The following is a 72,089-nucleotide window of genomic DNA, read 5'->3' as shown; positions in this document are numbered from 1 at the left end:
AGAAAAGGATGTCCACTCTCACCACTATTATTCAACATAGTTTTGGAAGTCCTAGCCATGGCAATCAGAGATGAAAAAGAAATAAAAGGAATACAAATTGGAAAAGAAGATGTAAAACCGTCACTGTTTGCAGATGATATGATACTATACATAGAGAATCCTGAAAATGCCACCAGCAAATGACTAGAGCTAATCAATGAATTTGGTAAAGTTGCAGGATACAAAGTAAATGGGCAGAAATTTATTGCATTCCTATACACTAATGATGAAAAATCTGAAAGATAAATTATGGAAACACTCCCATTTACCATTGCAACAAAAAGAATAAAATACCTAGGAATAAACCTACCTAGGGAGACAAAAGACATGTATGCAGGAAACTATAAGACACTGATGAAAGAAATTAAAGATGATACCAAAAGATGGAGAGATATAACATGTTCTTGGATTGGAACAATCAACATTGTGAAAATGACTATACTACCCAAAGCAAACTACAGATTCAATGCAATCCCTATCAAATTACCAGTCGCATTTTTTACGGAACTAGAACAAATCACCTTAAAATTTGTATGGAGAGGGAGGAAGATGGCAGAAGTGTAAGACATGGAGATCACCTTCCTCCCCACAGATACATCAGAAATACATCTACACGTGGAACAACTCCTACAGAACACCTACTGAACGCTGGCAGAAGACCTCAGGCCTCCCAAAAGACAAGAAACTCCCCACATACCTGGGGAGGGCAAAAGAAAAAAGAATAAACAGAGACAAAAGAATAGGGACGGGACCTACAATAGTGGGAGGGAACCATGAAGGAGGAAATGTTTCCACACACTAGAAGCCCCTTCGTGGGCAGAGACTGTGGGTGGTAGAGTGGGGGTGCTTCGGGGCCACGGAGGAGAGCGCAGCAACAGTGGTGCAGAGGGCAAAGTGGAGAGATTTCCACACAGAGGATCGGTGCCGACCAGCACTCAGCAGCCCGAGAGGCTTGTCTGCTCACCTGCCTGGGCAGGCGGGGCTGGGAGCTGAGGCAAGGGCTTTGGAGAGGACTGGAGGTGTGAACACAGCCTGAAGGAGTTGGGCACCATGGCTAGCTGGAAGAGAGTCCAGGAAATTGTCTGCACCTGCCGAAGATGCAAGAAACTTTTTCTTCCCTCTTTGTTTCATGATTCACAAGGAAAGGGGATTAAGAGTGCTGCTTAAAGGAGTTCCAGAGACGGGGGCTAGCCGTGGCTAACAGCATGGACCCCAGGGACGGGCATGAGACGTTAATGCTGCTGCTGCTGCCACCAAGAAGCCTGTGTGTGAGCACAGGTCATTCTCCACACCACCCTTCCGGGGAGCCTGTGCATCCCGCCACTGCCAGGGTCCCTGGATCCAGGGACAACTTCACCAGGAGAACACACTGCGCCCATCAGGATGGTGTAAGATCATGCTGGCCTCTGCGGCCGCAGGCTCACCCCACACTCTGTACCATTCCCGACCCCAGGGCTGAGTGAGCCAGAGCACCTGAATCAGTGGCTGCTTTAACCCCGTCCTAGCTGAGCAAAGAAAAGAGGCCCTCTGGCAACTTACATGCAGAGGCGGTGCCAAATGCAAAGCTGAACCCCGGGAGCTGTGCGAACAAAGAAGGGAAAGGGAAATCCCTCCCAGCAGCCTCAGGAGCAGTGGATTAAATATCCACAATCAACTTGATGTACCCTTCATCTGTGGAATACCTGACTAGACAATGAATCATCCCAAATTGAGGGGGTGGACTTTGAGAGCAAGATTTATTATTTTTTCCCCTTTTCCTCTTTTCGTAAGTGTGTATGTGTATGCTTCTGTGTGAGATTTTATCTGTAGAGCTTTACTTTCACCATTTGTCCTAGGGTTCTCTCTGTCCATTTTATTTTTTTAACTTTAATTTTTTTAATAATTATTTTTTAATTTTAATAACTATTTTATTTTAATTTACGTTAACTTATTTTCTTTTATCCTCTTTCTTTCTTTCTTTCTTTCTTTCTTTCTACTTTTTCTCCCTTTTATTCTGAGCCGTGTGGATGAAAGGCTCTTGGTGCTTCAGCCAGGAGTCAGTGCTGTGTCTCTGAGGTGGGAGAGCCAATTTCAGTACACTGGTCCACAAGAGACCTCCCAGCTCCATGTAATATCAAACGGCAAAAATATCCCAGAGATCTCCATCTCAACACCAGCACCCAGCTTCACTCAATAAGCAGAAGCCTCAGGGCTGGACACCCTATGACAAACAACTAGCAAAACAGGAACACAACCCCACCCATTAGCAGAAAGGCTGTCTAAAATCATAATAAGTCCACAGACACCACAAAACACACCACCAGACATGGACCTGCCCATCAGAAAGTAAGGATCCAGCCTCATCCACCAGAACACAGGCACTAGTCCCCTCCACCAGGAAGCATACACAACCCAATGAACCAACCTTAGCCACTGGGGACAGATACCAAAAACAAAGGGAACTATGAACCTGCAGCTAGCAAAAAGGAGGCACCAAACACAGTAAGATAAGCAAAATGAGAAGACAGAAAAATACACAGCAGAGGAAGGAGCAAGATAAAAACCCACCAACCTAACAAATTAAGAGGAAATAGGCAGTCTACTTGAAAAAGAATTCAGAGTTATGATAGTAAAGATGATCCAAAGTCTTGCAAATAGAATACAGAAAATGCAAGAAACATTTAAAAAGGACCTAGAAGAACTAAAGATGAAACAACCAACGATGAATAACACAATAAATGAAATGAAAAATACTCTAGAAGGGATCAATAGCAGAATAACTGAGGCAGAAGAACGGATAAGTGACCTGGAAGATAAAATAGTGGAAATAACTACTGCAGAGCAGAGAAAAGAAAAAAAGAATGAAAAGAATTGAGGACAGTCACAGAGACCTCTGGGACAACACTAAACACACCAACATTCGAATTATAGGGTTTCCAGAAGAAGAAGAGAAAAAGAAAGGGAATGAGAAAATATTTGAAGTGATTATAGTTGAAAAGTTCCCTAATATGGGAAAGGAAATAGTTAATCAAGTCCAGGAAGCACAGAGAGTCCCATACAGGATAAATCCAAGGAGAAACACGCTAAGACACATATTACTCAAAGTGTCAAAAATTAAATACAAAGAAAAAGTATTAAAAGCAGCAAGGGGAAAACAACAAATAACACACAACGGAATCCCCATAAGGTTAAGAGCTGACTTTTCAGCAGAAACTCTGCAAGCCAGAAGGGAGTGGCAGGACATATTTAAAGTGATGATGGGGAAAATCCTATAACCAAGATTACTCTACCAGCAAGGATCTCATTCAGGTTTGATGGAGAAATTAAAACCTTTACAGAAAGGCAAAACCTGAGAGAGTTCAGCACCATGAAACCAGTTTTACAAGAAATGCTAAAGGATCTTCTCTAGGCAAGAAACACAAGAGAAGGAAAAGACCTATAATGACAAACCCAAAACGATTAAGAATATGGGAGTAGGAATATACATATCGATAATTACCTTAAATGTAAATGGATTAACTGCTCCCACCAAAAGACACAGACTGGCTGAATGGATACAAAAACAAGACCCATATATATGCTGTCTACAAGAGACCCACTTCAGACCTAGAGACACATAAACACTGAAAGTGAGGGGATGGAAAATGATATTCCATGCAAATGGAAACCAAAAGAAAGCTGGAGAAGCAATTCTCATATCAGACAAAATAGACTTTAAAATAAAGACTATTTGAAGAGACAAATAAGGACACTACATAATAACCAAAGGATCGACCCAAGAAGAAGATAAAAGAATTGTAAATAATTATGTACCCAATATAGGAGCACCTCAATACATAAGGTAAATACTAACAGCCATAAAAGGGGAAATGGACAGTAATGCATTCATTGTAGGGAACTTTAACACCCCACTTTCACCAATGGACAGATCATCCAAAATGACAATAAGTAAGGAAACACAAGCTTTAAATGATACGTTAAACAGGATGGACTTAATTGATACTTATAGGACATTCCACCCAAAAACAACAGAACACACATTTTTCTCAAGTGCTCATGGAACATTCTCCAGGATAGATCATATCTTGGGTCACAAATCAAGCCTTGGTAAATTTAAGAAAATTGAATTTGTATCAAGTATCTTTTCCGACCACAACAGTATTAGACTAGATATCAATCACAGGAAAAGATCTGTAAAAAAATACCAACACATGGAGGCTAAACACTACACTACTTAATATCGAAGTGATCAGTGAAGAAATCAAAGAAGAAATCAAAAAATACCTAGAAGCAGTTGACAATGGAGACACGATGATCCTAAACCTATGGGATGCAGCAAAAGCAGTTCTAAGATGGAAGTTTATAGCTATACAATCCTACCTTAAGAAACAGGAACCATCTCGAATAAAAAACCTAACCTTGCACCTAAAGAAATTAGACAAAGAAGAACAAAAAAACCCCCAAAAGTTAGCAGAAGAAAAAAAATTATAAAGATCAGATAAGAAATAAATGAAGGAAATGATATTAAGGAACAATAAAACTAAAAGCCGGTTCTTTGAGAAGATAAACCAAATTGATAAACCGTTAGCCAGACTCATCAAGAGAAAAAGGAAGAAGACTCAAATCAATAGATTTAGAAATGAAAAAGGAGAAGTAACAACTGACACTGCAGAAACACAAAAGATCATGGGAGATTACTACAAGCAATGCTATGCCAATAAAGTGGACAACCTGGAACAACTGGACAAATTCTTAGAAATGCACAACCTGCCAAGACTGAATCAGGAAGAAATAGAAAATATGTACAGATCAATCACAAGCACTGAAATTGAAACTGTGATTAAAAATCTTCCAAGAAACAAAAGCCCAGGACCAGATGGCTTCACAGGTGAATGCTATCAAACATTTAGAGAAGAGCTAACACCTATCCTTCTCAAACTCATCCAAAATATACCAGAGGGAGGAACACTCCCAAACTCATTCTTTGAGGGCACAATCACCCTGATACCAAAACAAGACAAGTATGTCACAAAGATAGAAAACTACAGGCCAATATCACTGATGAATATAGATGCAAAACTCCTCAACAAAATACAAGCAAACAGAATCCAACAGCACATTAAAAGGATCATACACCATGATCAAGTAGGGTTTATTCCAGGAATGCGAGGATTCTTCAATATACGCGAATCAATCAATGTGATACACCATATTAACAAATTGAAGGAGAAAAACCACATGGTCATCTCAATAGGTGCAGAGAAAGCTTTTGACAAAATTCAACACCCACTTGTGATAAAAAACCTCCAGAAAGTAGGCATAGAGGGAGCTTTCATTGCATAATAAAGGCCATATATGAGAAAAACATAGCCAACATCGTCCTCAATGATGAAAAACTGAAAGCATTTCCAATAAGATCAGGAACAAGAAAAGGTTGCCCACTCTCTTCGCTCTTATTCAACATAGTTTTGGAAGTTTCAGCCACAGCAATCAGAGAAGAAAAGGAAATAAAATGAATCCAAATCAGAAAAGAAGAAGTAAAGCTGTCACTGATTGCAGATGACATGATACTATACGTAGAGAATCCTAAAGATGCTATCAGAAAATTACCAGAGTTAATAAATGAATTTGGTAAAGTAGAAGGATACCAAATTAATGCACAGAAATCTCTGGCATTCCTATATACTAATGATGAGAAATCTGATAGTGAAATCTAGAAAACACTCCCATTTACAATTGCAACAAAAAGGGTAAAATATCTAGGAATAAACCTACCTAAGGAGACAAAACACCTGTATGCAGAAAATTATAAGACACTGATGAAAGAAATTAAAGATGATACAAATAGATGGAGAGATATACCATGTACTTGGATTTGAAGAATCAAAATTGTGAAAATGATTCTACTACCCAAAGCAATCTACAGATTCAATGCAATCCCTATCAATCTACCCCTGGCATTTTTCACAAAATAGTGCACAGTCTGTATGGAAACACAAAAAACTCCGAATAGCCAAAGCTATCTTGAGAAGAAAGAACAAAGTTGGAGGAATCAGGCTCCCTGACTTCAGACTATACTACAAAGCTACAGTAATCAAGACAGTATGGTACTGGCACAAAAACAGAAATATAGATTAATGGAACAGGATAGACAGCCCAGGGATAAACCCACACACATATGGTCACCTTATCTTCGATAAAGGAGGCAGGAATGAACAGTGGAAAAAGGACAGCCTCTTCAACAAGTGGTACTTTGAAAACTGGACAGGTACACGTAAAAATATGAGATTTTTTCACCCCCTAACACTGTACACAAAAATAAGCTCAAAATGGATTAAAGTGCTAAATGTAAGGCCAGAAACTATCAAAATCTTAGAGAAAAACATAGGCAGAAAACTCTATGACATAAGTCACAGCAAGATCCTTTCGACCCACCTCCTAGAGATATGGAAATTAAAACAAAAATAAACAAATGGGACCTAATGAAACTTTAAAGCTTTTGCACAGCAAAAGAAACCATGAACAAGACCAAAAGACAACCCTCAAAATGTGAGAAAATATTTGCAAATGAAGCAAGTGACAAAGGATTAATCTCCAAAATTTACAAGCAGCTCATGCAACTCAATAAGAACAAAACAAACAACCCAATCCAAAAGTGGGCATAAGACCTAAATAGACATTTCTCCAAAGAAGATATATAGACTGCCAACAAACACATGAAATAATGCTCAACATCATTAATCATTTGAGAAATGCAAATCAAAACTACAATGAGATACCATCTCGCACCAGTCTGAATGGCCATCATTAAAAGTCTAGAAACAACAAATGCTGGAGAGGGTGTGGAGAAAAGGGAACTCTCTTGCACTGCTGGAGGGAATGTGAATTATTACAGCCACTACGGAAAACAGTATGGAGGTTCCTTAAGAAACTACAAATAGAACTACCATATGACCCAGCAATCTCACTACTGGGCATATACCCTGAGAAAAACATAATTCAAAAAGAGTTATGTACCAAAATGTTCATTGCAGCTCTATTTACAATAGCCAGGAGATGGAAACAACCTAAGGGTCCATAATCGGATGAATGGATAAAGAAGATGTGGCACATATATACAGTGGAACATTACTCAGCCATAAAAAGAAACGAAATTGAGGTATTTGTCATGAGGTGGATGGACCTAGAGTCTGTCATACAGAGTGAAGTTAAGTCAGCAAGAGAAAGACAAATACTGTATGCCAACACATATATATGAAATCTAAGAAAAAAAACTGTCATGAGAACCTAAGGTTAAGACAGCAATAAAGACACAGACCTACTAGAGAATGGACTTGAGGATATGGAGGGGGGAAGGGTAAGCTTTTACAAAGTAAGAGAGTGGCATAGAGATATATACACTACCAAATATAAAATGGATAGCTAGTGCGAAGCAGCCGCAAAGCACAGAGATCAGCTGGGAGCTTTGTGACCACCTAGGTTGGTGGGATAGGGAGTGTGGAAGGCAGGGATACACAAGAGCGAAGAGATATGGGAACAAATGTATATGTATAACTGTTTCACTTTGTTATAAAGCAGAAACTAACATACAATTATAAAGCAATTATACTCCAATAAATATGTATAAAAATAGATGAACAAAATAAACATACTTGTTAAAAGCCAAAAAAAAAAAATTATATGGAGACACAAAAGACCCGAATAGCCAAAGCAGTCTTGAGGGAAAAAATCAGAGCTGGAGGAATCAGACTCCCTGACTTCAGACTATACTACAAAGCTACAATAATCCAGACAATATGGTACTAGCACAAAAACAGAAACATAGATCAATGGAACAAGATAGAAAGCCCAGAGATAAACCCACACACCTATGGTCAATTAATCTATGACAAAGTAGGCAAAGATATACAATGGAGAAAAGACAGTCTCTTCAATAAGTGGTTCCGGGAAAACTGGACAGGTACATATAAAGAATGAAATTAGAACACTCCTTAACACCACACACAAAAATAATCTCAAAATGGATTCGAGGCCTAAATGTAAGACCAGACACTATAAAACTCTTAGCGGAAAACATAGGAAGAACATTCTTTGACATATATCACAGCAAGATCTTTTTTGATCCACCTCCTAGAGTAATGGAAACAAAAATAAACAAATGGGACCTAATGAAACTTAAAAGCTTTTGCACAGCAAAGGAAACCATAAACAAGATTAAAAGACAACCCTCAGAATGGGAGAAAATATTTGCAAATGAATCAATGGACAAAGGATTAATCTCCAAGATTTACAAGCAGCTCATGCAGCTCAATATTAAAGAAACAAACAACCCAATTTAAAACTGGGCAGAAGACCTACATAAGCATTTCTTCAAAGCAGAGATTCAGATGGCCAAGAAGCACATGAAAAGCTGCTCATCATCACTAATTATTAGAGAAATGCAAATCAAAACTACAATGAGGTATCACCTTACACCAGTTAGAATGGGCATCATCAGAAAATCTACAAACAACAAATGCTGGAGAGGGTGTGGAGAAAAGGGAACCCTCTTGCACTGCTGGTGGGAATATAAACTGATACAGCCACTATGGAGAACAGTATGGAGGTTCCTTAAAATCTAAGAATAGAATTACCATACCCAGCAATCCCACTACTGGGCATATACCCAGAGAACACCATAATTCAAAAAGATACATGCACCCCTATGTTCATTGCAGCACTGTTTACAATAGCCAGGTCATGGAAGCAACATAAATGCCCATCGACAGATGAATGCATAAAGAAGTTGTGGTACATATATGCAATGGAATATTATTCAGTCATAAAAGGAAAGAAATTGAGTCATTTGTTGAGACGTGGATGGATCTAGAGACTTTCATACAGAGTGAAGTAAGTCAGAAAAAGAAAAACAAATATCGTATATTAATACATGTATGTGGAATCTAGAAAAATGGTACAGATGAACCGGTTTTCAGGGCAGAAGTTGAGACACAGATGTAGAGAACAAACGTATGGACACCAAGTCGGGGAAACCACGGTAGGTCGGGGATGGTGGTGTGCTGAATTGGGTGACTGAGATTGACATGTATACACTGATGTGTATAAAATTGATGACTAATAAGAACCTTCAGTATAAAAAAACAAGCAAACAAAGAAATACAACTAATACTAAACTTTCTTTGGGTTATTTTTATGGAAATATGTTAATATAAATGTTTCAGACATTACATGAAATTTCTAAAAATCTTATATGTTCTGGTATAATGTTATAAGTCATAATTCTAGTTATTACTTTAAAATGTATATCTCAGAAATAACTAAATTTCCTTGTCAATTGCATTATTAAACTTTCCTCAAATCTTTAACCATGGTCGTTTTTAAGTCTTTTGTCATTAACAGACAGTTCTGGGTGTACTCTGATGCTTTTGCAAAAATGTTCCTATAAAAGGTTTTCATCTTCAAGGAATTTATGGAAAAGACTCTGACAAGTACAGGTTTCTGGTAACTGACTATACTGCTGAACTGAATGAATAAGCATTTTCAGAACTCTAACTGAAAACTGATGAATTCATAAAAGTGCTAACAAAAGATCAAGATAAAAAAATTAATTACATGGGACTGAGTGAACTGATGAGGATGATTATAATTTTTGTGACTTTCTGTTTGAATAAAAATTAATCCCACAAGGACTCAGAGACAAAAAATATACAAATCAGTTTTCATTGCAAAGTAAAGGAGCTGTTACAGTGGAGGATTACTGGACTGAATGTCAATATTATGACAGAGTATGAGTGTGTCTTGTGTTTGGTAATTGCAATCATTGTTGCTTTTGTTATGGTCATCCATTTACAATGCTTATTTATCTCTTGTAAAAATAAAATACAGTGTGTGTGTGTGTGTGTGTGTGTGTGTGAAAAAAATTAAAAAATAAAATAAAATATATTTTAAAAAAAGAGAAGAAAAATGCTCAGGGATGACTAAGGTTGCCTATATTTACCTGGAGAAAAACATATATGGTTGCCCATGAATGTCTGATGAGTACTTAAGAAATATGATCTGAGTTCACTTTTGCAATAGATGCTCAACAAATTGGTTTGGGGTCAGATGAGTGTTTACCAAACAGTAAGAAAAATAAAAAGGATTGGCTGCTCAAAAAAAAAAAAGTTCCTGAGAAATGTAGGCATCAAGTCATGAAAAGAGTGTATCAGGGCTTCCCTGGTGGTGCAGTGGTTGGGATTCCACCTGCCGATGTGGGGGGCGCGGGTTCGTGCCCTGGTCCGGGAGGATCCCGCGTGCCACGGAGCGGCTGGGCCCGTGGGCCGTGGCCATTGGGCCTGCGCGTCCGGAGCCTGTGCTCTGTGTTGGGAGAGGCCACAACAGTGAGAGGCCCACATACTGCAAAACAAAACAAAAAGAAACAAAAAAAGAGTGTATCAGCTTACAAGTTAGACTCCAGTTCAAAACATGACTCTACCATTTACTTATGGTGTGACCTTGAATAGTTAATGAATCTCAGTGTCTTATCTGTACCATTGGGGTAATTCTTACTTCATAAAGCTACTGTAAAAATTCAAGACATTTGTAAAGCATTCTGTACATCATCTATGCTCCATGAATGGTAATTTCTTTAGGTGACTCTGTTAAGTCACACAGCTGGTTGATAGTAAACAAGGAAATTGGGCCTCCTCATGTCCAGTTTTCTAGTTGTTTCCTTTTATTTAGACATCTAATGTGTTTAATTCCCACAAGCATTTAAGAAAACTTTTACATCATAAACTTATTATTCCTTTTTATATGTCTTTCAAAATAAAAATAATTGATTACAGGAAAAATCATACTACTATACTTGGTTCTAACAGTTGTTATTTGATCTATACACACTTAAATATGTAGTGATATTATAACTAAAATCTGTGTTTCATTAGACATTGTTTGTTTTATGCCATAAATGTCTTATCATTGTATATCCCTCACAAATACTTGCCTACTGTGTAATCTTATCCTTTTGCCTTCAATATGCAGTAGGACCAAGTTTTATGATTGTATAATTTTTAATCCAGATGTTAAATGTTCATGTACATGTTCTTTTCAAAGATTTTTGAAAACTATAATAAACAAACAAAAAAAAAATAAAAGAACAGATATGTGTACCCAGTTGTGTCATATTTTGGCACAGATTAGTTTCCCTCAAGAAGAGGACGTCTGTAATAAGGCTGCTGGATGTGCCAAGATTATTTTCTCAGGCTTGACAATGCTGACAATATTTATTTCCAGGCGAAGGTTGTTCTGCTGGGAATATGTTTCTGGCGGAGCAAGCCTGTTGTCAACACTCACTCCCAATTTTATGGAGTAGGAACTAGAAGAAACTACACTGTTCTTATTTGTGGAAAGAACATATGCTTTGGAATCAGTCAGGGTTTTAAACCCTGGCTTAGCCATTTCCTAGATGTGTGACCTTGCGTGTAACCTACCCTCTGTGAGTCTGTTTCCTCAACTGTAACATTTGAATAAAAAGAGTGCATATGTAAAAATAAATAATAATAATAAATAAACATATGTCGAAGTGAAATATTGGATCAAGAAGAAATCATTTCTTGAATTCCTTTGTTCCTTGAATTCCTTTTCCCCGCAAGAAACCCAAATCATGCAAATCATTCCCCAATTGAGATATCTAAATTTTAAGAAGGCAAAATTATTTTAATTAAATGTTTAAATAATGTTCAACAGAGCTAATATATTAATTTGTATCTGATTTATGATATAGTTGAGATATATTTTTATGTGCAAATGTGCTATATTTAGGATTTATATGAAATTAATTAATATGAATAGTAGATCAAGTAATCAATGTGTATAGTAAAATTATGACAATTTTATAGGAATGGGAATATTATTTTCCCATATCTAAATAATACCAAGGTTTAAATTTTTTGTATCCTCAATTTTATGACAGATTGGTGACCATATCAACAGCACACTTAATTGGTATTTCCATTCTTAAGCAGATAAGCACAATTTTTTCTTTTAATTCTTAAGTTTTAGAGGATACTGGAACCTGCCTGGTGGGGAGCGCTAGGCTGCTAATAGTGGAAAACAAGGAGGCGACAAGAAAGTTTATTGAAGAATATCCATCTTAATAATAATAGCAAGTATTTCTATAGTGCTTATTATACCAGGAACTGGATCTAATTTTAAGCTAGTTCCAAATATTAACTCAATCTAATTCTCATTGCAACCCTAAGAGGTAATTATAATTATCATCATCTCCATTTTCCAGATGAGAAGACTAAAACTCAGAGAAAGGAAATGATTTTCCCGACTGTCAAACCGCTAAAAATATCAGATCCCAGACATGAACCCAGGCAGCTTGACTGCGGAGTCTGGGTGCCTCGCTATTCTGCATACTTCCACCAGTTGTAAGAAACGAAGGAATATCTGGGGCAGCCAAGCTAGGCGATTATATGGAGTCTATGCAAGGGGATTTTGAAGGCTCAGGGAATGGACATTTGCCTTCCCACTCACCTCTCTATTTACTTGCTGATTCCTGATGTTTCATTTATTGTGATTCATTTATTTGACTTAAGATTTGGCCCACTGTTTATAATGCAACCAACCCCTAGGTGAGGTAACACCAAGAAGTAGGAGTTATTTTTATTTTCCCAGTCTGTTTTCATTTTTATTTTATGAATGTCACTTTTCATTGTACAGGTTTGATCTTATATAGTTGAATCTCTCCATATTTTCCATACATCACTGTGGCTTTAAAACTTATCATCCCTCTAAACCTTTTCTATAATTAAAGCTGTTTTTGCCCTGGACTGAGGGGAGACTAACTCCAACCTTCACATCATAAGTTGCAGTGTCCACTTTGAGATATCTAAATAAAATCTCTATCATTGTCTTCTTGAGCATAAATCAAAACAACTTATCATGTTTCATGCTCTGATGCTGTTTCTGTTCACTGAATTCTTTCCAAATTTGGGGGCACAAAATGACTGAGAATTAGGGGGAGTGGAGAGTAAGGTGAAAGGTATTAACATGAATTCCTACTATATTTCAGCCATTGTGCTAAGTGCTTTTTCACACATTATCTCTTTTCATCTAATACTTAAACATCTCTATGAGGGGGAGTAGGGACCTATAGGTGGTTTCAGGGTGTTCCAGACTGGGAAAGGTATGAGGGGACCCTGGCAAGATTCAGCCCTCCTGGAAGCCCAGATGCATACCCAGTCCTGGCAATATAAAGAAAGCAGTTAAAATGAGGTTCTGAAGGTTACTGGAAGCAAGACATACAGTTTGGTCATCCTCAAAGAGGTAAGAGTTGAAGGATGATGGAAGGGGTACTGTCAGTTCCCTGAGGGAGAAGGCAGAAGAAAAAAAGATTTGATGTCAGTGCCTTGGTGATTACTTCTATTCTGAAGTCAGGAGAAAGAAAAGGATCTAAAGAAGGAAAAGCGCACTCAGAGAAGAAGGCGATAAGGGCAGTGCTGTGGCTTGATAGTCAAGGGAAGAAACCTCATTTCAGCATGACATCACTCTGGGAACATGGCTGTGACCACCTCCTCTGGCAACAATACAGACAGAGCCCAGAAGCTAGCCTGCTGCTCTGCTACCATAGATGCCAGTGAGAACTAGGACAGATTGCAACAAAAATGAAACACAGATGAAAGCATTTGGTGAACAGTAAACATACTCACACACAGGTGAACACATGTCTTGGCAAATCCTTCTGACCATTACCAGCTTATTTTTTGGTGGAAGGGAATTATCCAAGGAGTCAGAAAAATTACAAAGATAATTAACCAGCTCCTTTTGCTGCCCAGCAGTCCTAAAGGATACTATTTACAGCATCATAGAATCCCAAAATGACTGAGCTAGAGTACCAGACCAGCTAGTCCAATCCCTTTGTGTTAGAAATGTGGGAACAAAAGCCCAGAGAAAGGAACAGACCTGCACAAGGCCACACAGGGAGTTAATGGCAAAGCTGGACAGAGAATCCAGGTCTCCTGCCTCCTCTTCCTCCCATTTGATTCTGAGTAAATGAGAAATGAATGAGGAAAGGATTGATGACAAATGTTTCCAGTAAGTTGATGAATTTTTAAAAGCATATCTGGTAAAAAATAGAATCTCAAGAATGTCAGCACTACAGAAGTCCCTAGAGTTCATCACCTAGTATGATGTTATTTTATAAATGAAGAAACAGACCCAGAGAAGGCTTAGCTGCTTAGTGGTGCAGCAAGTCCCTCAACATAACTCTCCTGCTTTCTTAGTCTACCTCTTCATGGAAGCTGATCAGCATAGATTTAGAAAACCTGCATAAATTTATTTAATAAAAAAATACAACAAAAGTAATTGTTCACATGATTTCTCACCTCTCCTGATCAGAATGCAAGTGCTATGGGGACAAAAAGTTCAAGGAAATGAGAGAATGACTACATCACTTAGAAGAGGATATATAAGAAAGGACAAGGGTAGATGGGCTAAATGACTCACATCTACTGGGGGTTGGGAGGATGGATGACACAGTGAAATAAACCAGAGAGGGCCTTAGGCTTACATCTTGCTGGGCTTAGAAAATGAGGTTTTAAGCATGTATCCTCTGTTAGGTATTTTATTTTAAGTTCCAGGGGACATTAGAGAGTTCTATCCTATTGTTGTAAAGATGGTAAGACTAAGGCAGTGTCAGAGCTGGGATGTGAATCCAAGGTCCTGGACTTTGTAGCCAGTGTTTCTTCTCCTCCCTTGCATTCTGGAGGAAGCTGGTAATGTTTATTAAGAAAATTAAGTAGAGGTATACTAGGCTACTTTTCTAATAGGGTTTTTCACAATAAGGTTTACAGACTTGGAGTGGGTCTCCCCTACTCTACCAGCTCTTCTTTATACCTTGCACTTTACAAGTGGAGGATCTAGGTCAGTGACTTTGGGTAGTTGAGAAAGGATAGAGAAGTGAGAAAGTTCAGTGACACAAAGCCATCAAAAATAGCAAAAATCTCAGCTGAAACATTGCCTGAAAATACCTAGCACAATCCATGTAGGCAGATACAAATTATATGCTAATTACCCACAATTCCCATCTACTAGGGGAATCTTGGTTAAGGCTTCAATTACTCCCCCACCCCATTATATGAATTAATAGGCCAGAGTAATTGAAGGAATGAAGGACATGCAAGTTTCTGGAAGAGTGAAAATGGGATTAACCATCTCTGCACCTAACTCACTGGTTGGACCAAGGCAGGTCAATTAAAATTTCTGCTCTTCAGTTTTTCCATGTGCCACATGTGGGGTCCCTCCAATTCTAACATCCTATGGTTATCTTCCAGTCTTTCCTGTCTCAGTGAATGGCACTACCCTATTACCCAAGCTAAAAATCCAGAAGTCATTTTAGATGCCTCTATCTTTCTCTCCGTACATCCGTGAGCTAACCATATCAGTTATGCATCCAATAATATGTTTCCCATCAATATATTTTTCTTTATATTCACTGTTATAATCCAATCCAAGTCACCATCATCTATTTCCTGGATAACTGCAATAATCTCCTGGCTGGTTTTCCTGCTGCCATTACTGTCCCAATACAATCTATTTGCAGAGCAGTCACAGTGATCCTTAAAAACTAGATGATGTTACTCCCTTACTTAAAACACTAAATGGCTGCCTACTGTAAAGAGAATAAAATCCAAACTCCTCACCATGATTTACAAGATACTGTTTGTCTCTGCCTTCCTCAGTCTACTACTCTTCCCCTCAACAGTCAGAGACCTGCCTACTTCTTCTGTTTTTTGTATCATCTTTATTTTTTATTATTATTATAACATCTTTATTGGGGTATAATTGCTTTACAATGGTGTGTTAGTTTCTGCTTTATAACAAAGTGAATCAGTTATACATATACATATGTTCCCATATCTCTTCCCTCTTGTGTCTCCCTTCCTCCCACCCTCCCTATCCCACCCCTTCAGGCTGTCACAAAGCACCGAGCTGATCTCCCTGTGCTATGTGACTGCTTCGCACTAGCTATCTACCTTACGTTTGGCAGTGTATATATGTCCATGCCTCTCTCTCGCTTTGTCACAGCTCACCCTTCCCCCTCCTCATGTCCTCAAGTCCGTTCTCTAGTAGGTTTGTGTCTTTATTTCTGTCTTACCCCTAGGTTCTTCATGACATTTTTTTCTTAAATTCCATATATATGTGTTAGCATACGGTATTTGTCCTTTTCTTTCTGACTTACTTCACTCTGTATGACGGACTCTAGGTCTATCCACCTCATTACAAATAGCTCAATTTCGTTTCTTTTTATGGCTGAGTAATATTCCATTGTATATATGTGTCACATCTTCTTTATCCATTCATCCGATGATGGGCACTTAGGTTGTTTCCATCTCTGGGCTATTGTAAGTAGAGCTGAAATGAACATTTTGGTACATGACTCTTTTTGAATTATGGTTTTCTCAGGGTATAGGTCCAGTAGTGGGATTGCTGGATCATATGGTAGTTCTATTTGTAGTTTTTTAAGGAACATCCATACTGTTCTCCATAGTGGCTGTACCAATTCACATTCCCCCCAGCAGTGCAACAGTGTTCTCTTTTGTCCACACCCTCTCCAGCATTTATTGTTTCTAGATGTTTTGATGATGACCATTCTGATGGGTGTAAGATGATATCTCATTGTAGTTTTGATTTGCATTTCTCTAATTATTAATGATGTTGAGCATTGTTTCATGTGTTTGTTGGCAGTCTGTATATCTTCTTTGGAGAAATGTCTATTTAGGTCTTCTGTTCATTTTTGGATTGGGTTGTTTGTTTTTCTGTTATTGAGATGCATGAGCTGCTTGTAAACTTTGGAAATTAGTCCTTGTCAGTTGCTTCATTTGCAAATATTTTCTCCCACTCTGAGGGTTGTCCTTCGGACTTTTTTATGGTTTCCTTTGCTGTGCAAAAGCTTTGAAGTTTCATTAGGTCCCATTTGTTTATTTTTGTTTTCATTTCCATTTCTCTAGGAGGTGGGTCAAAAACGATCTTGCTGTGATTTATGTCATAGAGTTTTCTGCCTATGTTTTACTCTACGAGTTTGATAGTCTCTGTCCTTACATTTAGGTCTTTAATCCATTTTGAGCTTATTTTTGTCTATGGTGTTAGGAAGTGATATAATCTCATACTTTTACATGTACCTGTCCAGTTTTCCCAGAACCACTTATTGAAGAGGCTGTCCTTTCTCCACTGTACATTCCTGCCTCCTTTATCAAAGATAAGGTGACCATATGTGTGTAGGTTTATCTCTGGGCTTTCTATCCTGTTCCATTGATCTATCTTTCTGTTTTTGTGCCAGTACCATACTGCCTTGATTACTGTAGTTTTGTAGTATAGTCTGAAGTCAGGGAGCCTGATTTCTCCAGCTCCGTTTTTCGTTCTCAAGATTGCTTTGGCTATTCGGGGTCTTTTGTGTTTCCATATAAATTGTGGAATTTTTTATTCCAGTTCTGTGAAAAATGCCAGTGGTAGATTGATAGGGATTGCATTGAATCTGTAGATTGCTTTGGGCAGTAGAGTCATTTTCAAAATGTTGACTCTTCCAATCCAAGAACATGATATATCTCTCCATCTATTTGTATCATCTTTAATTTCTTTCATCAGTGTCTTATAATTTTCTGTATACAGGTCTTTTGTCTCCTTAGGTAGGTTTATTCCTAGGTATTTTATTCTTTTTGTTGCAATGGTAAATGGGAGGGTTTTCTTGATTTCACTTTCAGATTTTTCATCATTAGTGTATAGGAATGCCAGAGATTTCTGTGCATTAATTTTGTATCCTGCTACTTTACCAAATTCATTGATTAGCTCTAGTCGTTATCTGCTAGCATCTTTAGGATTCTCTGTGTATAGTATCATGTCATCTGCAAACAGTGACAGCTTTACTTCTTTTCCGATTTGGATTCCTTTTATTTCCTTTTCTTCTCTGATTGCTGTGGCTGAAACTTCCAAAATTATGTTGAATAAGAGCAGAGGGAGTGGGCAACCTTTTCTTGTTCCTGATCTTAGTGGAAATGCTTTCAGTTTTTCACCATTGAGGATGATGTTGACTGTGGGTTTGTCATATATGGTCTTTATTATATTGAGGAACGTTCCCTCTATGCCTACTTTCTCCAGGGTTTTTATCAAAAATGGGTGTTGAATTTTGTCAAAAGCTTTCTCTGCATCTATTGAAATGATCATATGGTTTTTCTCCTTCAATTAGTTAATATGGTTTATCCCATTGATTGATTTGCGTATATTGAAGAATCCTTGCATTCCTGGAATGAACCCCACTTGGTCATGATGTATGATCCTTTTAATGTGCTGTTGGATTCTGTTTGCTAGTATTTTGTTGAGGATTGTTGCATCTACGTTCATCATTGATATTGGCCTGTAGTTTTCTTACTTTGTGACATCCTTGTCTGGTTTCGGTAGCAAGGTGATGGTGGCCTTGTAGAATGAATTTGGGAGTGTTCCGCCCTCTGCTATATTTTGGAAGAGTTTGAGAAGGATAGCTGTTAGGTCTTCTCTAAATGTTTGATAGAATTCGCCTGTGAAGCCATCTGCTCCTGGGCTTTTGTTTGTTGGAAGATGTTTAATCACAGTTTCAATTTCAGTGCTTGTGATTGGTCTGTTCATATTTTCTATTTCTTCCTGATTCAGTCTTGGCAGGTTGTGCATTTCTAAGAATTTGTCCAGTTGTTCCAGGTTGTCCATTTTATTGGCATAGAGTTGCTTGTAGTAATCTCTCATGATCTTTTGTATTTCTGCAGTGTCAGTTTTTTCTTCTCCTTTTCATTTCTAATTCTATTGATTTGAGTGTTCTCCCTTTTTTTCTTGATGAGTCTGGCTAATGGTTTATCAATTTTGTTTATCTTCTCAAAGAACCAGCTTTTAGTTTTATTGATCTTTGTTATCGTTTCCTTCATTTCGTTTTCATTTCTTTCTTTTTTTTTTTTTTTTTTGCGGTACGCGGGCCTCTCACTGTTGTGGCCTTCCCCGTTGTGGAGGACAGGCTCCGACGCGCAGGCTCAGTGGCCATGGCTCACGGGCCTAGCCGCTCCACGGCATGTGGGATCTTCCCAGACCGGGGCACGAACCCATGTCCCCTGCATCGGCAGGCAGACTCTCAACCACTGCGCCACCAGGGAAGCCCCGTTTTCATTTATTTCTGATCTGATCTTTATGATTTCTTTCCTTCTGCTAACTTTGGGGTTTTTTTGTTCTTCTTTCTCTAATTGCTTTAGGTGCAAGGTTAGGCTGTTTATTCGAGATGTTTCCTGTTTCTTAAGGTGGGTTTGTATTGCTATAAATTTCCCTCTTAGAACTGCTTTTGCTGCGTCCCATAGGTTTTGGATTGTCGTGTCTCCATTGTCATTTGTTTCTAGGTATTTTTAAATTTCCTCTTTGATTTCTTCAGTGATCACTTCGTTATTAAGTAGTGTATTGTTTAGTCTCCATGTGTTTGTATTTTTTACAGATCTTTTCCTGTTATCGATATCTGGTCTCATAGCGTTGTGGTCAGAAAAGATACTTGATACAATTTCAATTTTCTTAAATTTACCAAGACTTGATTTGTGACCCAAGATATGATCTATTCTCGAGAATGTTCCATAAGCACTTGAGAAGAATGCATATTCTGTAGTTTTTGGATGGAGTGTCCTATAAATATCAATTATGTCCATCTTGTTTAATGTATCATTTAAAGCTTGTGTTACTTTCTTTATTTTCATTTTGGATGATCTGTCCATTGATGGAAGTGGGGTGTTAATGTCCCCTACTATGAATGTGTTACTGTCGATTTCCCCTTTTACGGCTGTTAGTATTTGCCTTATGTATTGAGGTGCTCCTATGTTGGGTACATAAATATTTACAATTTTTATATCTCCTTCTTGGATCGATACCTTGATCATTATGTAGTGTCCTTCTTTGTCTCTTGTATTAGTCTTTTTTTTAAAGTCTATTTTGTCTGATATGAGAATTGCTACTCCAGCTTTCTTTTGGTTTCCATTTGCATGGAATATCTTTTTCCATACCTTCACTTTCAGTTTGTATGTGTCCCTAGGTCTGAAGTGGGTCTCTTGTAGACAGCATATATATGGGTCTTGTTTTTGTATCCATTTAGCCAAACTCTGTCTTTTGGTGGGAGCATTTAGTCCATTTACATTTAAGGTAATTATAGATATGTATGTTCCTATTCTCATTTTCTAAATTGTTTTGGGTTCTTTATTGTAGGACTTTCCCTTCTCTTGTGTTTCATGCCCAGAGAAGTTCCTTTAGCATTTGTTGTAAAGCTGATTTGGTGGTGCTGAACTCTCTCAACTTTTGCTTGTCTTTAAACGTTTTAAGTTCTCCATCAAACCTGAATGAGATCCTTGCTGGGTAGAGTAATCTTGGTTGCAGGTTTTTCTCCTTCATCACTTTAAATATGTCCTGCCAGTCCCTTCTGGTTTGCAGAGATTCTACTGAAAGTTCAGCTGTTAACTTTATGGGGATTCCCTTGTGTGTTATTTTTTTCCCTTGCTGCTTTTAATATGTTTTCTTTGTATTTAATTTTTGACAGTTTGATTAATATGTGTCTTCGCATATTTCTCCTTGGATTTTCCCTGTATGGGACTCTCTGTGCTTCCTGGACTTGATTAACTATTTCCTTTCCCATATTAGGGAAAATTTCAACTATAATCTCTTCAAATATTTTCTCAGTCCCTTTCTTTTTCTCTTCTTCATCTGGAAACCCTGTCATTCGTATGTTGGGGCGATTAATGTTGTCCCATAGGTCTCTGAGACTGTCCACAGTTCTTTTCATTCCTTTTTGTTTATTCTGCTCCGCAGTAGTTATTTCCACTATTTTATCTTCCAGGTCACTTATCCATTCTTCTGTCTCAGTTATTCTGCTATTGATCCCATCTAGAGTATTTTTCATTTCATTTATTGTGTTTTTCATCGTTGTTTGTTTCTTCTTTGGTTCTTCTAGGTCCTTGTTGTATGTTTCTTGCATTTTGTCTATTCTATTTCCAAGATTTTGGATCATCTTTACTATCATTATTCTGAATTCTTTTTCAGGTAGACTGCCTACTTCCTCTTCATTTGTTATGTCTGATGGGTTTTTATTTTGCTCCTTCATCTGCTGTATGTTTTTCTCCCTTCTCATTTTGTTTATCTTACTGTGTTTGGGGTCACCTTTTTGCATGCTGCGGGTTCGTAGTTCCCTTTGTTTTTGCTGTCTTCCCCAGTGGCTAAGGTTGGTTCAGCGGGTTGTGTAGGATTCCTGGTGGAGGGGACTAGTGCCTGTGTTCTGGTGGATGAGGCTGGATCTTGTCGTTCTGGTGGGCAGGTCCATGTCTGGTGATGTGTTTTGGGGTGTCTGTGGACTTATTATGATTTTAGACAGCCTCTCTGCTAATGGGTGGGGTTGTGCTCCTGTTTTGCTAGTTGTTTGGCATAGGGTGTCCAGCACTGTAGTTTGCTGGTCGTAGAGTGAAATTGAGTGCTGGCGTTGAGATGGAGATCTCTGGAAGATTTTCGCTGTTTGATATTATGTTGAGCTGGGAGGTCTCTTGTTGACCAGTGTGCTGAAGTTGGCTCTGCCACCTCAGAGGCACAGCACTGACTCCTGCCTGTAGCACCAAGAGCTTTTCATCCACACAGAAAAAGAGGAAAAGGGAAAAAAATCATAAATCTTGCTCTCAAAGTCCACCTCCTCAATTTGGGATGATTCGTTGCCTATTCATGTATTCCACAGATGCAGGGTACATCAGGTTGATTGTGGAGCTTTAATCAGCTGCTTCTGAACCCTGCCTACTTTCTTTCACAGGCCAAGCATGTTTCTGCTTTAGGACCATTGCACTGGCTAATCCCTCTGTCTGGAATACTCTTTCACCAGATCATTGCATGGCTGACTCCTTCTCAGGTCTCTAATTTAATGTCATCCCTGGAGAAAATCCTTCTCTGACATCCTAACTTAAACATTTCTTCTTCTGCCACCACTCTATTCGATTATCTTCCTTTTTAAATTTTTATTTATTTTTTAAAAATTATTGTGGGGTGTAATTCATTTACAATGTTGTGTTAGTTTCAGGTGTACAGCAAAGTGAATCTGTTATACAAATACATATATCCACTCTTTTTTAGATTCTTTTCCCATATAGGCCATTACATAGTATTGAATAGAGTTCCCTGTGCTATACAGTAGATCCTTACTAGTTATTTATTTTATATATAGCAGTGTGTATGTGTCAATTCAATCTTCCAATTTATCCCTCCCCCTTCCCTATCCCCTGGTAACCATAAGTTTATTTTATACATCTGCAACTCTATTTCGGCTTTGTAGATGAGTTCATTTGTAGCTTTCTTTTAGATTCCACATATAAGTGATACCATATATTTGTCTTTCTGTGTCTGACTTACTTCACTTAGTATGAGAATCTCTAGGTCCATCCATGTTGCTGCTGGAGTAATATTCCACTGTATATATGTACCACATCTTCTTTATCCATTCCTCTGTTGATGGTCATTTGGGTTGTTTCCATGTCTTGGCTATTGTAAATAGTGCTGCAATGAACATTGGGGTGCACGTATCTTTTAAAATTACGGTCCCCTCTAGATATATGGCCACGAGTGCGATTGCAGGATCATATGGTAGCTCTATTTTCAGTTTTATAAGGAACCTCCATACTGTTCTCCATAGTGGCTGTACCAGTTTGCATTCCCACCAACAGTGTAGGAGGGTGCCCTTGTCTCCATTATCTTCTTCTAGTTTTTTTACTGGCCTTATCTCTACCTAAAATTATCATATTTATTTGTTTGTTTTCTTTTCCATGATTATTGTCTCGCACCTCCCACTAGAAAATAAACTTCATGAGGGGAGCAATAGAACATAGTGGTTAAGAACATGGCTTCTGGAGTTGGACTGTCTAAATTCAAATCCCAGTTCTGCCACTTATTAGCTGAGTGACCCTGGGAAAGTTACTTAAATTCTCTATGTCTCAGCTTCCTCTTCTGTAACACGGGGACAGTAATAGTAATACTTCATAGGGTCGTTGCAAGGGTTAAACTGAATTAATACATGCAAAGCACTATATTCCTAGTGCCTAGAAGAGTGTCTGACATGTAGCAGGTGCCTAAGAAGTATTTAATGGCTGACTGAATGAATGAATCCTGATGCCTCCTGCTCCTTCCCTCCTTTCCTGTCTAGTTTCCCCTCACGACTCTTCCTTCAGGAAGCTTTCCCTGACCGTTCTCTACTTTCTAGGACTAAGTTGGTTCTCCTATTTTGTGTGCTCACAGAACCCAGACTTCTTGCAATCCTTAATTGCTGCATATAGTTGTATATTTATGTGTGTGTGATCTTTTTAATAACTGGTCTCTTTTAACTACAAGCTTGGTTAAGGAAGGGCCCATGTCTGTCATATCTACTATGGGATCTCTGCTGCCTAGCATAGTGCCTGACACAAAATGTACACAATAAATATTTCTTGGCTGAATGACTCAAAAACTTTGGCTCATTTTTCTCTTAGAAATGCTGATTAAGAAACATGACTTGAGAAATTCAGTATTTTGCAGCACTTTTAAAATTAATTTTTATTGGAGTATAGTTGTTTTATAATGTTGTCTTACTTTCTGCTGTTCTGCAAAGTGAATCAGTTATATGTATATATATATTCCCTCTTTTTTAGATTTCCTTCCTATTTAGGTCACAACAGAACATTGAGTAGAGTTCCTGTGCTGTACATTAGGTTCTCATTGGTTACCTATTTTATATATAATAATGTATATATGTCAATCCCGATCTCCAAATTCATCCCACCTCTCCCCTTACCCCTTGGTAACCATAAGTTTGTTCTCTACAACTGTGTTTCTATTTCTGCTTTGCAAATGAGTTCATCTGTACCATTTTTCTAGATTCCACATATAAGTGATATTATACAATATTTATTTTTCTCTTTCTGACTTACTTCACTTTGTGTGACAGTCTCTAGGTCCCTCCATGTCTCTGTAAATGGGACTATTTCATTCCTTTTTTATGGCTGAGTAAGATTCCATTGTATATATGTACCACATCTTCTTTATCCATTTCTCTGTTGATGGACATTTAGGTTGCTTCCATGTCCTGGCTATTGTAAATAGTACTGCAATGAATATTGGGGTGCATGTGTATTTTTGAATTATGGTTTCCTCTGGGTATGTGCCAAGGAGTGGGATTGCTGAGTCATATGGTAGTTATAGTTTTAGTTTTTTTACATCTTTATTGGAGTATAATTGCTTACAATGATGTGTTAGTTTCTGCTTTATAACAAAGTGAGTCAGTTATACATATACATTTGTTCCCATATCTCTTCCCTCTTGCATCTCCTCCCTCTCACCCTCCCTATCCCACCCCTCCAGATGGTCACAAAGCACCGAGCTAATCTCTCTGTGCTATGTGGCTGCTTCCCACTAGGTATCTACCTTACATTTGGTAGTGTATATATGTCCATGCCTCTCTCTTGCTTTGTCACAGCTTACCCTTCCCCCTCCCCATATCCTGAAGTCCATTCTCTAGTAGGTCTGTGTCTTTATTCGTCTTACCCCTAGGTTCTTCACGACATTTTTTTGAGCTATTTGTAATGAGGTGGATAGACCTAGAGTCTGTCATGCAGAGTGAAGTAAGTCAGAAAGAGAAAGACAAATACCGTATGCTAACACATATATATGGAATTTAAGAAAAAATATTTTTAGTTTTTTGAAGAACTTCCATACTCTTCTCCATAGTGGCTGTATCAATTTACATTCCCACCAACAGTGCAAGCAGGTTCCTTTTTCTCCACACCCTCTCCAGCATTTATTGCTTACAGATTGTTTGTTGATGGCCATTCTGACCAGTGTGAGGTGATGCCTCATTGTAGTTTTGATTTGCATTTTTCCAATAATTAGTGATGTTGAGCATCTTTTCATGTATTTGTTGGCTATCAGTATGTCTTCCTTGGAAAAATGTTTATTTAGGTCCTCTGCCCATTTTTGGATTGTGTTGTTTATTTTTTTGATATTGAGCCGAATGAGCTGTTTGTATATTTTGGAGATTAATCCCTTGTCAGTTGCTTCGTTTGCAACTATTTTCTCCCATTCTGACTGTTGTCTTTTCCTTTTGTTTATGGTTTCCTTTGCTGTGCAAAAGCTTTTAAGTTTAATCAGGTCCCATTTGTTTATTTTTATTACCCTAGAAAGTGGGTCAAAAAGGATCTTGCCATGATTTATGTCATAGAGTGTTCTGCCTATGTTTTCCTGTAAGAGTTGTATAGTATCCAGCCTTACATTTAGGTCTTTAATCCATTTTGAGTTTATTTTTGTGTATGGTGTTAGGGTGTATTCTGATTTCATTCATTTACATGTAGCTGTCAAGTTTTCCCAGCACCACTTTTTGAAGAGACAGTTCTTTCTCCATTGTATATTCTTGACTCCTTCATCATAGGTTAGGTGACCATAGGTGCGTGGGTTTATCTCTGGGCTTTCTATCCTGTTCCACTGAGCTATACTTCTGTTTTTTGCTAGTACCATACTGTCTTGATAACTGTAGCTTTGTAGTATAGTCTGAAGTCAGAGAGCCTGATTCTTCCTGCTCTGTTTTTCTTTCTCAAGGTTGCTTTGGCTATTCAGGGTCTTTTATGTTTCCATACAAATTGTAAATTTTCTTGTTCTAATTCTGTGAAAAATGCCATTGGTAATTTGATAGGGATTGCATTGAATCTGTAGATTGCTTTGGGTAGTATAGTCATTTTCACAACATTGATTCTTCCAATCCAAGAACATGGTATATCTCTCCACCTGTTTGTATCATCTTTAATTTCTTTCATCAGTGTCTTATAATTTTCTGCATACAGGTCTTTTGTCTCCTTAGGTAGGTTTATTCCTAGATACTTTATTCTTTTTGTTGTGATGGTAAATGGGATCGTTTCCTTAATTTTTTTTCATATCTTTCATTGTTATTGTATAGGAATGCAAGATATTTCTGTGTATTAATTTTGTGTCCTGCAACGTTACTAAGTTCATTGATTAGCTCTAGTAGTTTCCTGTTGGCATCTTTAGGATTTTCTATATATAGTATCATATCATCTGCAAACAGTGACAGTTTTACATCTTCTATTCTAATTTAGATTCCTTTTATTTCTTTTTCTTCTCTTATTGCCATGGCTAGGACTTCCAAAACTATGTTGAATAATAGTGGCAAGAGTTGCCATCCTTGTCTTGTTCCTGATCTTAGAGGAAATGGTTTCAGTTTTTCACCATTGAGAATGACATTTTCTGTGGGTTTGTCATATATAGCCTTTATTATGTTGAGGTAGGTTTCCTCTATGCCCACTCTCTGGAGAGTTTTTTCATAAACGTGTGTGAATTTTTTTGAAAGATTTTTCTGCATCTATCGAGATTTTCATATGGTTTGTATCCTTCAGTTTCTTAATTTAGTGTATCACATTGATTGATTTGCATATGTTGAAGAATCCTTGCATCTGTGAGATAAATCCCACTTGATCATGGTGTATTATTCTTTTAATGTGTTGTTGGATTCTGTTTGCTAGTATTTTGTTGGAGATTTTTGTGTCTATGTTTATCATTGATATTGGTCTGTATTTTTTTTTTTCTGTGACATCTTTCTCTAGTTTTGGTGTCAGGGTGATGGTGACCTTATAAAATGAGCTTGGGAGTGTTCCTCCCTCTGTATTTTTTTTTTTCATCACGTTTTGAAAGGCAATTCAGATTGAAAGCTGTTGTTGCATCTCTGCCTCCTGTCTTAATTCAGTTCATTATTGAAACAGAGGGAAAGATGTATGAATTCAAACATTCTGGCCTCCACTCTTTAAATTTTGATCTGTTCCCTGAAAGTATCAAGAAGAAACTGGCTCACTTCCCCTTTGCTAACTCCTTACATTTTAATGGTATTCATCCCAACATATCCTGCCTCCTTACCTGTTTCTTAGTAATATGGAGAATATTGATCCTGATAGGACTGAGCTATTTTATTCCCACCACCTCAAATCAATGAACTTTTTCTAATAAAATAACACTTTATAACTCAGTGCTAGCACAACTCCAAAATATTCTCTCATCTGTTACAGCCTTCTGATCAATCGAGAGTCATTGAACACCTCTTACTATATGACTACCAGCTTGGCTTGAAGATACTGTTTGAAGTACTGTTTCAGGAGCAAGAGCAGAAGGTATGGTTTCTTTCTATTCCCCTCTCTTTACCTGTAACATTTACCTTCCTCTCACTGCTAGCCTGATTTCTTACAACTCAGCAAGGTGCAGGTGAGACACCTGTTATTAAAGGTGTCAAGAAGCCAAGACAAATCCATGAAAGCTACAAGGAATGGACCATTTTCTTAATTGGATACTTTAACTGTTACAAATAGCACAAAACTTACTCCAAGCTCCAGATGCTTCCAGGGCCCCTTCACCTAGATTAACTGTCATCTACCTTTAATGTCCTTGGATTGGGAACATGGAACACACTTGGCCCTCTACAGGCTCCCTTTATTGGGTGTAATTTCTGGCCCAAGTAACAGAGGAGTTTGTATTCCATTGGGGTAGCAGCAGCTTGATATGGGTAATGTGGGGCTATGGGAAGAGCACAAGTCCCTGAGTACAGGGCTCTGTTTCTGCATCAGACAGTCTGGGTTTACCTTGGATAAGTCCATTGCCTCTCTTGGCCTTGTTCCTCATCTGTGAAATAGGGTTTTGGTGAGGCTTGTTAGACATTTGCCAAATTACTTTGAAAAATCGTATTGTAAACCTATTAACACATTTAACTGAAAGAGATACAAAGCTATCTCTAGACCCTTACCAGACATGTGAACACAGCATGAGGTAAAGATTCTAAGAGGAAGTGGATGGCAGAAGAAGAGAAATTAGTTTTAAAACCTCAGAGGCCATTCCTAAATTTTTCCCTCCACATCCCCATGCACACCTTCCATTTCTCTTCAAACAAGAGTTAACTTATAAAGTGATATTTTGACATAAATATATACATTTAAGATGCCATTTTACTTTTGTTCTTCATATTTTTTCATAGATATTCCCAAGTCCCTTGGTCCAACCTGAGCCCAGGCTCTAGCTTTGTAACTTACTTTGTGGCCTTGGCCAAGCCAGTTTTCCAGAGTCAGTTTTCTTCCTTGTAAAAACAGATAAATCTACTTATCCCCTTCACAGAGATTGAGAGAATGAAATGAGGGACTGTACATACAGCTCTCAGCACAGTAGCTGATACATACCAGGCACTTACATGGATCTGTTCCCTTCCCCCTCCTCTAATAGAACAGGGCTGCAGCAAATTCTTGGCTCTGGACTCTAAGGTAGAGTAGCTCAGACCCACAGTCTTTCTGACCAACAAACTCAATAGTCTTCAAACGCCTGCTAGTGACACTACAAAACAAGGATCTTCAAGATCACAAGGAAACTGTTAAGCTGGACACCATGGAGACTTTCCTGGTTGTGAAAGTTATTATGTCTGGGATCCAAAGAAGAGAAGGGCTTCAGATCCTTCCCTAGAAAACTCTTAAAAATCAGTGTGGATATCCAGAATGTCATGAGACTCATGTTCTACTATTGTCCCACTCCCCAAAATATCAAGCCCTGTATTTAGCACTATCTTGGAAAGATCTCACTGACTACTTACAAAGGGCCTTTGAGGTGGGGCTAAGTATGTCTATTTTTCAGATTAGGAAACTGAGGCCTAGAAAAAGAAAGGACAAGATCAATCAGAGAGAGCTCCAGCTTACTTTTAGTTGAGTGAGTCAAAGTCCTCTATGTGTCCAAAACCCAGCTCTCTGGGCCTCTCCATTCTCTCTGAGCAATTACCTCTTCTTACATGCTCTCATCTCCTCCCAGTCATTCTCCGCTTTGCCTCTAGAGTTACCTCCCTAAGACATCCTTCCAACCTTATCACTCCTGTGCTTTGAAACATAAAATAACTTGGCATTATTTAGCACACTTAATAAATGTGTATTGGATGAATGTGTGCCTATAGGATTAAATCCAAACTCTATTTTGGATTAAGTTAAAGGTCTTTCACAATCTGGTTCCAACCTAGCTTTTCTAGGTACATCTCCCATTTCTCTTTCCCACCTCCCCACTCCATATATGAACCTTATGTTCCAGACACCTTGGCTCACTTGTTCTTTCCTTTCTATATGTGTTGTGCCCTGTCCTGGAAAGTCAGTCTTCCCCAGTGGACTGGAAAATTCTCAGTTATATTTTGAGACCTATTTACATCTCTGCTCAGATTACACTTTATCCATTTCTGTATTGTGACAGCACAATGCACTGTAATTAATGGGTTACTTTTCTTTCTCTCCTGCTCCTCAAAGGCAAGGACTTGCTTCTATTTATCTTTGTTTCACCCAGTGCCTCCCCCAGTACTTCCTTCGTTGACTGACAAAATTTGAACTCAGTAACTAGAATGGATGGAGAGCTGGAAGGAACGTGGTCAACCTCTCCCCATCCTTCAGCCTTTGCAGCTGCTCCCTCCTCCCTTCCACCTCTTCTCCACCTCCATCTGAATGCCAAAGCCACGAGTTCCCAGACAGCTGCCAGAACACTCAACCTCTCGCTCGCACGGGCCAAACGAATATCACTATTCCCTTGTACTCCTCACGACCTTTGACACAATTATCTGTGACAAATTGACTTAAAGTGCAGCTGCAGGAAGAGAAACAGGAATGTCTCGCTTGGCCTTCTGGGAGTTGTAGTCCTGCAGACCCCCGGGCTGCCTGGCTGGTCCTGGAGCTGCGGACTACAGCTCCCAGGCCTTCTCCATGTCCCTACCGCACAGGCTCAGAGCCCCATGCCGGGAGGAGGTGGTTACATTGTGTCTATTGTATCCCTGGGCTTGTGTGTTTGTACATTTCTCAGGACGTGAAAGTGAGAGTGAAAAGCATGGCAGATGAACAAGAAATCATGTGCAAATTGGAAAGCATTAAAGAGATCAGGTAAGTGGAACTTTGCAGCGCCCTCCCTGTCCCCTCCGAAGCTACCCAAATCCCTCACTGCGGGAGAGGGCTGCTAGCTACGGAAAGTGTCTATTGTTGGGCTACTTGCGGAGGGGGACTGAAAACGATCCCATTCACCACGGAATTTAAGGATGGGAATGAGGCAGGGGAGAATCGGAACTGAGACTATCAGAGAGAGAGAGAGAGAGAGAGGCAGACAGAGAAATAGACCTACCGAGAGGAATCTCTTGCCAGATGTGTCTGAGAAAGCCAGATGCAGACACACGGTGTAAGTGTGTTTGTGTTGGGGGGGGACGGGGGTGGGTGGGTGTTGGTCCAAAGACAGCTTTATGCTTCTTGGGTGGGAGTTGGGGGAATGGCATTCTTGGACACATTATTTTTTAAAGTGTTTGTAAGATCCAAGGTGTATTTGGCTCCTTGCTCTTTAGGTGTCTAGATTTGTTTCTTTCAGTCTTCTGTTCAACTTCAGGACCTCGAGCTCCGGCGAGCCTTTTGAGAGCAGAGTCTAACACATCGGGGCTGGTGGCGGCTGCTGGGGGCTGCAGACTGGGGATGCGGAGGAATCCCTGCAGGCCAGGATAGGGAGGAGAGAGAGCACTCGCTCTTATGTATTTTTTGCTTTCACTTACCACTTTCTTCCTCTCCTACCCGGTGCTTGGGAAGGGGGATGGGAGTGATGGAGACTGGGGAGGCAGTTGCCGCCTGCAACAGTTGCTCTCAGGCCCCAGAGGTGATGGGCGAATGGGCGGGATGCAAAGTGCGTGTTGCCTGCGTCCCCTACCCCTTTTCTCTAGGAGTGGCATTGGCTAGGCAATGATGCTGTCCTTGCTCAGAGCACAATAACGCCAGTTGAGTGGACTGCCTGGGCCAATACCAGGCCTTCCTTCACCCACTCTTCTCTGCCAGGACCCCCTCCCCACCACTGACCCGACTCTGCCTCGGCTTCCACCCTCCTTCTGAGGGTGCCCTGGGTTGGGCTGTTCCCTTTAGTGTTTTCCAGGAACCTGAAGAAAAATGGGGTAGGATATCAAGTGTGTCCCTTTAAGAAATAAGAGTTTGACCAAGAGATTTAACTCTTGGAGTGAATGCCTTGGGTGAGACTCACACAAGATGGTGGTGGTGGGGAAGCACCTTGGCTTTTCTGTCCTTTACAGGGGTTATATTTCTACTTTTGCTGGAGAATAAAAGGAAGGGATTATTATTTATTGAGCCCCTGGTGTGCCAAGCCGCTTGACCTACTATTGCGCATTCGGCTATCCTGAGAACTTCCTACACTTCCTTTACAACTGGGAAAATGGAGGCTCAGAAAATTTAAGTAATTTCTCCAGAGCCAAACAGTTTGGAAATGCCAGATTTTGACAAGAACCCAGTCAATTTGTGTGCAGAGGCTCTGGTCTTCCCACTCTATCCCTTCAGGGCCTAGGAAAAGGTAGACAGGGTTTATATTGCAATTTTTTTCTGCAAAAGAATCAGGATATAGGGAGTGAGACACCTTGGTGCAGGAAAAAGTCAGCTGTCATAATAACAGTGCAGCTAATAAGAAACTTATGCCTGCAAGTGAAGAGCCTAGACTTATTTTTACCAGATTTTAAAGGAATTCCTACCCAACCCCAAGGGAAGGAACAGTTGGGAACAAGGAAAAGTGACTCCTTCTAGTACAGACCAAATGGGGGGCCATGGCTTTGACCCTCACCAGTGTTAAACCTGGCATTCCTACCACTACTAGCTGAGATGGGATCCTAAGAGGCCTAAGAGAGGCCAGAACTCTCACCCTCAACCAGCAATAATAAAGATCCTCTCCCCAACCTGGATGTCAATCAGAGACCCAGTGGAGAACCTGGACTTGTACTGCCCCCCTTCCCTGCAAAACTAGCACATCAGAGGAGGCCTGCAAAGACAAAAGTGTTAAGAGAGATCCAGAGTGTCCAAATTTAATTGAAAAAAAATTACTTGACATACCAAGATTATCAGTTTCAGTGGCAAGAGGAAGTAAACAGATGCCAGGGTTGAGAAGACACAGAGGTTGGAATTATCTGACAAGGATTTTAAAGCAGCCATCATAAAAATGCTTCAGGGAGCAATCACAACACACTTGCAACAAATGATACAATATAAAATCTCACCATTTAAATAGAAAGTCTCAAAAAGAAATATGAAACACAGAGAAGAACCAAGTGGAAGTTTAAAAACTGGAAAAAAATCTCTAAAAACTCAATGGATGGGATCAACAGCAAGATGGAGAAGACAGAGGAAAGAATCAGACAACTTAAACATAAAACAGTAGAAATAACCCAGTGTAAAAAAACAGAGGGAAATTAAATGTAAAAAGAAAAAAGAAGAAAGAAAGAAAGAAAGAAAGAAAGAAAGAAAGAAAGAAAGAAAGGAAGAAAGGAAAGAAAAGAAAAGAAAAGAAGGAATTGAGCAGAGCCAGATCCTCCAGACTTGTGAGACTATAACAAAAGATCTAACAGTCATGTCAACAGAATCTCATAAAGAGAGGAGAAATAAGGCAGGACCAGAAGTACCTGAAGAAGTAGTGGCTTAAAACTTTCCAAACTGAGCAAAGGGCATAAATTTCTAGATCCAAGTAGCTAAGCAAACACCATCAAAAAGGCCCAAAGAAATTCATACCAAGACACATCATAGTCAACCTTCTGAAATCAGAAGCAGAGAAAAGATGTAGGAAACAGCCAAAGAGGAACAACATCTTACCTGTACCTTCAGGGAAAAAAAATAGAAAGTCAGCAGATTCCTCATCAGAAACTGATGAGGCCCTAGCAGGAAGTAGCACAACATTTTTCAAGTGCTGAAGGAAAAGAACCATCAACCCAGAATCCTATGTGCAGTGGTAATATCCTTCAGGAATAAAGGGATGATCAAGACATTCTCAGATGAAAGGAAACAGGGAATTTATCAGTAGGAGGTCTACCCTATAAGAATGAGAAAAGTAAGTCTTAAAACAGAAAAGAAACAATAAAAGTAGGAACCTTGGAAGAAAGAGTACAGTAGGCAAAAACATGGGTACATACAACAGAATTTCTTTTCCTCTTGAGTTGTATGAATCCTGTTTGATGATTGGATCAAAATTTATTACACTGTCTCACGTGGTTCTGAATGTATGTAGAGGAAATATTTAAGACATTTATGCTATAAGCAGGGAGTATAAAAGAATGTAAAAGGGAGGTAAATTTCCATCTTACTTATCCATTTATCTGTTGAAGGACACTACGGATTCTTCCATATCTTGGCTATTGTAAATTATGCTGCTATGAACACTGGGGTGCATGTAACTTTTCGAATTAGTGTTTTCATTTTCTTTGGATCATATACACAGGAGTAGTATTACTGGATCATATGGTAGTTCTATTTTTAGTTTTTTGAGGAGATAAATTCTGTATGTTGTCATTTATATGTGGAATCTAAAAAGTAAAACAAATGAATGAACATAGCAAAATACAGAAACAGACTCACAGATATAGAGAACAAACTAGTGGTTACCAGCAGGGAGAGGAAAGTGGGTGAGGGGCAAGATAAGGGGTAGGGGATTAAGAGAAACAAAATACTATATATAAAATAAATAAGATACAAGTATTGTAAAACACAGGGAAATAGTGCCAATATTTTATAACAACTTCAAATGGAGTATAATCTATAAAAATATTGAATCACTATGCTGTACATTTGAACCTAATATAATATTGCATGTCAACTATGCTTTAGTTAAAAAAATTATAGATATATCAAAATGAAATTTGAAGAAAATGTTCAAGTCACCCACAGGAAGGCAGGGCAAAGAAAAGAGAAAAAACTAAATCAGAGAGAAAAAACAGGTAACAGAAAATAAAATGACAGACTTAGCCTTAACATATCAATAATTATGTTGAATATAAATGGTCTAAATACACCAATGAAATGACAGTCGATTTAAAAACATGACTGAACTATATGAGAAAGGGTCAATCCATGAAGAAGACATAATTCTAGATGTGTATGCACCAAAAGTGATTTAAATTAGCCTTCTTTTGATAATTTTACAGTAATATGCAAATGTTATATCACTTGGTTTAAGAACTGAAAATAGGGAAATTATTACAAATACAACTCGATTTTCACACGTGGACCAGTAAAACATGTATGAGAGGTGGAGAGAAGGAAGGGGTAGAAGGAACTGGAGAAAGGAACTAACATTAGTTGAACACCTACTGATTTCAAAGCTCTTAGCTCATTTAGTGTTCAACTCTTGCTAATGGAAATCTGTGGTAGGAATTATTATCCCCATTTTACAGATAAGGATACTAAGGCTCAGGGAGGTTAGGTAACCTATCTATGGTCACACAGCTAGGAAAGGAAGAGAGAATGTATCCTCCTATTCACATGGCATATGCATTTCAACAAATGCTGATAATCTAATTAAGCATTATTCACAATTCTTCAACTGCTCTAATCCTAAATCCCTCAAAGTTATAAACAAAGCAACCTATTTCTGTTAAAAAAATAATTTTACTTCTGTACTGAAGTAGCAGTGATGAGGATAATATCGCCCAAAAACCTGATTAAGTCAAGCTAAGAGTCAGACACACCCCCAGGCACAAGCACAGAAATATACACATTCATAGTGACACACATTCATGTACATACACACTGATGGCAGAATTTGAAGTGGAAAATGTCTCAGGAATGGATTCTCCCACCACAAACCATTCCCACTTCTGACTCTGACCACATGCTCACAGCCCTGTCTTTCCTCCTAACCCCAACCACACTCCAACACTATGCTGCAGACCTTGGGCCCCAAGTCCCACACTGGTCTATTTTGCCCATCAATTTCTTGGGCTTCTAAGTGGTGATGAAGGAGCATGTGGATATGTGGAAAGGAGAAGGAAAGAATGGAACAAAAGAGGAGAGATGGAAAAGAGAGAAGGAAAGGAGAAGAAGCCATGAGGCAAAGAAAGTGAGTGTAGCCACTGCTAGAGCAACCAGAGCCCTTCACCAGCTCCCCAAATACATACTAATATTTCCTTAACATGCACATGCCATTCATACACACACATTGCACACATCCATGGCCCTAGTGCACACATATCCATACACAATAAACTTTCCTCACTTAAGAAAGGAAAAACTCATTTTGGAAGTAAATATTGTAGCATTAAGTAGGTCCTCTTAAGTCTTTTCCTTAAGTCTTCTCTTTTTCTCTCTCTACACATTCTCCTGAGTTACCTCTTATATTCCTACAGCTTCAAATATTATCTTCATATCTCTAGTCTCTACCCCCTAACTTCCTTCCAAGCTTCAACCTGATATATTCCACAGTCTACTGGGCTTGTCCACCTGGTTGTTCCACAGACACAGCTGAAGTCAATCAACTCTTAAGACTTTGTCTCTTCCTGCCCCAATCCAGCTCCTCCCACTAAACCACTTGTTTAATGCCATCATTCTCTGCACAGTTACCTCAGATTGAAACCTGGATATTGATGCTGATTACCCTTGCTTTGTTATAACTCACATTTGATCCGTTAGCAAGTCCCACCTTCAACATCTGGCTCATATTCATGCCCCACTCTCAACCTCCACACTCACTGTCCTGTTTTAGGCCTTCATCATGACCAACCTGGATAATTATAATATTGTATCACTTTCTACCTATAGAATTGCTTTCTTATCTTCAGTCTGCCCCCTATTTTTAATTCCATCCACACTGCTATGAGAACTACCTTACTAAAGCACTGGGGTTACTATGTTATTCCTCAAACACATTCACCGATTTCCCATTGCCTGTAGCAGTATTTTTCAAAACACAGATTGTGAACCATTAGTAGGTCATGAAATGAAGTAGCTGCTAGTAGGATTTGTAAAAAAAGAAATTAAACAAAATAAGATAGAAAATATCATCATACATTGCATAAGAAATGGTAGGTATTCTCTGTGGGAACTTTTGTTTCAGTTTTCTATCTGTGTTTGTGTGTATTGGGTCACAATATAAGATTCATTTATCATTGTAAGTCATTTCCTACTGTATGTCCATAGACATTTGCCTATAATTGTTGACATGGCATTCATGTCCCTCTTCCCCACAAGTCTGTCCCAGACCTACCTTTCCAATCTTATCTACTACCTCTCATTTTCATTCACCTTATTCTTTATCCACACAGAAGTTCCTCACTGTTTTATATATTTCCATTTTTCCACGCCTTTGCTAATGTCAGTCCTTCATTCTTTTTTTTTTTTTAATTGGGGTATTGTTGCTTTACAATGTTGTGTCAGTTTCTGCTGTACAGCAAAGTGAATCAGCTATAAATATACATATATCCCCTCTTTTTTTGGTTTCCTTCCCATTTAGGTCACCACAGAGCATTGAGTAGAGTTCCCTGTGCTATACAATAGGTTCTCATTAGTTATCTATTTTATACATATTAGTGTATATGTCAATCCCTATCTCCCAATTCATCCCACATCCTCTTTCCCCCCTTGGTGTTCATACATTTGTTCTCCACGTCTGTGTCTCTATTGCTGCCTTGCAAACAGGTTCATCGGTACCATTTTTGTAGATTCCACATATATGCATTAGTATACGATATTTGTTTTTCTCTTTCTGACTTATTGGGTTGGCCAAAAAGTTCATTCAGGTTTTTCTGTAAGATGTTATGGAAAAATCCGAACGAACGTTTTGGCCAAAACAATACTTCACTCTGTATGGCAGTCTCTAGGTCCATCCACATCTCTACAAATGACCCCATTTCATTCCTTTTTATGTCTGCGTAATATTCCATTGTATATATGTACCACATCTTCTTTATCCATTCATCTATCAATGGCCATTTAGGTTGCTTTCATGACCTGGCTATTGTAAATAGTGCTGTAATGAACATTGGGGTGCATGTGTCTTTTTGAATTATGATCTTCTCAGGGTATAAGCCCAGTAGTGGGATTGCTGTGTCATATGGTAATTCTATTTTTAGTTTTTTAAGGAACGTCCATACTGTTCTCCATAGTGGCTGTATCAATTTATGTTCCCACCAACAGTGCAACAGGGTTCCCCTTTCTCCACACCCTCTCCAGCATTTATTATTTGTAGACTTTTTCATGATGGCCATTCTGACCAGCATGAGGTGATACCTCATTGTAGTTTTGATTTGCATTTCTTTAATAATTAGTGATGTTGAGCATCTTTTCATGTGCCTCTTGGCCATCTGTATGTATTCTTTGGAGAAATGCCTATTTAGGTCTTCCACCCATTTTTTGATTGGGTTGTTTGTTTTTCTGGTATTGAGCTCCATGAGCTGTTTGTATATTTGGGAGATTAATCCCTTGTCCATTGCTTCATTTGCAAATATTTTCTCCCATTCTGAGGGTTGTCTTTTCATTAAGTTTATGGTTTCCTTTGCTGTGCAAAGGCTTTTAAGTTTCATTAGGTCCCATTTTAAAATTTTTGTTTTTATTTTCATTACTCTAGGAGGTGGGCAAAAAAGATCTTGCTGTGATTTATGTCAGAAAGTGTTCTTCCTATGTTCTCCTCTAAGAGTTTTATACTGTCAGTTCTTATATTTAGGTCTTTAATCCATTTTGTGTTTATTTATCTGTATGGTGTTAGGGAGTGTTCTAATTTCATTCTTTTACATGTAGCTGGCAGATCCCTCTTTCTTAATGCCCTTCCCTTATTCCAAGCCTGTAAATCCTACTTATTCTTCAAGGAAGATCCAGAGCAAACACCATCTCTTTTTCAAAACCTCAAATTCCCTAGTCCAAATGAATCACTTACCCCTTTGGGCTCTCGCAGGGAGATTTATTATAGCACTCAAGTTATTCTGCCTTATGGTAAAGTTTTTCTTTTTTTTTTTTTTGCAGTACGCGAGCCTCTCACTGTTGTGGCCTCTCCCGTTGCGGAGCACAGGCTCCGGACGCGCAGGCTCAGCAGCCATGGCTCACGGGCCCAGCCGCTCTGCGGCATGTGGGATCTTCCCGGACCGGGGCACGAGCCCATGTCCCCTGCATTGGCAGGCAGACTCTCAACCACTACGCCACCAGGGAAGCCCCCTATGGTAAAGTTTTGAATTGACATGAGTCTGTCTGTCTTCCTTCCTTCCTTCCTTCCTTCCTTCCTTCCCTCTGTCATTGTTGTGGCAGCTTCAGCAGGCTCCACTATCACCTCGCTTGAAAACTAAGTCAGCTTTGGTCCCAGTGCTCACTCAACAACAAGTCACAGAACAGCTGGCAACTCTGGGACTTAGGGATGGGCAAGTCAAGCCAATCCTGACTACAGGAGAGAGAATGCAAGGGAGTTGACATTTAGTGCTAAGCTATAAGAAAGTCTTCAAGGTGAACTTTTCAAAGAAAACTTCTTTTCCAACAGTAGCTGCTTTTCCAGATGCACAAATAGATATTAAATGGAAGAACACTTGGTACTTAGGCAGTGTTCTCATCAGACTAGAGTAGGCAGGAAAAGCTGGCTCCTTTTTTTTCATTCAGTTACATTTACCAAGCATCTGTTCTAGGGCATACACAGGGCTGGGATATTCTCAGAGTCTAAGATGAATTAGACCTGTTATCAAGGATCTTAGAATCAAGGTGAATAGCTCTGATCTCTCCCCTGAGTTCTGTACTGACATATCCAACTTCCCACTTAACCAACCCCACTGGATATATCACTGGCACCTTAAACAGACCCCAACAGAACTCTCAACTTTACCCGCATCCCCACCCCCAATCTCCTTTCCTAGTCTCCCCCATCAGTAGTAAATTTCACCCCCATCCCCAAATCTGGAATCATTCTTCATTCTTCCCTCTATTACTCCATGTATCTAAAACACTAGCACAGTGGTTGTCAAACTTGGGCGTGCATTAGGCTCCACCTGGCGGGCGGTTGAAACCTAGATTGCTGGGTCCCATCTTCAGAGTCTCTTATTCGGAAGGCCTGAGAATTTGCATTTCTAACAAGTTCCCAGGCAATGCTGTTGCTGCTGGTCCAGGGAACACACTTGGAAAAACCACTGCATTAGTAAGACCTGGCGGATTATGCCTATGTAATATATTCTGGATCTGTCCACTTTCCACCATTCCCTTAGCTCATCAACAAATCTGGGTAGTTTTCCATCCAACTCTGCTAGCCGGTGTCTTCACTTTGTCTGCCCATCCTCAAGTCCTACAGGTCCCAGCTTTCCTACTCTGCTTGTTGAGTGAGTGTTGGGGCTAAGTCACCCCTTAAGCTGGGTGACAGTTGAGCCCGTCAAGTTTGTCCCAGGAATAGATGATCCATTGCCCTAGAACCTCTCCTGCTCTCTATCCTTCCTTCTCCACATTAGTCAGCAAAGAGCCATTGGAAAGAAATTAGCCAGCTGAATATTTTTGTCTTGGTCCAGGACTCTGTCTGGAGAGGCTGTGGCCTAGGGAGGTCAGGAATCTTCATTCAAGATTTAAGAAGACTGTAGCCCCAGTGATTGTGGAAAACCCTAAAGAAGTATTCTGTGGATTTCCTGGGATTCCGTGGTCATACCAGCTGCGCCTTAGCCTCTTGGGAGGATTTCATTAGGACATTTTCCATATAAAATTGGGTCATTAATGACTTGGATGCTTTCCTCACTTGTAGGGCCAAACATTCCACAGATTCCATCTCATGGAGTCATCCAACAACTCTTTGCAGGGCTACACTGAGTCCTACTTCTCAGGTAGATAGAATTTCCAAGCTTCTTGTTCCATGATGTGCCCTATTTTACCCTTAAAATTGGTGACTGACTGATCCAGGACAAGATTCACCCCATTGGCTTGTTTTCCATGGCTTGAAATAAATCATATGGGGAAAGTTCCTTGGTATGGTGAAAAGGTCATCAGGTTCAGCACACTGGATTCTGCACTTCCTGGCTTTGTGATGTTGGGCAGGTCACTTTACTTCTCACAGCCTCAAATTCTTCATCTGTAAAAATGAAGCTAAACACACCTAATTATGCGGTTATGATGAAGATTAAATTAGATAGCGTATCAAGTGCCCAGCACAGTTGCTGGAACATAGTAGACACCAAAAATAGATAGACAGATAGATAGATAGGTAGATAGATAGGTAGATATTTTTATTAAATAAATCCTTTCTTAACACCCAATTCCTTCCCAGTTTCTGGAACTTATACACTCTTAGTAAATGTTAACTGAATGAATTAAAGCCCCCCACCCATGGTAATATCTTTCTTTCTCTGAGACTACTGAGATTACAGTCAGTACCCTGGACTTAACCACTTATTTGCATTCATTATTGTCACTCAAAATGTAATTGTTGAGCCAAAGCAGTGTGATAGATGACATGGAGTTTACAGACAGAAATATGGTATGGTGTCAGTTTCTAGAAGGCTCTTATATATATAATTATCCAGATTTCAAATTGCTTCATTTGAAAGTCTGTACATGTAGAGGACCCAGAGGACCATAGCTGCATGCTCTTGGGCTAGTTCCTTTCCCATTCTGGACATTTGTTTCTTCATTTCTGAAATGAAGAGGATAGATTTTATTGGTGGCTTTGAAGTAATGTTCTGAGGAGCCCTGGGAGTTGCAGGGAGGTGTATCAAGGGCCACTCTGGTAGAGTCAGGCAGGGTTGGATTTGAGGAGAGAATAAAGACTCTGGGACCCACTTCCACTTGAACCATAATAGTTATGATTTGATCTATTTTCTATATTGGACCACAATCAATAATTTTACTTGAAGGAAGGGGTCTTCTCTTCAGTCATCCCCAGGATCCAGCACACTGTTGGGTAAGTGGCACTTGCTTAATACATTTTTTTTGTCTACAAGATTGATAGAAAATGAAAAGAGAAGGAAGCTGTTATGTGTGTGTGCATTTAAGCAGTGGCTGGCATAATGCCCACTCTGTAGATCTGTGAAAGAAACAACCTTTTACTTACATTTAATCTTAGCCCAAACTACCCAGTTGCTGGATAGAACATGGAAGGCTGGGCATTAAATCCTAAGCCTGAACAGCATGGTGTACACAATCAACCACAAGGGTAACAAGTCCCCATTTCTTTTTTTCATCATTAACCCACTTCCCATTCCTCCCGGGTACCTCATTTGTCCAAATCCATTTAAAAATCTGTTTTTCTTACACAAGACTTTTGACGAATCACTCATTTTCCTGGGAAACAGGAGCAGAGGGGTACAAAGAGCTTAGAATTTGTGTGTTTAGATTTAATTCTGGGTACAGTAAGAAGACATTGGAGGATATATTTTTAACAGCTTTATTGAGTTGTGATTTACATACCATAGAAACCATCCATTTTAGGTATACAGTAAGTTCCCTACACGTTGTGAACTTTCAAAGATGCAAACCTGTGTTCACATGTCCAATCTTGTAGATTAGTTCACGTGTCTGACGTGCATTGTTATGTGGGCGCATCTTCTACAAGTGGTTGTACTTTGGTGTACTTTACTGTACAGTACTGTATAGAGCACAGTAGTAAGTATCTTTATTTCAAGCCCAAGATGTCCAGAAGCGTAAAAGCAGCAGTGATGCAGCTGATACTGCTAAGAAGCACCAAACGTTGTACTGTACTACTGTACTTTTCAAGGTACTGTACTGTACTGTAAGATTAAAAATGTTTATTTTTTGTGTTTGTTTTCTATATATTATTTGTGTGAACAGTATTATAAACCTATTACAGTACTTTTCTATATAGCCAATTGTGTTAGTTGGGTACCTAGGCTAACTTTGTTGGACTTACGAACAGATTGAACTTACAAATGTGCTCTTGAAACGGAACTTGTTCATATGTAGGGGACTTACTGTACAATTCAATGACTCTTAGTAAATGTACAGAGTTGTGCAACTATCACCACAATACAATTTTAGAACATACCCAGCATCCCCAAAAGAGCCCTTATGCTCAGTATCAGTCCATCTCTCTTCCCACACACTGGCTTAGGCAACCAGTAATATATATTCTGTCTCTATAGATTTGCTTTTTCAGGACATTGCACATAATTTAGCATATTGTCTTTTAGGCTCATACACATTGTACCATATATCAGTATTTCTTTCCTTTTTATTGGCAAACAGTATTCCATTGTATGGATATACTGCATTTTGTTTATTCACTCACCACATGAACATTGGGGTTGTTTCCACCTTTTGGTTCTTATGAATGCTGCTCTGAACCTTTACATATAAGTCGTTGTGTGGAAATATGTTTTCATTTCTCCTGGTTAGATTCCTAGAGTGAAATTTCTGGGTCATATGACAAGCATGTGTATAACTTTTTTAAATAATGCAAAAGTGTTCTCCAAGTTGGTTGTGCCAATTTCCATCCCCAGAAGCAGAGTATGAAGGTTCCAATTTCTAATCCTGTTGAACATCTTCTTCATGCATTTAGTTGCCACTCATCTGTCTTCTTTGGTGAAGTGTTTATTCAAACCTTTTGCTCATTTTTCAGTTGGGTTATATATTTACTTATTGTGAATTTTGAGTGTTCCTTATATATTCAGGATACAAGGCCTTCAGCAGATACATGCTTTGCAAAGATGTTCTCCCAGTTTGCAACTTGTCTTTTCATTTTCTTAAGAGTGTCTTTTGAATTGCAGAAGTTTTTAATGTTGATAAAGAAGTCTTACTCATCAGTATTCTTTTTTTTATGGATTGTGATTTTTGTATCACATAAAGAAAAACCTTGCCTAAGCCAAAGTCACAAAGATTTTCTTCCAGAAATTTTAAGTTTTACATGTAGGCCTATAATCCATTTTCACTTAATTTCTGTATATGATGCAAAGTATAGGTTGAAGCCTTTTGCTTGTTTTTGCATGTAGATATCCTGTTGTTTCAGGACCATTTGGTGAAAAAGCCATTCTTTCTCCACAGCATTGCCTTTGTATCACTGTAAAAAAAAATCAGCTCTCCATATTTGTGGGTTTATTACAGGACTCTCTGTTCTGCTCCATAGGTCTATTTGTGTATCTTTATGCCTATACTTCACTGTTTTGATTACTACAGCTTTAAACTAATTATTTAAACAGGGATTGTAAGTTCTCCAACTTTGCTATTCTTCTTGAGAGTTGTTTTGGCGACTCTAGGCCCTTTGCATTTCTATGTGAATTTTAGGTTTCACTTATCAATTTCTACAAAAATGCCTGCTGAGATTTTGATAGGATTTCCAAGGTACCACACTGCATTTAGACAGCTTTCTTTTGAATAGTGTTAGCATGGGGTATATTTTCACCTTTACTTGTTCCTTTATATTTAAAGTGGGATTCTTATAGGCAGTCCACATTTTGGTTTGTTTGTTTGTTTGCTTGTTTTTTCCAATCTGGCAATCTGCTTTTTAATTGAGGGTGTTTAGACTATTTATATTTAATATGCTTGCTGATATGGTTAGGTTGAGATCTACCACCTTTTTGTTTTTCATTTATCTCATCTGTTTTTTGTTCCCATTCCCCTCCCTTTATGCCTTCTTTTGGATTAAGTATATTTTATGGTCCCATTTGATCTGTTTTTCTGACTTATTAGATATTATACTGGTTTTTATTATTTTAGTAGTTGCTTTAGAGTCTATAATATACATCTTTACTTGTCACAGTTTATCTTCAAGTGATCTCATACTACTGCAGATATAGTATAAGAAACTTACAGCACTGTAATTTTATTTCTCCCTTTCTGCCCTCTGTGCTATGACATTGATGCACTTCTTGGTTTAAACTGTTGGTTATCTTTTTAATGAATTTAAATAATAAGAAAAAGAGTCATTATATTTTTCCATGTTTGATGCTCTGTATTCCTCTGCTACTATTTTCCTTCTGCTTGAAGAGCATACTGTAACATTTATCATAGAGCAGGTTTGCTGGTGATGTAGCATCCCAACTTTTCTATGTCTCAGCAAGTCTTTATTTCACCTTTGTTTTTAAAAGTTATTTTCAATGTGTAAAGAATTCTATATTGGCAGAGGTTTTTTCTTTTTTTTTTCCCAGTACTTTAAAAATAATATGCCACTGTCATCTTGCTTCGATCCTACTTCTTTCCTCTTGGGTAGCATGCCTTTTTTCCTTGGGCTGCTGTTAAGATTTTCTCTTTATCATTGGTTTTGAGCAATTTCATTGTGATATGACTTGGTGTAGTTTTCTTCCTGCTTCCCATGCTTGAGATTTGTTGAACATTTTGGATCAGTGCATGTATAGGTTTCATCAAATTGGAAACATTTTCAGTTATTAATTTTTCAAATATTTTTCTTTTCTTCCTCCTTCTTCATCTCCAGTTACATGTACTTTTAGCCACTTGAAGTTGTCCCACAGTTTGCTGATGCTGTTTATTTTTTTGACCATTTTTCTCTATATATTTCATTTGGGAAACTTTCTATTGGTATGTCTTCATGTTCATTAATCTTTTCTCCTTTATTGTCTAAATTGACTAATGTAGTTTTCACCTCAGACATTGTAGTTTTCATCTCTAGATATTTTATTTGGGTATTTTTCATCTCTCCCACAACTTTACTTAATGTGGTCAGTATTTCTTCAAGCTTTCTGAACATATGAAATGCATTTATAATAACTACTTGTATCCTTGGCTACTAGTTCTATCAACCATGTCATTTCTTGGTCAGTTTTGATTTTTATTCTCAACATTGTGGATTGCATTTTTCCTGCTTCAAATTGCACACCTGGCAAGGTTTGGTTGGATGCCAGACATTTTCAAATTTACCTTGTTGACTACATATTTTTGCATTCCTATAAATATTCTTGAGCTTCCTTATGGCATGCCATTAAGACACTTGGAATCTGTTTTATCCTTCTGGGCCTTGCTTTTCAGCTTAGTTAAGTGGAACCATATCAACATTTAGTGTAGAGCTCATTTTCCTCATTACTGATGCAGAACTTGTCTTTGTACTCTAATGCTATACAAATTGTGAATATTTTCTACCTTTGTTGTTTGGAACAGTCACTATACTCAGCCCTTTGTGGACTCTGATCACCGTTTCCTCTAATCCTTTGAGGTGTTTCTTTCCTTGGCTTCAGGTAGTTACTTTCCTTACACACATGTGCTGATCAATAATTCAGTGAGTACTTGAGGGGGAACCTCTGAAAATTGTAAGCATTCTCTCTCTACACAGGTCTCCCCTCTCCAAAACTCTTTCCTGTGAACTCGAGTTTCCTTGGATTCTCCAGACTCATATCTCCATTTCCTCAATTGAGGGAGATGGCCAGGCTCTGTCTGAGTTCCCCATCCCTGTCTTACAGTCTAGAATATTTCTCTAGGCAGTAGGATGGGGCAATCTTCAGGCTCATCTAAGCTTTTCCATCTCTCAGAGATCACTGACTTTACTTGCCTGATGTCCAATGACTTGAGTTTTTTTCATAGATTTTGTCTTGGTGTTTTTGTTTGTTTTGCTTTTAGTTATTTTGCACAGGTGGGTAAATCTGGTCCCTGTTACTCTATCTTGACTAGAGTGGAAGTGAAAGTTATTCCCCAAATTTGGTTTTAAAGGACCAGATTTCATCATTTAATACACACATATTTTATATTTTAAAAATCTAAAGTCAGGATGTGTCTTAAATACAATTCTACCTTACAACTGCCATTGGCCAAGAGGGAATTGTGTTATTGTTCACGCATGAGCACATGTGAACTTGGCCATGGCTGTTCATATTATCATCCCTTCAATTGAATTATGTGCATGATTAACACTGTATGTGTTGAGTTTAATTGCCATTTAAAGTATCTTCAAAAAGATTTCATCATGGTTTTCCCTTGAAATAAAAAGTTATTGTGTATGAGAAATGACTCAGACTAGAAAAGTCTGATTAAAATAGTGTCTTAGGGACTTCCCTGGTGGCGCAGTGGTTGAGAATCTGCCTGCTAATGCAGGAGACATGGGTTCGAGCCCTGGTCTGGGAAGATCCCACATGCCACGGAGCAACTAGGCCCGTGAGCCACAACTACTGAGCCTGCGCGTCTGGAGCCTGTGCTCTGCAACAAGAGAGGTTGCGCTAGTGAGAGACCCATGCACCGCAATGAGGAGTGGCCCCCACTTGCCACAACTAGAGAAAGCCCTCACACAGAAACGAAGACCTAACACAGCCCAAAGTAAATTAATTAATTAATTAATTTTTAAAAATAGTGTCTTAAATCAGTCTACCAGAGCTCTTTCAAAAACTATTAAATGAACATTTAAATTAAAAGAAAACATTTTGTCATAATATAATAGGTAGCATTTTTCTCTTAGTAGTCCATAAGATAATGTGTACCCTATGTCCAATGGCATTTTAGATTCAATTAAATACAGTAGCCAATTAACTGGGATGTTTATTGGTAAAGCTAATCCAACTTGCTTCCAAATTAACAGTGGTTAAAACAAGACAGAAGTTCATTTCCCTCTCACATTATCAGTCTGGGAACAAGTGACCTGTGGTTTGTGTGGTTATTCCATGTTGGGGACTCAGGCTCTTTTTATATTGTTACTTCACCATGTGCAGGGTGTAGCCTTCATCTACAGGGTTGAAGATGACTTGATGTTGTGTATACATGTTAGGCAGTGGGAAGAGGGCAAAGGAGAAGTGAATGGCATACTCCTTCCCTTTAGGGTCACAGCCTAGATGTTGCACATATCACATGTGTTTTCATCCCACTGGCCAGAACATTGTCACATGGCCACAAACAGCTGCAAAGGAGAGAGGGAAATACAGACCTTAGTCAAGGTGTCACAGGCCCAGATGAAAATCAGAGGTTCTATTATTATGGACGGGGGGAAAATGAATAAGGTGGGGGGACAAGGAGCATCTGATTCTGTGTTCTGTGTGACCCTAGGGTTTTCAAATTGTTGGAGCTGCCTAGAGAAGGAATGGATTGTCTAGAGAAATAGTGAGAGCTCTGTGACTAAGTTGTTCAAGGAAGGCCTAATTGAACACTTGGAAGTGATGTTATAGAAAGCACTTAAGCAGTGGTTGGCAAAGGGACGATAGATGCCTTTGAAGGTCCCTCCCAGCCTGGAGAGTCACATGTGCTCATGTCCTACCCACATTGGTCTGTGAGTCCCACTGCCTGTATGTGAATCACTTGTCTGCTGTCTGTGCCAAGGGTTTGGCGTCACTGAAAATGCCCAAGTACATACAGAGAGCTCCAGATAAAATTCTATTTAACCCCCCGAGATCAGGGATGGGGCATGGGGGTGGGCAGAGCAGCAATAACTAGTCAAAGCTCTTAATCAGATCTTGATGGTGGTAAGATAGAGCTGCTGGGTGAGTCAGGCAGAGGTTGTTTAAGAGAGAAATGAGACCAGCTCAGGGTGCATTCTGTTACAGGTCTCCAGTTGGGGCATCCCCTAAACTTCCCCATTGCTCTTCCTTTCTGAGTACAAGCACAGATAACAGGTGCCCTCATGCACTACTGGTGGGAGTGTGAAATGGTGTAGCCATCTTGCACAGCAAATTGGCACTGCTTACATGAAACAAGAATACACGTTACCTGTGCGCTAGATTTCCCACTCCTGGGATATAGCCCCCTAAATATACTCAGACAGGTACAAGAAAATTCATCAAAGTATTGTTTGTGGAGGGGGGATATAGAAGCAAAGTGAGAGTTTATCCTTGGAAGGGTGGACAGGTAAAATGTGGTGGATGACCACACTTAGAAGCAAGGAATCCTGGATCTTAACGTCAGAGTGCCATGTGAAAACTATATGTTATCATGAGTCTATACCGTGTGTGTGCGTGTGTGTGTGTGTGTGCATGCACGCGGGTGCCCAGGCACGCGTGTATTAGTCAGCTTATTCTGCCACAAAGCAATAACACATTCTGGGTGGCTTAAATAGCAGACATTTATTTTCTCACAATTCTGGAGGCTAGAGATTCATGATATAGATACCAGAAATTTTGATTTCTGGTAAGGGCTCTCTTCCTGTCTTGTAGATGGCTGCTTCCTCCCCGTGTCCTCATTTGGCCATTCCTCTGGTCTTGTGTGGAGACAGAAAGAGCTCATGCGTCCCTTCCTCTACTTATAAGGACGTCAATACAACCAGATTAAGGCTCTACTGTGATGACCTCATTTAACCTTACACCTTCCTAAAATTCTCTCTCCAAATATTTTGGAGATTAACCTTATACCTCCCTGAAAGTTCCCTCAAAGTACTTGGAAGTACTTTGCGGGTTAGGGCTTGAACATATGTATATTAGGGGACTCAATGCATTCCATAACATTCCTCCCTATGCCTCCCACCAAATGCATGTCTTTCTCACATGCAAAATTCATTCATCCCTTCCCAACAGCCCCAAATGTCTTCATGCACTCCAGAACCTATGTCCAGTCAAAAGTCTCATCTAAATATCACCTAATTTAGGTTTGGATGAGACTTGAGTTATGATTCATCCAAAGGGCGAAATTCCTCTCCAGCTGTGAAACCAGACAAATGATCTGCTTCCCAAGTATAGTAATAGGACAAGCATAGGATAGACATTCCCTTTTGAAAAGGGAGAAACCAGAAAGAAGATAGGGATGATAGATCCCAAGAAAGTGCAAAACTTAGCAAGGCAAATTTCATTAGATTTTTCAGGCTGGAGAATAATCTTTGGCTGGATGCTTTGGGCAGTATCACCCCCACCCTCACAGCCCTTTGCTGTTGCCTTTCTCCTGAGGCACTAGTCAGGGGAAGCCTGTCCTACTGAAACTGAGGAGGCAACAGCCTTGCCCCCAGGGCCTGTTAGGTCTAGACCCAATGGTGGGAATGGCAGCCGTGATGATCTCTTAATCACCTTTGGTGTCATTCTTTCCTTTACTTGAAGGGTGAAGCATGTCTGCAGCTAAGTAACTCTATTGTCCTGCCTTGTAGATTCCAAAAACTTTCTTTTATTTCATCCTCCCTCTGCTCCCCTTGGTCCATGCTGACAGTGTCTGTGCTTGTATAATCCCACCTCTGTTCCTGACTTCTGCTGAGATACCTAATTAAAATAATGAGTAATCTCAAGGAGTGGTTTTCTAGCCACATCCTTGGTGTTCTCTCCAGAAGATGCTTTATATTTTTTGCAATATGGATAGAACGAGAATTTTTCAAATCTTCAAGTCCTGGTTCATCTTGCTTAACGATTCTGCTGATTTCTCTCTCTCCTCTTGCATTTTACTATAAGCAGCTGAGCTTCACATTCACCACTTTGCGTAAAAATCTCCTCAGCTAAATATCTAATTTCATTGCTCACAGGCTCTACCTTCCACAGAACACTAGAACAAAATTCAGCCAAATTCTTTGCCACTTTATAATAAGGCTCACCTTTTCTCCAGTTTCTAATGACATGTTCCTCTTTTCTCTTTGAGACCTCACCAGGAGCATCGTTAATGTCCATGTTTCTACCAACAGTCACTTCAATGCAATATAGGCTTTTTCTAGCATGCGCCTGAAACCTCTCCCAGCCTCTACTCCTCATCTAGTTCCAAATACACTTCCACATTTTTAGGTTTTTATTAAAGTAGTACCCCACTTCATGGTACCAAAATCTGTGTTAATCTGCTCAGTCTTCCACAACAAAATACCACAGACTGGGTGGCTTAAACAACAGACATTTCTTTTCTCACAGTTCTGGAGGCTAGAAGTCCATGGTCAAAGTGCAAGAAAATTTGCTTTCTTGTGAGGGTTCTCTTCCTGGCTTATAGTCAGCTGCCTTCTTGCTATGTCTTCACATGGCCTTTCCTCTGTGCATGTAGAGACAGAGAGGAGGCAACCTCTGGTGTGTCTTCTTCTTCTTCAAAGGGCACCAATCCAATTGGATTAGGGTCCCACATTTATGACCTCATTTAACCTTAATTACCTCTCTAAAGGCCCCCCTCTAAACACACTCACATTGGGGATTAGAGATTCAACATATGAATTTTGGAGGGACATGATTCAGTCCATAACACTCACACTCTCTAGATCTCTCTCTCTCTCTCTCTCTCTCTCTCTCTCTCTCTCTCTCTCTCTCACACACACACACACACACAAACACACACACACACACACACACACACACTCTTCCCCTCTCCCTCTCCTTCTTCCTCTCCTTTTCTCTCCTTAATATACATCAATAATTTACCATTTAGAAGAGCACATGCAACACAATAAATAGGCATTAAGTAGTTTTGAATGGTTGCCTATGTGGGGTGTAAATGGTGTAGGAAATGGGGATAAACGAGAAGGAAGGCATAAGGAAGGAAGGAAGGGGAATTACACAACAGAGAGGCCTTATCTACAGAGAAAAAAGAGGGTGAAATTTAAAAATATTTGAAATAATGGCTGAGGACTCTCCAGATTTGTCAAGAGATATACGCCAAGTGATTCAAAGAGGATAGACTCATAGAAATCCACACCAAGACACATCATGGTTAATGTCTGAAAACTAGGGACAAAGAATGCCTTAAACAAGTCAAAGAGAAATTACACCTTACCTATAGGTGAAAACAGTTTGAATGACAGTGAATTTCTCATCAGAAAATATAGAGGCCAGAAGGAAGTGGCACAAGATTTTTCAAGTCCTGAAAGAAGAGAACTATCAACCGCAAATACTACATGTAGCAAAAATATCCATCAAGAATGAGGAATAAATTAAGACATTCTCAGATGAAGAAAACTAAGAGAATCTGTCACCAGCAGGTCTACCCTAAAATAATAATAGCTAAAGGAATCTTTCCTAAAAGAAGACAACATGGAATATCAGGAAGGAAGAAAAACCAAGAGAAAGAGTAAAAATATAATTAAAATACAGTACATTTTCCTTCTCCTGTTTAGTTTTCTAAATCATTTCTGATGGTGGAAGCAGTAATATGGTTCTCTACAAACATAACTCTTATGTAGGAGAAATATTTCAGATAGTTATATTATAAATGGTGGAGGGTAAAGGGGGTGTAAAGGGAGGTAATGTTTCTACTCTTCACTCATCCTAATAAAAAGATGACACAGAAGACTATGATAAATTATGAAATATAATACCTAGAGCAACCACTGAAAAAACTATAGAAAGAGATACACTTAAAAACAGTATAGGTAAAATGTAATTCCAAAACACATTCAATTAAAGATAGGAAGGCAGCAAAAAGGAAACAGAGAATCGAATAAGAGAGAGATCAAATAGTAAACAAAAATTAAATGATACACTTAAGTTCTAACTTATCAATAAGTACACCGGATATAAATGGCCTAAATACTGCAATCCAAATACTGATCAGCCAAGATGATTAAAAAATATGACCCGTCTATGTGCTGTCTACAAGAATCTCACTTCAAATATAAAGACATAGGTATGTTGAAATAATGAAAGAAGATATACCGTGGAAACATTAATCCAAGGAAAGCAGGAATGGATATATTAATATCAGATAAAGTAGACTTCAGAGCAAAGAAAATTACTAGGTACAGAGAGGTACATTAGATAATGACAAAAGTGTCAGTCTGCCAAGAAGACCTAGCAGTCCTAAATGGGTATACACCAACAACAGAACTGTAAAATATGAGCGGCAAATCTGACAGAGCCAAAGGAAGAAATAGACAAAGCCACAATTATAGCTGGGGTCTTTAACACACGTCTATCATTTGATGAAACTAGACAGAAAATCAGCAAGGGTATAGAGCTCCACAACACCATCAATGACAGGATCTAATTAACATTTATAGAACATTCCACCCAACAACAGGATACACATACTTTTCAAGTGTCCATGGAACGTATACGAATATAGATAGACCATATTCTGGGATACAAAAAAAAATTCTTAACAAATTTAAAAGACAGGAAATACAGTGTGTTCTCTGACATTAATAAAGTCAAACTAGAAATCAAGAAGTCAGAAAAAATACCAGGAAAAGGATAATAATAAAAAAAAATTCTAAAATAATGCATGTTTCAAAGATGAAGTCTCACGTGAAATAAAAATACACTGAACTGAGTGAAAATGAAAATGAAACATATCAAAATGAAAAATGAACATATCAAAATGGGATGATGCAGAAGCAGTGGTGAGAGGGAAATTTTTAGCACCAATGTTTACTTTAGAACAGAGGAAATGCCTCTAATTAATAATCTAAGCTCCTACCTCAAGAAACTAGAAAAGAAGAGCAAAATAACACCGAGGCAAGCAGAAAACAGGAAATAATACAGATACGAGCAGATATTGATGATTAAAAACAGAAAGAAAAGTAGGGAAATCAATGAAACAGAAAGCTTAATGTTTGAAAAAAATACATAAAATTGAAAAAACTCTAGCAACCCTAACAAAGAAAAAAGAGAGAAGACACAAACTACAGACATCAGGAATGAAACAGAAAATGTCACTACCAACCCCACAGACTTCAAAAGAATAGCAAAGGAATACTATGAACAATTCTACTCGTGTAAATTAAACAAGTTACATGAAATGGACCGATTCTCAAAAAACACTACCACAACTCACCTGATATAAAATAGATAATTTGAATAACCCTGAAACTATTTAGAAAATTAAATTTGTAAAGTAACAACCCCCAAAACCAGAACCTCCATGCCCATTTGGTTTCACTGGAGAATTCTAACAAATGGTTAAAGAGAACTAACCCTATTTCTTAACAGTCTCTCCAAAAAGCAGAAGTGGAAAGAACACATCTCCATTTATTTTATGAAGCCCTTAATACCCTGAAACAATTTCAGGCAAAGACAATACAAGAAAATTATAAATTAATATCCTTCATGATTATAGATGTAAAAATCGTTATCAAAGTATTAGCAAATAGAATTCGGCAATATATTAAAAAAAAAATTGACACCATGACCAAGAGGGGTTTATTCCAGAGATGCAAGGTTAGTTTGTTATTCAAAAATCAATCAATATTATTTATCATATCAAAAGGCTAAAGAAGAGAAATCGCATGACTATGTCCATTAATACAGATAAAGCACTTGACAAAAGTCAGCACATATTTATGATAAAATCTCTTTTAAAAACTAGGAACGGGGGTGGGGGGACTTTCTCAACTTGATAAAGTACATCTACAAATACCCTTCAGCTGGCTAACAATACACTTACTTGTCAAAGAATGAATGCTGTCCTACGTAGATCACGAGCAAGGCAAGGATGTCCACTCTCAGCACTGCTAGTCCATATAGCACTAGAGGTTTTAGGCAGGACAATTAGGCAGGAAAGTAAATAAAAGGCGTTACAAGATGGAAAGGAAGAAATAAAACTGTTTTCGTTTGCAGATAACATGATTTGTCTATGTTGGGAATCCTGATAAGTCAAAAACAAAACAAAAAACCAAAAAACTCCTACATCTAATACGTGAGTCAGCAAGATTGCAGAATGTAAGATCAGCATCAAAAACAAATAGCAATATGCATGTGGAAACTATAATTACAAAACATGAAACCACTTACAAGCACTCAGAAACATGAAATACCTAAGTGAAACAAAGATTTAACAAAAGATGCATAGGACTTTTATGCTGAAAACTACAAAATGCTAATAAAACAAATCAAAGGAGATCTAAAAAGAGAGAGACACTGTATCCAGGGTTTGGAAGATGAGTCAATATAGTAAAGATGCCAATCCTCCCAAACTGACGTACAAATTTAATAAAATTCCCATCAAAATGCCAGAAAGATTTTTGGTAGATATAGACAAAATTATTCTAAAATTTATATGGCAAGGCAAAAGAACTAGAATGGCCAAAAGTATTTTGAGATATAAAAATAAATGGGAGAAATCGCTCTTCCTGATTTCAAAGCTTATTATATAGCTACAGTGATTAAGATTGTGTGATACTGACAAAGGGACAGACACATAGGTAATTGGAACAAAATTGAGAATCCAGAAATTGACCCACACAGTATGGCCAACTGATTTTTGGCAGAGGTGCAAAAGTAATCCGACAAAGGAAGGACAGTCTTTATAGCAAACGGTACTGAAGCAATTGCATATCCATAAGAAAAAAAAAAAAAATCTCAACCTAAACCTCAAACTTTGTACCAAAGTTAACTCAGAGTGGATTGTAGACATAAATGTAACTATAAAACTTTCTGAAGATAACATAGGAGAAAATTTGCAGACCCTAGAGCTTAGTGAAGACTCTTAGACATGACACCAGAGCATTATCCATAATACATATATATATATATAGTCCTATATATATATAGGACTTCATCAAAAAAACAGTTTTAAGTGTTCTGCTAAGGACCTGGTTAAGAGGATGAAAAGGCAAGCTAATAAATGGGAGAAAATATTTGCAAACCTCATATCTGACAAAGCACTCATATCTAGGACACATAAAGAGTTCTCAATACTCAGCCCTGAGTAAACAAACAGTCCAATGGGCCAAAGACCTGCACAGACATTTTTTGGAAAAGGACATACAGATGGCAAATAAGTACATGAGAAGATGTTCAGTATCACTAGCCACTAGGGAAATGCAAATTAAGATCACTTTGAGGTATCACCATATACCTTTTAAAACAGTTCAAGCAAAATGGCTGGCCGCATAGAGGAACTAGATCACTCATACATTGTTGGCGGGCATGTGAAACGGTACAGCCGCTCTGGGAAACAGTTTGGCAGTTTCTCAAAAAACTAAGCATGGGGCTTCCGTGGTGGCGCAGTAGTTGGGAGTCCGCCTGCCGATGCAGCGGACGCGGGTTCGTGCCCCGGTCCGGGAGGATCCCGCATGCCGCGGGGCGGCTGGGCCCGTGAGTCATGGCCACTGGGCCTGCGCGTCCGGAATTGCAGTCTTGGTCATTTACCCTAGAGAAATGAAAACTTACGGTCACACTAAAACTCGTAGTTGCATATTCATAGCAGCTTTATTCATAATCGCCAAAAACTGGAATCAGTCCAGATGTCCTTCAGTGGACAGTGTTTAGAATTGTCAGTGCATGGTGATAATAAAGAGCAGGCCAACTTTTTAATTGGTTCTATTTTTTTTTTTTTAATTCTCTGCACACAATGCACCTCTTTATTTTCCGCACCTGAGGTGGACTGCTCTCACTGCCCGGCCCTTGGTAAACCACTGCTGAGAGGTAACAGTGGTACCGTCAAAGGCTGCAGTGACACCACTGTCCCTCCACTAAAGCATGGGCCGGGCTCCCCGCCAGCCCCTGAGAAACTGACTTTAGAAATAGCAGTAAATAGAGGCTATTTCTGAACTCCATCTTCATAACCCTGCTTCCTTCTCATAACGAGGAGTCTTAGCCCTTCTGCCCCTTAGTCAGGGTCCCTAGTCCTTGCCATTTCTTGCCACAGTGGACAATAGGAAAAGGCTCCAAAACACCTTGGATTGTGGCCTCCCTGGCCCTCATACCCAAAGGATAAAGCTGCCATTTTGCTGGTGACAGCCCTCCTCCTGAAGGAGAGGAAATACCACGGTGCTTTTGAGGAAGCCTTTGTGCCTTTGATTTTCCAGTTCCAGGCAGCACTTTAACTGTGACCCCACCAGGTGAAAACCTTTGGTTTATTTTGACTTAATCTGGGATTGCAGTGTCCCCTGCCCGACAACATGGGGTTGTCTATAAGCAGAATTGGACATGGATGGAGGAGGGAGGATTAGATAAAAGGCACTCATCCAAGCAGGGAAAGATGTACTATGTTGATTTCTATGAAGTGTCAGTGAGAGAGACCTCTCACCCCTGATTTCATTTAGTAGTAGTCGCTAGCATCTTAACTGAATTGATCACAAATTAGGAAGTCTTGGGCCAGCCCTATAAAATGCCATTATTCATACTGACATTACGAGGTGACTTATGTTAATGATTATTATTATAGTCTTAATAAGTGGTAATATACCTCGCTACTCATGCTAGTACATGTGCACACATGCATGTGGGCACACACACACACACACACACACACACACATTATACACACATCCTACCCATTGTAGGCTCTTTATAACAAAATATAAACCACTGTGGTAAAGGAGATAACCATAGCAGAAGAGTTGGGCAGTGTGGGGAGGGATAGGTACTATCATTTGTTGACTGCTCACCACGTGCCACATACTCTGCTTGGGGACTTTACATGTCTTAGCTCATTTAGCCCTCAGCAAAGAACCTGTAAGGTAAGTGCTATTATTATTCCTGTGTTACTGATGAAGAGACCAGGGCTGAGAGAAGTGAAAAGAGATAATCCGATTATGTCACTCCTGCTGCTTAAAGTTCTACAATGATTCCCCCTTCTCCTGAAGATAAAAGTACTCGCTCCTCATCTCAATCTCCAGGTTGTGTTCTGGCAACTTCCCTAATTTCATCTCAGACAGCCCCCACCACACACACACACACACACACACACACACACGCACACGCGCGTGCACACGCACACACACACACACACACACCACTTGCAGTAGGTGTTCCAGCCACACTGACCTTTTTTCAGTTCCTCTAATGTGCCACATTCTTTTCTGTTCTAGGGCCATTGCAAATAGTATTCTCTGCCTGGACTGCTCTCCTCTATGTCTACCTGCTACCCACCATCTACCTCCGACCCATTCTCCAGGTCTTAGCTTAGATGTCACATTCTCAGTTTCTCAGGGGAGCTTCCTGTGACAGCCCCCTTGACTACAGTGTCCCTCAGACTATGTTAGAACCCTTTGGTGTGTCCTTCCATTGCATTCTGCATTTCATCCATATTACTTACCACTTAGTTTTACATGTGTTCAGGGTCTATTTTCCTCATTAGGTGAAGATTCCTGTCCACAGGCTGTCCTGTTCTCTGCTCTATCTCTAGCACCTAGTACAGTGGCTGGCACATGATAAATGTTCCATAAGTATTTGTTGAATGAATGTATCTTCAAACCTTCTATAATTGGTGCATAATCGGTGCTCAATGAATATAATTAAACTATAAATATAGTTGTTATTCTTATTGTCCAAGGGCAAATAGCTAGTCAGGGGCAGAACCAGGAATTATACCCACGTCTGAATCTAAAGCCCATGTTCCTTTCAAATTATGGCTCTGCCTGCAGAAATGGGTTCTAGGCCTAGCACTGCCACAAACTGGCTGTATGAATCAGGGTGAGACACTATATCACTCTGAATCTCAGTTTTCCCATCTGTAAATTGGGGTAGGGATAGGTGAAGTTTAGACTGCACTGTATGCAATCTAGAGGAAGAGAATAGAAGTCTAGATGGGAGGGGGCTCTAAGTAGTGGATTAACTGACCAGTACAAATCACTATCATCCCTCTGCAAGGCAGTTGAACAGGTATACCGAAAACCCTCACTATGTTTACGCCCCTTAGTCTGGGTAACCCCAGTCAGGCAGTGTGGAGTAGTGGGTGGTGTTAGAGAGCCCTGGGTTCAAATCACAACATCCCATTTACCGCAACTTACCATCCTGAACTCCCAATTTCCTTCTTTACAGATGGGATAATAACACCCATCCTTTTAACCTTTTCTAAGGTAAAAGCAATATAATAACTTGAAAAGAAAATTTTGAATATTGAAAGAAAAATTTCGTCTGTCATCCTACCCACCTTACATAATTCTTTCTGTGGTTCTGTGCCATTGAGGGCCACCTCTTGAGGCAGGAGCCACAGGCAATGCTGAAGAAAGGAGAGAGAATGAACACAGAAGCAGGCTGAGGTCAGAGGCCAGAGGCCAGGGTGTGGAGCAAGAGTAACCATGGGATGGGCTGGGGCAGAGGAGAAAGCCAGCTACTGAGGCAGAATAAAGGAGATGCCTAATCTGAGTAATGGATGATGGCTAGACAGAACCTGAGAACCAGAGAGTAGAGAGTGAGTGGGAGGGCATCAGTGTGCCCTAGAGGGGCTTCCTTCCAAAGTTTTGTGGCTCTTTCACTTAGGCAGGCTTCAGTGGTCTCAAAGATCCTTGAAACTGTACTCTTGCCAATTCCTTTTGTTTAGTCACATACATGTGTATTTTGAAATTGCAATCCTAGTGTATATACATTTTCATGGAGTATCTTCAACATTTTCCATGTCACAAGTCTTCATAATGATTCCTTTTAGTGGCTGCCAAATATTCCAATTTTGCCCATAGACCAGAAAGCATATCCCTGTGTAACTTTTTGCTTCCTTGACTTATTTCCTTAGAATAAATTGCTAGGTGTGGGATTACTGAGCCAGAGGGTATGCAATTGGGATTTAACAACCAGAAATAGGTTTTATGCTTTCTAGGAAAAGAAATGAGCTGCAGTTCTTCCCGTCTCCTGCCTCTTCTGGAACTGATGAGGGGACCCTATAGAGCTGTGTGGTCCAATATGAGAGCCATTATCCCCATGTGGCTGTTTAAACTTAATTTTGATCAATTGAGTAAAATTAAATAAAATTCAAAATTCAGTTCCTCGGTTGCACTAGCCATATTTTGAATGCTCAGTAGCTTCATGTGCCTAGTGGCTACTGTATTAGAAAGCATAGATACAGAAAATTTCCGTCATTGTAGAAAATTTATTGGATAGTGCTGCTCTAGAGTTTCTCAAGAGGTCATGGTTGGCATCTTGGGTGGGAGTTATTTGTGATGTGGGACTTTCCTGTGCATTGAGAGGCTGTTTAGCATTCCTGGCCCATATCCACTAAATGCCAGTAGTGCTCTCCCTTGAATAAATCTAACAGCTAAAACCTGCCCCATGTTTTCAAATGCTCCATCAAGGAACAAAATCATCCCCATTCAAGACCCACTGAGCTTTTAGCTTAGAAGAAAGAATCTCCTGCCTTTGTGGGGACGGCTTCAGGCTGCCTCTGCCTGAAGAGAGGGAAGCTTAGAAAGATGGCTTAACAAGATAGCCCTGGCTCAGGGCCTAACTCTGTACTCCATTTCTCTAACTCTGTACTCCATTTCCCTAACTCTGTACTCCATTTCCCTTTTCCTGCCTTCTCCTGCTGGTCTGTTTCCTCCTTTGGGGGAATGGCAGGAACAAGACCCTGCAGATGGAAAAGATCAAGACCCGTTTGAAGGCTGAGTTTGAGGCCCTTGAATCAGAGGAGAGGCACCTGAAGGAATACAAGCAGGAGATGGACCTCCTGCTACAGGAGAAAATGGCCCATGTGGAGGAACTCCGACTGATCCACGCTGATATCAATGTGGTATGTGGCTGGCTGCCTGAAGCCTATTTCTGGGCCCTTTGAGGAGGAATAGGCAGTGGTGAGTGCTGTGGACTCTCCTTGAGATATGGCTGTGGCCAATTTGGGGGAGTAGGCATCAGGCTATGGTGAAATGGAAGAATCCAGGAGTTCTGAGATCCAGCCCTGGCTCTGTCACTGATCGACTGTATATCACTGGACAAGTTCCTTCTTCTCTCGGGGCCTCATTTTCCTTTTCTGTACCGTGAGAGGGATTCAGTCACCTCTGAGGTCTCACTCAGCACTGGTGTGCTCTCATTCTGGGAGTCTAGAAGTTGAGAGCTAGCTTTGGGGAAAAGCAGAGCAGGCAGATGCCTTGGGGATCTAACTTAAATTTAGGGCTCCATCCAAAGCTTCCAACTAAGCCAAACAAACCATCTCTGCCAGCCTACCCAACTGGGGCTCCCTCATTACAGTCTCTCTTTTGGAGACCCTTGGAATGTGGGGAATGAACTGCCTGCTATGGTGATAAGTCCCCCACTTTATAGAGTTATTAAAGCAGAGTCTGAATGATCACCTGTCTGGGCTGCAGTATTGGTGATTCCTTCACCAGGAGGGAGGTTGGAGGTGCTGACCTCTAAGGCCCTTTCCAACCCTTAGAGCCTATGATAATGAGAATTTTTTTTTTTTAAATCACGTTTGAAGGAGCTAAGTTTCTATTCTTGGGAGACTCATTTCTGTGGCAATATCTACTTCCTGATATTGCCAGGCCTAGGGTCTTAAAGGAAATATGAATGCAATTTGGACAGTAGTTACCTGGGATTGTCTGTGTCACAAGATCACAGGATATCAGGGTCTCATGAGGAGTTGGCAGTTCTGCTGCCAGGTAACTAAGGATAGAGAAATAAACAAGGTATTAATCACAGAGGGGCTGAAAATCTGGGCCAGTGGATCTCCAACTTGAACATGCCTCATGAGTCACCTGGAGGGCCTGTTAAAACACAGATTGTTGGACTTCACCGCAGAATTTCTGATTGCTTATATCTGGGGTGGTGCCTGAGAATTTACATTCATAATGAGTTCCCAGTTGATGCTGATGCTGCTGATCTGGTAACTGCATTTTGGGAACCACTGATCTAGGAGAAAAGCCACTGGCCTGGGAGGCAAAAGCCCTGAGTCTTTATGTAGTCTTTGCTCCTAGGAAGCATTTCTCTGAGGAAGTTACTTCTTCTCTCTGAGTCTCAATTCTCTGATCTGTACAATGGTGGTGGGGTGCACTACATGAACTCTAAGGGCCATTCCAGCTCTAAGATTCTATATTTGAATAACAACTACCACTAATTGAACCTTTACTCTGTGTTAGCCCCTGTACTGAGCGCTTATATGAATTCAATCATTGAATCTTCACCAAGATTATATGAGGTAGGTATGAAAGTTACCACCATTATACAGATGAAAAAACTGAGGCTTGACAAGAGTCACATAGAATACATAGTGGGTTGAGGACTTGATCACAGATTGGTTTGGCTCTGGAGCCTGTGCTATTATCCACTCAGCTGTACAGCCTCGCTGAGAATCTTGGAGTCTTTTCTCTGTGCTTGCCTCACTCTGTGTTCCAGATGGAAAACACCATCAAACAGTCTGAGAATGACCTAAACAAGCTGCTAGAGTCTACCCGGCGGCTACATGATGAGTATAAGCCGCTGAAGGAACATGTGGATGCCCTGCGCATGACTCTGGGCCTGCAGAGGCTCCCTGACCTATGTGAAGAGGAGGAGAAGCTCTCCTTGGAGTAAGCTGCCTGCCTCCTGTCCCTGCAACATACACCACACACACACACACACACACACACACACACACACACGTATATATACACACATAAAGCCTGGTCTGAAAGTCAGGGTACCCAGTCCTAGCCCCAGGCCTGTCAGTGGCCGACTCATTGCATGACCTTGGGTAAGTCTCTGTGTTGGGCTGTCAGATGATTAGACTAGAATTACTAGATGGCTTTTAAAGTTCCTTGTGCAATTTTGACAATACAAGACTATGTCTATGACTCTTTGTGTGTGTATGTGTCTGTGACTCTTAAGAGGTCACTTTCCAAGTCAAGGTCTAGAAGGGGTGTCCAGAAACCTTGAACACACAGAAGGGTGAGCTTTCATGGCCTCCAGGGGCTAGCCTGGAACTTCACCTTAAGACCCAGAGTTAAGAACTGGGCTTACTTTACAGAGACACAGAGCTCATTTCTGTAGAAGGAATACAAGGGAACATACTTCCTTAAGGTAGAGCAGGCTGCCTGTGGAAGTGGTGAGCTTCTTATTCCTAGAGGTATGCCAGCGGAGGCCTGAGAACACTTAATAGGAATACTGCAAAGGAACATGGGATGGAGGGCAGACAAATGCCCTTTGAGGACTTGGCTAGCCTTGGGATTTTTTTTTATTTTTCTGGGCCTGTCAGAGCCAAGGAGCAGGAGGAGTACCCTTCCCAACACACAGTGGGCCTGGTACCCAGGGAAAAGAGCCTTGGGCTGGAGAGGGTGCAGGAGCTTCCTACAGTGAGCCACAGCCCAACCCCCTTCGTTCTGTAGCATGGAGTCCTTAAGAGGGGCAAGGTCCTCCTTGCTTTCAGAATGATCCAGCTAATGTCTCTCATCTCCAAAGTTACTTTGAGAAGCAGAAAGCAGAGTGGCAGACGGAGCCTCAGGAGCCCCCAATCCCTGAATCCTTGGCCGCCGCAGCCGCTGCCGCCCAACAACTCCAAGTGGCTAGGAAGCAGGACACTCGGCAGACAGCCACCTTCAGGCAGCAGCCCCCACCTATGAAGGTGAGTGAGCTGGGTATGGACTGTGGAGGAAGCAAGGTATCCTCAAGCCGCCCCATGGAAGGTTGGGTCTGGGGCTTTGGCCTTACTTGTTTGGGGTCTTCCTAAAACAGCCTTTGCTTGGGACACAGAGGAAGGGGTGGTGTGTATGTGTGCTATAGTAGAGCCACTGGTCTTGTTGCCTCATATTCCCAGAGAGGTTAGAATGCAGGGAGATTGGCAGGCTCTGCTAAAGTATAATTTTCAGAAAGTTAGAAACGTGACTCGGACAAATATATAGTGAACGTGTGTCATTAACAAGGGAGCCAGCAGCATCACAAAGCTGGTTCCAGAAGCATTAGAGGAACAGATAATTATATAGTCAAGAAAGGAAAGGAATGCCGAAATAAGTTTGCAATGTTAAATCCAGAACTGGTTAATGTCCTACAGGAAAATAAAACTGTAATCTTTAGGATTACCTTTTCTTTGTAACAAAAATAATTTGCATCTCTACTGGGCAAAAGCCATTTGTGCCTTATCAACATTAAGTCACAGCATCTGGGCCCTGATCAATAGTAAATAGGCAAATAGTATACTATTTAATGGAAAAGTATTTATAGCCAGTGGAACAGAATAGAGAGCCCAGAAATAAACCCACTCACCTACGTTCAATTAATCTTCGACAAAGGAGGCAAGAATATACAGTGGAGACAAGAAAGTCTCTTCAGCAAGTGGTATTGGGAAAGCTGGACAGCTGCATGTAAATCAATGAAGTTAGCACACTCCCTCACACCATACTCAAAAGTAAGGTCAAAACAGCTTAAAGACTTAAATGTAAGACATGATACCATACAACTCCTAGAAGAGAACACAGGCAAAACATTCTCTGACATAAATTGTACCAGTGTTTTCTTAGGTCAGTCTCCCAAGGCAATAGAAATAAAAGCAAAAGTAAACAAATGGGACCTATTCAAACTTATAAGCTTTTGCACAGCAAAGGAAACCATAAACAAAAATGAAAAGCCAGCCTAAGGAATGGGAGGAAATATTTGCAAATGATGCGACCAACAGGGACTTAGTTCCCAAAATATAAACACAGCTCATACAACTCAATAACACAAAAACAAACAATCCCATCAAAGAATGGGCAGAGGACCTCAATAGACATTTCTCCAAAGAAGACATACAGATGGCCAATAGGCACATGAACAGATGCTCAGCATCACTAATTGTTGGAGAAATGCAAGTCAAAACTACAATGAGGTATCACCTCACACCGGTCAGAATGGCCATCATTAAAAAATAACAAATGCTGGAGAGGGTGTGGAGAAAAGGGAACCCTCCTACACTGTTGGCAGGAACGTAAATTGGTGCAGCCACTATGGAGAACAGTATGGAAGTTCCTTAAAAGACTAAAATTTGAGCTACCATATGATCCTGCAATCCCACTCCTAGGCACATATCCAGGGGAAAACTCTAATTCAAAAAGATACATGCACCCCAATGTTCGTAGCAGTACTATTTACAATAGCCAAGACATGGAAGCAACCTAAATGTCCATCGACAGATGAACGGATAAAGATGATGTGGTACATATATACAATGGAATACCACTCAGCCATAAAAAAGAATGAAATAATGCCATTTGCAGCAACATGCATGGACCTAGAGATTATCATACTAAGTGAAGTAAGTCAGACCGAGAAGGACAAATACCATATGATATCATTTATATGTGAAATATAAAATATGATACAAATGAACTTATTTACAAAACAGAAACAGACTCACAGACATAGAAAACAAACTTATGGTTACCAAAGGGGAAAGGGGGTGGGACAGGGGTAAATTAGGCTTTTGGGATTAGCAGATACAGACTACTATGTATAAAATAGATAAACAACAGGGTCCTACTGTATAGCACAGGGAACTATATTCAATATCCTGTAATAAACCATAACAGAAAAGAATATCTATCTATCTATCTATCTATCATCTATATCATTTTGCTGTATACCAGAAGCGAACACAACATTTTAAATCAACTATACTTCAATTTTTTAAATAAGTAGTAAATAGTCAAATAAAGAGACATTCTCCTAGAGCAAGGGTCAGCAAACCAGAACCCATAGGCCAAGTGTGACCTGCTCCCTGTTTTTGTAAATAAAGTTTTATTGGCCCCCACACATGCCTGCTTGTTTATGTATTGTCTATAGCTTCTTTTATGTAAGGCAGTTAGAGCTGAGTAGTTGCAACTAAAATCATATGACCTGAAAAGAAAGTCCAAAATATTTACTATCTTGGCCTTTACAGAAAAAGTTTATTGATACCTGTCCTAGAGAATTAAATAATCCTTGAGTGAGCCTGTTAGATCATGCTCCAGTATAATGCTTAATGAATATGCAAGTCACATTTTGCCTTATTGCCAAATTTTGGATATTTTTCCTCAGTACCCCTCTTTGACTCTCACTCCCTTATATCCTTTGCATCCCTTACATCCAGCACAGGTCTTGCTACTTGGGACTCACTACTTGGGTCTTGCTCCTTCCTGTTGGGAAATCGCAATTGCTTGTGGGGGCCCCTGGGAAAGATGGGCCATGGCCTAGAAGAATCTGACCACTAACTTGCTTTGTATTGTGCCCCCCACCAGGCCTGCTTGTCATGTCACCAACAAATTCACCGGAATGCACCTATATGCCCTCTGTGCAAAGCCAAGAGTCGGTCCAGGAACCCCAAAAAGCCAAAACGGAAGCAGGATGAATGAAAAGAGGGAGAACACTTAGAGCTCTGCTGCTCATAACCTCTCCCCTTGGCCAGAGTGATTGATGTCTCCATGTGAAACAACCCTTCCCCACCTCTACAAAGTCTCCTATTTAATGTGATGGAAGCACAACCCCTCTCTCACTTTGCTCTTATTTCTTTTTGCTCTTGGAGTTTCTGGTTTAGGAAGAGATGTGGTTCAGGTGCTAATGACAGTTGTGTCTAAAGATCCCTTCTCTCTCACCCACATTTCAACCCCTGCCCTTGTTTGGAGCTAAGGGAAGGGTGGAAGTCCCAGATGTGATTCTCTGTCTCTTGTGCCTGAGGCCTGGGGCCTAAGGCCTGAGGGCCTGGGGAGACCCATATCTTGTTTCAGGTGAAGGCTCCAGTGTGCCCCCTCCCTGTACTTTTGCCTTAGGCTCTGAAGGGACAACAGTCTTCTTGCTGGACTTTTCAATAGGCTTGGTGCATTTATCTGCCCCACCCGCAACCTCATCTCATCCTCAAGGCCCGGAGGTAGCTTGGACAAGCTCTCCTTTTTCATATTCATTTGGGAGGCCTGGCTGTTATTATTGAGCTCACCACCCCACCACCTGGCAGTTTCCCAGATATATTAAAGTTCTCAGGTACCAGGCTATGTGTCTGGGGATCCTAAAATCTGTGGGCTTTTCTCCCATAATAAACCCTAGCTTTTGAAAATCAGTAGCAGATGTTCCCCACAGTGAAATCAGGGAGCCAGACCCACTCCACAAGTCCTGCCTAACTCGTTGCCTAAGTCATTGGTCTGAGGGCTCTGCTATCGGGGCTGCCTTAGGCTGGAGAGGCCCCAGGCTGACATTTGTGTTGACTTTTGTTCAAAACCATTACTCTGGCACTTACTCAAATGGTATATCTTAGAGGTCAGAATAGTGGGTTGAGATTCAAGTGAATGCCAATCACTTTACACATGCAGGTAGGTGGGATTTCTACTCCAGTCTCTCTTCTCTAAGGCAGCCTCAGCTCAGGTCAGCTTTTGGCCACCCCTTTTTCTGTGGGTTGTGTAGGTGGATTTCCCTCTCAAAAGAAAAGGCACCAGGCTCCCCAAGCCCTACAGCTCTTCCCTCCTCCAAAGCCACATCTCTAGTCAAGTCACTCTCAAACTTAAGGGACAGGGATGGGGGCTGGCTGACTGAAAAAGTGTTAGCTCCTGGCTGGGGAGGGGGGATATTTTTCCTTCCTTTCTTAGCTGTAGTTTTAAGTTGCCACAGCGTCTGTGTGTTCATAATATATAAAAGGTTCCTCTTCTCTTTGAAAGTAAGAGCGTTATGTCTGTACAAATCCTTTTAAATAAACGTTTGTTCATTGGAGTAAATGCTGACTCAGTGCCTACAAGTACCAGGTAACAGAAAAGATGTAATGCCCTTTCCCCTTCTGGGTAACTCTTCTTTACTCTTATTCACTCCACCCTACAAGTGAGAAAACCAGGCACACCGCCGCATAATAATTTACCCTATTTTTATAATAATTTCCATGTATTCAGTGCCTACTCTGTGTCAAGTCTCTATGTAAGATGCTTTATATAGATGATTGTATTTGGTTTTCAAAACAACCTTTCAAGCTAAGTATTCTTATTGCCATTTTCCAAAAATGTAAACTGAAGCTCAGAGAAGTTAAATAACTTGTACAGAGTTAAACAGACAGGTAGTAAGAGAAGTTTCAGGATTTGAACACAGATTTGTCTGGTACCAGAGTCCATTTTTTTCCCTACTTTTTCTCCATGATCACTTTTTTAAGCTTTTCTCCCGTTTGGGATGGCTTGATCACAGGAGTAGGTGAAATAACTCTGAACTAGAAATCAGGGACTAGGAATTCAGTGACTGATGCAGGAATGTAAAGGCCTGTTCCCCTATGAGGATACAATAGGGAACAACTCCGAAGGGTCATCCCAGCTTCAGAGCTCCCCATGGGTGGGCTGTGGTTTCCGTTAAGACTGAGTTGCAGTTCAATAGCTCCCTCTGTCCAATCCTGCCTCCTTCTCTTCCCTTTTCTTCTACAAGTGTTGATCCCAAGGGCACCCTAATTAATATCCTGTACATTAAACTGTCCCAATGCTTTCCAGAAACCCAACAGTTGACAGAAACTTCTCTGTGCTTCAGTGTCCTCATCTGGGAAAATAACAGTACCTACTTCTGGCACTGTTGTGAGCAATGCCAGGCATATAGTAAGCACTCAATGCCAGGCATGTAGTAAGTACTTCTACCCCTTGTGCCTCTGGTACCAGGTAGATTGGATAAGCGGTCAAAAGAAACACTATTTGTCTTAGCTGACATTACTCTACCACCCCAGATTTTGTTCAGCTACAAGCCTGCTTTTAAGGTGGCCTAGACTCACTCTGGGCAAAGGGAGGACACTCAGCTGTGTAACTTGGAGTACACCTTAACCTGTATAGCTCTCAGCAGGTCCCCGTAAAGTATAGGAGAAGTGGTCATTGCTTTGCATCTTTGGCACACTGGAGGTCAGATCTGTCAATGCAGCTGCAGCACAACTAGCCAGGTCAGCTGTTTCCCAGGGAACACCTCTGAATGGGAAGGGAACAATCAAATGTTGAGTACCTATACCTGCCAGCCACTGGGTGGGGTGCTACTATCTCATTTAATTTTTCTGGTTCAGCTATCTGTTGTGAAACAAACCACCCAAAAACTTAGTGGCTTAAAACAGCCACCATGTGTTTGCTCGTGATTCTGCAATTTGAGCAGGACTTGCTGGGAATGGCTTATTTCTATTCCATGTGGTGTTGCCTCAGACAGCTTGGCTGGGGCTGAAGGACCCAAGATGTGTGCTCTCTCATATCTGATACCTCAGCTGTGGTGGCTGAAACAGCTGTGGGCTGGCTGGGCCTCCCACCTCCCTTTGTAGTATTTTACTCTCCAGGGCCTTTCTTTCTCCATTGGACCTCTCTCTCCAAGTAGAATAGTGAGACATTTTTTTTATGTGGCAGCAGTCTTCCCAGAGGGTGAAAACAAAAGCTGCAAGGCCTTTTGTGGCATAAGACCAGAAGTCATACAGCAAAACTGCTGCTGTACTCTATTGGTCAAAGCAAGTCACAGAGCCAGCCCAGATTTAAGGAGTGGGGAAAAGAGACTCCGCCTCTTGATGGGAGGAGCTGCATGTATGCCAGAGATGGGGGCAATTCTTGGTCGTATTTGCAGACAACCTACCACATCATCCAACAGAAACCTTACAACGAAGGCATTATGCGTGTCCATTTTTACAGATGATAAAACTGAGGCTCAAAAAGGGTAAAATAGTTGCCCAACAAAGCACTAGGAAGGGGCAAAGCCAGGAGGCAAAGCTAGGTCTGTCTGCCTTTAAAGCCTGTGTTTCTTCTGCCTAAGAGCAGTTCTTCAGATAAGTCTGAGACCTGGTTAGAGGAGACTGAAGAAAGGAAGAGAAGGAACAAAATAGAGTAAAAGATGAAGACGAGGCAGGTGAAGGAGAGAGAGATGAAGGAGGAGGAGGAGAGTAAGGGAAGTTATTTGTTATATTGGTAAGATGCTGTAAAGCACCTTCTTCAACATTCTCATTTAATGCTCACATTAATAGCCCTGTACTGTTAGTAGTATTACATTTTATAAATGAGACCCAGAGAGGGGAACTGACTTACGCAAGGTCATTTAGCAGGTTAAGAGCAAAGCCACAACTAGAATCCAGACCTTCCAATCTGGGAATAACCTGGTTTGGGGCTCTCTTTACACGTTTGACACAGTGGGGATGATTGTATACCTGCTTTGTGGCAGATGGGTCGCTTTTACACTGAGGATAGGTGCTCACTCCACAGGGGAAGGCCAGGCAATTTTAGCAATTCTGCTCTTAAAGTCCAGTTCCCTGTTACTATTATGCCCCCAGCTTTCCCATAGCGATTATCAGCATCTTTGCAATGATCAACATCTCCCAAGGTGAACTCTGGGAAGGCTGTTAACTCAGGGCCAGGTGCCCTTAGGTTAGGTACTTAACCTCTCTGGGGCTCCAATATCTCATATGTGAGGTAGGAATAGTAGTAGTCCTCTCCTCATGGCATTGTTGTGAAGATTAAATGAGCTAATCATATATGTAAAGTGCCTAGAACAGCACTTGAGAAGCATTCTGTAAATGATAGCTATGAGGAAGAAAATGATAATGATTATGACTGGCTTCCTGAGAGGCCAAAGATGATGATGAGGAGGAGGAGGGGAGGGAGGAGGAGGAGGAGGAGGAAGAAGAGAAAGGGAAGGGAAGGGGAGGAGAAAGGTGGGGGAGAAAAGGGAAGAGGAGGCAGGGTACAATAGGGAAGGGATTGCCCCCATGTAAGGCCTCCCTCAGAGGGAGAGTTGATAGCTAAGAGTCATGGTTCCTTTCCTGGAGCTTGATGAGATTCCGAGGCCCTGCTGCCACTTGCCACTGAGTCTGTTTCATAGCTATAAAAAGACACGGGCCCCTCATGGTAACTAGGCAGAAACCCCTCTTTTCACCACATTCTTTTCTGCTATGGCTGAGGAAAGACCATCCCTAAACAAGAATCCCCCATAAGTGGTCTAGGCTCATGTGCACTTCAGTGGTTTCTGTACTGTGCAGTACAGGGAAATGACACTGACCCAGGAATGAGTCGTTCCTGGGTTCAAATCCCCAATCCTTTATTTATTAGCAGTGCATTCTTGAGGAAGTTATCAAACTTTTCCAACCTCCAGTTTCCTCATCTGTAACCTGGAGATAATACCTACTGTGTGGGGTTGCAGTGAAAGATCTAAAAACAAAGAAGGCGAGGGTGACCATTCACTGGATGTCCAGAATTTAGTGGGCGCTGTGGGAGGCAGCATAGTGTAGTAGCTAAGAGCGTGGATACCAAAGCCAGAGAGTCTGGATTCAACTCTCAGCAATGCCATTTGCTGACCGTGTGACCTTCAAGGAGCTCCTTAACTTCTTGAAACCTCATCTGTACAATGGGGGTAATAACAGAATTTACCTCATTGGATTGTTACTAGGATTAAATGAGATAAGATTTATGAGTTGCACATAGAAAGCATTATCTGAGTGTTTCATAAAGTAAACAAATCAAATCTTCCTACCAGCACTCAGTGTCATCAACTTAGAGATGAGAAAATTTAAGCTGGTAGAAGTCAACTGCCTTCAAATTTGGGTCTATCTGACTCCACTAAACCTCAAAAATGCTTGGAAGAGTGTAGTGATGTCTACAATCTTTTTTGAAATGCATCAAAACTTAGGTGGATTGGTGGATGGATAGAAGAATAGACATGTGATAAAAGAAGTCCAGTAAAATGCTAATTATAGGATCTAGGTGCGGGCATATGGGTGCTACCTGTAAAATTTGCTGTATATGTAATTTTTTTTCATAATAAAATATCAGGGCCATAATACATCTACCTGATAATGTTACTTCTCTGCCTAAAAGCCTTGGTTTGTTCCCCAGCACTCCCACTTTCTAATTTGACCTCTTGTGTAATCAGCATAGCTCTCACTGACCCCCCCGCACCCCCACCCCCACCATGTGGAATTGGCAGAGCACCAGGTAGAACAGATGATAATGGAGAGAGAGGGAGAGACAGCTTTGCGTTCCTACTTAGGGTGACCAACTTGTCCCAGTTTGCCCAGGACTGCTCTGGTTTTAACATCCTGGGAAATCCCTCAGTCCTAGGCCCAGCTGTACTGTGAGCCTTCTTTCTTTCTGGTAGTGTTAAGGGCAGCTGTCACCTCTTGTTTCTAATCCACGTCATAGCATGCTCAGGGGCTCTGGGCAGACAGTTTCAGATCTGGCCCTGACCCACTTACCCTGCCATCTGGGCAGATGCTGCCCCCTGCTGGTGATGGGGTGAACCTGTTACGGAACCTCCCACCACACTGCTGTGCACACCCAGTGCAGAGGCAGTTAATGCCTCCGCCGTTCTCCTCCACACATCACCTTAGTCCTAGCCGTCTGAGCTTGAAATTCCATAACCCTGACAACTCCAAGGGCCTGAGACACTGCCCTTGATCTCTGGGTCCTACTGCCAACCCTGACTCCAGACATTCTTCCACATCCTGACCAAGTAACCACATTGCCCACCAGGAGGCCTCTGGGTTCCATCCAGAAAGCAGAGGGGATGCCTCCACAGCAGGAAGGTGGTTATATTCATCCAAAAGGAGCAAGGAACAGATGTCCATACATGGCAGCACCAGGAAAAAGTGAAGAGTCAGCATAGGGGGTCCCCAAGAATACAAATGGCTGTTTATGGGTTCCCAAGAGAAAAGTGCACAGAGAAGTGCACTCCCTCTGCCTAATGCTACTCTGGCAGGGCACCATATCCCTTAAAAATCATGGATTGCCAGGACCCTTGACGGCTCTGCTTTTGGTCCGATGCCTTCTAATATATGTCCCTCTGTGACACATGCATTGGGGTGAAGACAGACCTGAAAGAGACACAGTATAATAGCTTCTCTTTATTGAGTGAGCATTTACTGTGGTCTAGGCATTGAACTGTGTGCTTCACATAATGCTCACATTTAACCTTCACAGAAGTCCTAAAAGATATGTGTGATTATTTATCCCCATTTTACAAAAATCGGAGGCACCAAGTGTGTTAGGTTTCTTGCCCAAGGTCGTGCAGTGAGTCGCAGAGCTGGGACTCAAACCTAAGAAATCAGGCACCAAAACTCAAGTGCATAACCAGTCTCCCAAAGAGATCCGCAATCTGATTTTCAATGGAAGTGCTCCTGGACACAATCACCATGAACTTCATAACTGACGTGAGTGTCCTCCTAAAGCCACAGCAGGACTGGGCGATGATACATTGGAAAATATTGTTCAGTGCCCTCTCCACCTCTGTCTTTCTAGCCTATCATCCGCAACCCAGGAATAATCAGATCCTAGCAAGAGAGTACCTCAGCTGTTACACTTCTTACTGACACTAAGCTTAGATTCACTGCGGCTGAATCTATGGGTATAACTGGCTGCTGTTCTCCATTCTACCCCAATGGTGGCATTTACTTCTGCTACTACTCCACCCCTCAGCGCACCACCAGCAGCCCTCAGCCACTTGCATGAGCAGCATAGCTTCAAAATTTTCTATAGGACCCACTGGAATTTACAGAGGAATAATGTGAAGCCAACACTCATCCCTGAGAACCAGAGAAGACAATCTCCATACAGAGGCCATCTTTATCACCCTTACCCCTGAAAAGATCTGGAAACAGTTACTAAGGAAACAAACCCCATGGCATTCTGTTTCCAGCTGTCAACGTCTATGAAGATTCACTTATCTGCTACTGCCGCTGCTCCACCTGCCCTGCCTGGAGCACATTCCCCATCTTCTAGCCCTGTGTCCAGCCCCAGCTAGTTTAGATGGGGAACTGGAGAGCAGAATGGAGGAAGTCTGAACTTCCACTAGCACCACAGTCAGCCCCATTTTCTGGTGCAGTAAAGGGTTTGGGGCCAGTCGAAAGCTTGTGAAAAGCCACCTTCCATCTCAGGAACGCCCATGAACCCATTAGATTCCTTCACCAATAAAGTCAAGTCCGGGGCCAACCCTTACCAGGGAATAGCATGTATGTGTTGGAGATAGG

The 72,089-nt window shown here is 40.3% G+C and overlaps 1 protein-coding gene across 3 annotated transcripts; it reads left to right on the top strand.

Moving 5' to 3' along the window:
- Positions 1–29,792: 29,792 nt before the first annotated feature.
- On the top strand, positions 29,793–65,868 carry ZC4H2 (zinc finger C4H2-type containing). 3 transcript variants are annotated; one of them, XM_065900903.1, is made up of 5 exons: positions 29,793–29,984; positions 58,811–58,982; positions 60,578–60,750; positions 61,619–61,781; positions 64,408–65,868. In XM_065900903.1, exons 1-5 carry the CDS (start codon positions 29,932–29,934, stop codon positions 64,519–64,521), a joined length of 675 nt encoding a protein of 224 aa, XP_065756975.1. In that variant the 5' UTR covers positions 29,793–29,931; the 3' UTR covers positions 64,522–65,868. The 3 variants fall into 3 exon arrangements, with proteins under 3 accessions (XP_065756975.1, XP_065756976.1, XP_065756978.1); XM_065900906.1 differs by lacking the exon at positions 29,793–29,984 and adding an exon at positions 49,392–49,417 and having other exon boundaries at positions 64,408–64,521; XM_065900904.1 differs by lacking the exon at positions 61,619–61,781 and having other exon boundaries at positions 29,932–29,984; positions 64,408–64,540.
- The last annotated feature ends 6,221 nt before the right edge of the window (positions 65,869–72,089 follow it).

Source organism: Phocoena phocoena, chromosome X, assembly GCF_963924675.1.
Source record: "Phocoena phocoena chromosome X, mPhoPho1.1, whole genome shotgun sequence".
Lineage (NCBI taxonomy): Eukaryota > Metazoa > Chordata > Mammalia > Artiodactyla > Phocoenidae > Phocoena > Phocoena phocoena.
Note: the sequence above shows the minus strand (reverse complement) of the source record. Positions and strands in the feature narration are given on the sequence as shown.

Bases quoted from the DNA above. Each gene is read 5' to 3' on its own strand.
- ZC4H2 (XM_065900903.1), top strand. From the start codon at position 29,932: ATGGCAGATGAACAAGAAATCATGTGCAAATTGGAAAGCATTAAAGAG. The intron at 60,751-61,618 runs GTAAGCTGCCTG...TCATCTCCAAAG, and splicing joins GAGGAGAAGCTCTCCTTGGA to TTACTTTGAGAAGCAGAAAG. The intron at 61,782-64,407 runs GTGAGTGAGCTG...GCCCCCCACCAG, and splicing joins AGCAGCCCCCACCTATGAAG to GCCTGCTTGTCATGTCACCA.